The 72,089-nt window shown below is 45.7% G+C and overlaps 2 protein-coding genes and 1 long non-coding RNA gene across 3 annotated transcripts in view; all 3 read right to left on the minus strand.

Moving 5' to 3' along the window:
• Nucleotides 1-19,142: 19,142 nt before the first annotated feature.
• On the minus strand, nt 19,143-20,501 carry LOC136460034 (uncharacterized). The gene is made up of 4 exons (XR_010760309.1): nt 20,302-20,501; nt 20,148-20,225; nt 19,995-20,065; nt 19,143-19,508 (listed from the first exon to the last, which is right to left on the minus strand). It is a non-coding gene; the product is annotated as an uncharacterized lncRNA (long non-coding RNA).
• Nucleotides 20,502-26,863: 6,362 nt separating this feature from the next.
• On the minus strand, nt 26,864-31,489 carry LOC136460035 (protein LATERAL ROOT PRIMORDIUM 1-like). Its single transcript, XM_066459878.1, has 2 exons — nt 30,400-31,489; nt 26,864-30,287 (listed from the first exon to the last, which is right to left on the minus strand). Exons 1-2 carry the CDS (start codon nt 31,100-31,102, stop codon nt 29,911-29,913), a joined length of 1,080 nt encoding a protein of 359 aa, XP_066315975.1. The 5' UTR covers nt 31,103-31,489; the 3' UTR covers nt 26,864-29,910.
• A 33,915-nt stretch (nt 31,490-65,404) lies between these two features.
• Nucleotides 65,405-72,089, minus strand: part of LOC136461413 (uncharacterized) — a 22,956-nt gene continuing 16,271 nt past the window's right edge. The window contains exons 2-6 of the mRNA XM_066460715.1: nt 67,617-67,886; nt 67,359-67,565; nt 66,105-67,034; nt 65,897-66,015; nt 65,405-65,806 (exon numbers count right to left, since the gene is read on the minus strand). Coding sequence (XP_066316812.1) covers nt 65,405-65,806; nt 65,897-66,015; nt 66,105-67,034; nt 67,359-67,565; nt 67,617-67,886 — 1,928 coding nt within the window. The remainder of the gene's footprint in view (nt 65,807-65,896; nt 66,016-66,104; nt 67,035-67,358; nt 67,566-67,616; nt 67,887-72,089) is intronic.

Raw genomic sequence — 72,089 nt, forward strand, 5'->3', positions numbered from 1 at the left:
GCACACCGATGAGACGTAGCAAGATTTGACCACCAAGGGAGTCCTCAGCAATGAAGCACGAGCGATGAATAGTCCGGTCAACTGGTCGGCGGTGAAGTGAGCATTGGGTAGAAGCGACCGGCGAACAATCCGATCAACTGGTCGGCGACGAAGTCCATGTACATAGCGGTTCGACTAGTTGATCGGTGGAGAAGTCCGAGCACTAGGTGGTCCGATCACCTGGATGATGATCCTACAATACAAATATGTAGAACAGGTAGTACATAATGTAAAAATATATGAACTTCGGCGAAGAGTCAGCAATGGTGATAAAATAGCATATGCAGCTCAGCGGTCAGTTGGTGTGAACACTTAGTGTTATTATGAAGATGTATTTATATTTAATATAAACCCCCCGACCAGCTAGTGTGTAGCTGAGTCTCTAGCCCTAGCTAGCCTATTAACCATAACGCGAAGTGCAGAGCCCATGTACATGTAGGAAGAACAAAGCATCGCTAAGGAGCCACTGCCGACTACCCATAACGCAGAGGGCAGACGCTTGTGTATGTGTAGGGAGGAGCCAGACACAGGACCGTCTATAGGGACATTCGAGCATCAACATGACTGTTCGGGGGTTCGGATAATTGTTTGGAGAGCAAACATAGAGAAAACAGCTCGGAGAAACATTATGGCGATATACAAAGATTGGAGAATATTTCAAAGAATATTAAAGCATGACTTAGCTTTAGACAGAATGTTTGGTCGGCGACGTATGGCATTATCTGGTTGGTGACGCGGGCAGCTCGCTTAGTAGCTCGCTTGATGGTTAGAACTAAGTTGATCTCGTGTTGGAGTAGGACAGATGTAGTTGAAGCTTGGCAGTGTCAATCCGCGTATGAAGACGTGCGCTGTGGTTGTCGAAGGATGTTGATGCGATCAACTGAGTTGCTGCGAAGGATGTTGATCTTTAGTTACGCCATCTGGCTCGCCAGGGATCAGCATGCACAAGCCCCACGGTGGGCACCAACTGTCGACAAAAGATGCTCGGTAGTCCTCTGAGAGGTATCCCACGAAGGTAGATTGATCGGTGGAGGTGCGCGTAATTAGGAATCGGATGGTGACATAAGGCGTAGAGACAGCGATTTAGACAGGTTTAGGCCGTCTGATCGATGTAATACCCTACGTCCTATGTCTTAGTGTATTGCATTGAGATGTATGTAGATGTCGACTAGGGGACCCATGTCTCTCCTTATATACTCTGGAGGTGTAGGGTTACAAGGAAAGTATCCTCTTTGGTACTATACAATATCTTGTGGTGCACATCGACTAGTGCTGTGCACGCCTTGATCTTATGGGCTGGGCCACCTCTGATGGTGCGGCTCATGTGGTCCGTCATGTGTATCTGGGGTTGTACCCCCCACAAGCACTCTATATTCAAAGTGGTCCATTAATTTAGAAATATGAAGGACTATGCTATCAATACTAGCTTCATGCAAAAATTATTTTAACGCATTAGGAAATGGTTTGTTCAATGGATTACCCTTGTGGATCTTATGTGCCTTAAGGATGAATCAAGTTGCTTCTCAAGCTGCTCAAGCTCTTTGATACCAAGTGTCGGGGACCAATACTAGGGTACCTGAAGAGGAGCTAATGGCCATCAATGTTGATTCGTCCGCACGATCAAGAGCGTGACTACACCGCTTGCCAGGGCCCTCCTCATCCGGCCAATGAGGTGGTGGTCCCTACCTCATTGGACCCCCAAGGGTTGGCTCTGCCTCAGTGGGGGCTGCGGCCGAGGGCCCTGTCTCATCCGACCCTTGAGGGTTGGCTCTGCCTCGGCTAACTCTTGAGGGATGGCTTCATCTTGCCCAACCCTCAAGGGATGGCTCTGCCTCACCCGACATCTAAGAGCAGGGTCTGTCTCTCTCGATCCTTGAGGGCTGGCTCTACCTCATCTAATGTCTGAGGGCTGGCTCCACCTTACTCGACATCTGAGGGCTGGGTCCACCCCGCCCAACGTCTAAAGACTAGCTCCACCTCATCCAACGTCTGAGGGCTGACTCCAGCTCACCCAATGTCTAAGGGCTAGGTCCGCCTCGCCCAACATTTGCACGCGACTCCATTATAACGACACACATAAATAAGGTAGGACACTCAAGTCGACCGCAATATCGAGGACCGTATGGCCAGGCCAGGCCACAAGGGTGCTTTGTGACCTTCCAAGCATGTCAGAGCCCAAACAGTGTTGTAGGCGCCGACATTTGCCTTACAGTGTTGTTGGTGCCATCATTTTCCCTCGGGCATGGATCCTTACGGAAGCTCACGACAATAACTATGGTCTAGAAGGAAACTCATATCATCCACAGTAACGGACATACGGTCACTGTGCTGCCTGCTCTCTATATGGCCATTGATTAGCACCCTAGTCTACCGCGCTTCCCGCTGGGGCAGGATGGGATGCAACAACTCACTGACAATGTTAGGACATGGCATCATCTGTGTACAGACGCCCAGTGTGGCCCTATCAGGGTCAGCGGACATACGCCCGGCATCATCGAGGGTGAAGAGTGTCGATGTCGGGTCTTGTGGATTCATCCACCAGAGCAGAGGCTCATCCCGCATGGGCAAACGGCTACCCTCTGATGTTAGGGCTAGGGATGATTCCCCGCCGATCCTCTCTACCACTGCCATGATGTTCAGGGACCCCTCGGCCATGTCCCCCTCCGTTCAGCCCATGTCGGGCACCGTCACTTGAACCGTCGATGGCGTGGATCGTGGCGCCTTGGGCGCAACAGTAGATCCGCCTGCCCCTGCTAGCTTTTGGGGCAGGCTAACGGTCAGGCCTGTCTCCGCTAGCCTCACGGACACGCCTTCCCCTCCATGAAACGAGAAGGGTCCTAACCCCTACAAGGATGAGCGAGTACCTATCAGCATATCCTCACTCTCCAGGTCATCACACTCGGTGTCATCGACTACCTCATCGTCATCTTCCTCATCATCGTCGTCACTGTCAGTGTTCTCCCCTTGCTCCCACGCCAGTAGTTTTCACTGCCTCTTTTTCCTCTTGTCCTCCTTTGCCTTACTCTGCCACTCGGCCTCAGCGTGGTTTGCCACCCTCATGGATGGATCCCTTGGCAAAGGAGCCAGGTGATCCCTAAGGATGAGGCCCCTCGGCTGGTCCCCCAATCTCAATGTCAGTATCAAGGGGTTAGGAGTTCAATTGAAGAGAATGCATGAGGAAGGGAAAACTTACTAGGATGATGTATCCTGACTCTAGCCACATCGAGGGATGCCCGACACTGGGTACACAAAATCAACGGAGGCACCCACGCTGTCCCAAGAAGACTCCATCGCCTCCTTGATGCATTGCGCAACTTTAGAGGGGGAGAGCGCCCACTCGGCGAGCATCGTCCCATCGAATGACGCCCCGGGCACCATCGTGTATAGGGGAAGCGCGCACCTCATCAGTGGTGCCACCCTCCTCGTGTGGTAGGCGCCAATGATACCCGACCCCTTTAGGCCCCTCTCCTTTAGGATTCAGATGGCGATGAGGTGGTCCTGGATCTTCATCTTGTCCTTCTCTAGGACACCACACTTCCTCCATGAGTCCAAACCTCTTTGACTAGGCGCTCGATAAACTCTGGTAGGGGGCTATTGCGTCATTCTTGAGATAGAACCAATATGAATGCCACCCCTTATTGGAGGTTGACAAACGTATTGGTGGGTATTCGCTGACCCAATTATTACAGAGTTGGATGCCAGTGCATCCCATCGATGTGTTCAGCTCCTGCTTCTTCTCCCGCTTCTTCTGAAGGGTGACGGCATAGAAGTACCACCATAGATCAAAGTGGGGACTAATCCTGAGGAATCACTCACATAGGGCGACAAACGCTGCCATATGTTGGGTTCCATTGGCATTGAGGTGCTGCAACTCGATTTGGTAGTAGTGCAGCAACCCCCGGAGAAATTTGTGAGCAGGGGTAGCAAACCCCTGCTCATGGAAGTGCATGAACGAGATGATGTAGTCGTCAAGCAGCGATGGCATGTCCTCCTCATTGGGTAGCCAGCACTCCTCGGTGGTGGTCCATGGGCAGAGAAGACTATGGTGGATAGGGTCGTCCATGCATTAGAGGGTGATATTAGAGCAGCACCATGGCTTCATTAGAAGATGGAGGTAGGTGGATGCGAACTCGATGGCAGCTGAGATGTGGATGCGGGGAGCTTAGGCAATTGGCGATGGAGGTTGCAGATGTGAAGGCAAGGAGGCAAAGTATGAAACCCTAGGGGCAAACCCTTTGGTTTTATAGGGGCGACAGATGCGAGGAAACCAACCGTCTGCCTAGATCTCTATGCCCACCATGATCTACCACAACATCATGCCATGGGATACGCGCACGCAATCCCTATCCTTTTCTTTGGGAAACTCGCCAGATGTTTCACCTCCCTAGGTGGATCAGGACTCGTTACAAGTAAGAGGAATACGGATCAAAAAACACATCTATGGCCCATTTGGGCCTAGGAGTTCGACGGTTGGCGCATCAACGGGTCCAACAGCCGCTCCAAGCTCCCCTACAATAAGGGGATGGAAAGAGCTAGGCCCCGCAAGTGGCCAGCAGCCAGGCGCACGAGCACCACAAGCATCTCTATCCATGATTGAGTCTCAGCCAGGCTTGCCCTGATCAGATCCCCATGAATGGGATAACGGGACCCTAATCAAACTATCTAGCTAACTAACCACCAAATCTCATGACCATACCCACAAAGGGTCCGACCTTGGCGAAAAAGAATCACCATCTTCTAGACACATTGTGGGCGACAATAGAGAGTTAGGGCTCTCAGAGTCCCCTCTTTAAAAAAAAAGCCTTCGGAGGAGTATTCTACTCCTCCGTAGGCTCAGGGGCTACACCTAACTGGTGTGCTCGCGCGCACCTGCTGACAAGTCAAAAAATCCCCTAGGTGATTCTACTCAAATCGTCCGGGGGCTACTGTTGGGGACCAATACTAGGGAACCCAAAAAGGAGGAGCTAATAACCATCAACATTGATTCGTCCACGTGATCAAGAGCGTGACTACACCGCTTGCTGGGTCCCACCTCATCCGACCACTGAGGCGGTGGGCCCTGCCTTGTCGGACCCCTGAGGGTTGGCTTTGCCTCGGTGGGCGCTGCGGCCGAGGGCCCCATCTCACCTGACCCTGAGGGTTGGCTCTACCTCGGTTGACTCCTGAGGAAGAGCTCTATCTCTCCCAACCCCCGAGGGCTGGCTACGCCTCGCCCGATGTCTGAGGGCTAGGTCCGCCTCGCCCAACCCTCAAGGGCTAGGTCCGCCTCGCCTGACGTCTGAGGGCTGGCTCCGCCTCACCCGACGTCTGAGGGCTGGGTCCACCTTGCTCGATGTCTGAGGACTGGCTCTGCCTCACCCGATGTCTGAGGGCTGGCTCTACCTCGCTCGATGTCTGAGGGCTGGCTCCGCCTCGCTCGATGTCTGCGCATGACTCCTTTATAACGACGCACGCAGATAAGGCAGGGCACTCAAGTCAACCACAATACTAAGGACCGTACCCTACATGCCTATAGGAAAGTACTATCAGGCCATGCTAGGAGGGTGCTTTGTGACCTTTCAGGCATGTTAGAGCAAAAATAGTGTTGTAGGCGCCGACATTTGCCTTACAGTGTTGTGGGCGCCATCAGTTGTCCTCAGGCACAAATCCTTATGGAAGCTCACGACAATCACTATGGTCTAGAAGGAAACTCGCATCATCTACAGTAATGAACATGCGGTCACTATGCTCCCTACTCTCTATATGGCCGTTGATCAGCACCCTAGTCCATCGCGCCACCCGTCGGGGCGAGATGGCACGTGACAACTCACTGACAATGCCAGGACATTACATCCTCAGTGGACAGGCGCTTAGCATGGCCCTGTCAGGGTCAGTGAACATACACCCATCATGGAGCTATCCCTATCACCACCTGCCATGTCAGTGGGGCCCGCACAGAGGAAAAGGAAGACCTAGCGTCCTTGAAGGACTTCCTTTGCCTCTGGTTTTCCTCTTTTCTCCCATCTGTAATCCTTGCTCTCTCTTGGCCTATAAAAGGAAAAGTAGGGCGCCCCACTAAGGGGATCGATTCAACGCATCATAGAAGAACCACTAGCGTCAATCCTTGAACACACAGCTGAGCGATGACTTAGCTCTTGGCACCCATTCAATCTTTCCATCAGAGACTTGGGACCTGTCCCTCTCTCACCCATTTGTAACCCCTAAAAGCATCTAGGACCCTAGTTGGGTTTCGATGACTAATGACAATACATGATTATTATGACTAACGTGTGCTTTGCTAAGGTAATTAAGTTAGGTCATGGTAATGGAAATCGATTGGGCTATCATGGTGGTCATGCCCCTACAATGGAAATCATTTTGGTTTTCAAAGGATGGACGACAAGGTTAAGGATAGACTAATTCTAAGTGTTGTTTGGTATTAAAGAGGCACTTAGAGTAGTTTAGGACTTTGTTTTTCCTTTGGCCATATTATTAAGGGGGTATGGATGGGTAGCTTGACCTAGGTGAGTCTAGTGGGTTTGGTGTGGTGCACACTTGCTAAACCTAGCACTAGGTAGCTCCTAAAAAGCTCTTAGATCCATTGGAGCAAACTTCATTCACGTACGATAAAAAATTAGAAGTGAATGGAGGGTCAAATACTGACCGGACGCTGGCTTCGGTGTGACCGAACGCTGGCGTAGAGTCTGGTCAGTTTATTTGATCAAGGTGTAGTCGTCTGGGAGTGACCGGATGTTGAGAGGTGAAGTGACCGAACGCTGAAGGCCAGCGTCCGATCGACTCCAATAAGGTTCCAGAGAGGGAAAATCATGACCGGACACGTCTGGTTAGTGCTGACCAGACGCTGTCCAATGTCCAGTCACTATTTGATCACTGGAATTTAGGGTGAACTGACCGGCGCATCCGGTTAACATGATTAGAGCGTCTGGTCACCCCACAGAGGCACATAATGGTTCGTTTTTTAGCCCATGTTATAAATACTTCCTCCATTCATATGTGGGGGTACTTTTGCTCATTTCAACAGCTGAGAAACACCTTTGAGAGTGCCAAGAAGAGCAAGGTCCTAGTGAGGTGATTGAGGTTTGAGAATCCCAAAGAGAGCCCTCATTAGTGAGATCAAGAGTAGCAAAGTGTGCATCCACTCTTCTCATTAGGCTTGTCGTGGTCAAGTGAGAGTTTGTGCTTGTTACTCTTGGTGATCGCCATCACCTAGATGGCTTGGTGGTGATTGGGAGCTTGGTGATCATCCAGCGGAGCTTGTGGATGACCTAACTCAAGTTGTGAGCGATTGTGGGTGATTCACCACGACGGAGTGTCAAAGAATCAACCCATAGAGAACACTTAATCCTTGTGCGGATCAAGGGGGAGCTACACCCTTGCGCGGGTGCTCCAACGAGGACTAGTGGGGAGTGGCGACTCTCTGATAACTCGGCAAAATATCACCGCGTTCCTCCTTCTCTCTTTACTTTGAGCATTTACTTTGAGCAATTCAATGCTTATCTTTACATTCATAGAATTGCCATGCTAGAGTAGGATTAGAACTTAGGTTGCAAGACTTTTTGTGTGATAGAACATTAGAAACACTTTTTAGGCACAAGGAGTTAATTAGGCTAACCGTTGGATTTAATTATTGCAAAGAAATTTAGAATTAGCCTAATTCACCCCCCTCTTAGGTATCTTGATCCTTTCAATTGGTATCGGAGCCTTGTGCTCACGTATTTAGGCTTAACCGCCTAGAGAAAGATGTCTCACGGGGATGGACCTCCTTCTATCTTTAAGGGGGATGATTTTCTATATTAGAAAATTTGTATGGAGGCGTACTTAGAAGCTCTAGATGTTGGAATACTTAGAGCCGCCTCACAAGGCTTCCCAAAACCTCGGGATGCTATAAACCTACAAGGTGATGAGGTGAATTATGAGAAATGAATGCAAAGGCTCAAAACACCATCTTTAGAGGTCTTTGCAAAGATGTGTTCAACTAGGTGAGGAACCACAAAGATGCTCATGCACTATGGTCGGACGTTTGTGCGCTCCATGAGGGAACAAAGAGTGAGCATGAGGAATGCTATCATCTTATCATGAAAAAGCTTAACTCCTTTGAGATGCTTCCTAAAGAATGTTCGAATGAAATGTATTCACACTTGAATGTTCTTGTAGAGGAAGTCAATGGGCTTGGACTCACTCAAATGCAACCATCTGATGTTGTAAGAAAGATCTTGAGTGTCCTCCCCATTGACAAATATGGGCATATTGTGACCATGCTTGATCAAGGTGATCTTTCCACCGCTACACCGACACAAATCTTGGAAAAGATCAATGCTCATGAGATGTACATGCACATCACACCTCAAGATGGCTCATCCTCTACAAAGAAGAAAGAAAAGGACTTAGCATTCAAAGCTAGCCAAGAGAAGGGCAAAGCAAGACTTAAGTATGAGAGCTCAAGTGATGATGAAGTCGATGATGCAAGTCTTGCTCTCATAGTGAGAAAAACCATCAAGATGCTAAAGAAGCTCAACAAGAGTGGCATCAAGTTCGATGGCAAGAAGAAAAAGTTCTTCACTAGCTCTAGAAGGAAGCTAATCTCCGAGATGGATTGCTACAATTGTGGAGAACTTTGTCATCTAGCACACCAATACACCAAGCCCAAGAAAGATAAGTACAAGGGTAAGAAAGATGACTCAAGTAATGAAGAAGAAGATGAGAAGAAGAAAAACAAGCCATACAAGAAGAGAGATGGCAAGAAGAAAGACTTCCATAAGAAGAAGAAGACATGAAAGGCATACATCGTCGGTGATTGGCTCACGGACATTGATTCATCTAGTGGCTCATCTGATGATGATAGTGACAATGAGAAGGTGGCCACCATTGTTATTGACTCTTCATCATCTTCACTACCACCACCGCCATCATCCTCTACACACCTATGCCTTATGGCCAAAGGTGCACACAAGGTATCAAATGATGATGATAGTAGTGGTGATGAACATGCTAGTAATAATGATAGCGATAGTGATGATGATGAATATGAATCACCTTCTTATAATGATCTTGCTAGATTGCTAAAACAATGCACTAAGATCATTATAAAGACTAGAGCTAAGAATGAAAAGCTAGAAGCTAAGAATGATTCACTTTTGGCAAAATGTGATATGGTGGAAAAGGCTAGTATTGAGCTTAGAGAAGCAAATGATGCTATATCATCCAAACTCAAGGAGCTCAAATCTTCTAAGAAAGAGTTTAGAGATAAACATGATAAACTTGAGAGGATACACAATGAGCTCATCACTAGTCATGACAAGCTAAAAGAAGAATATACAACTCTAAAGATCAATCATGATAATCTTGTTATTGCTCAAGAATTCTTATCCAATGAGCCACATGATGCTACTAACGATGTTGTTAAGATTGATATAGCTACATCATGTGATAATTTGATCATTGAGAGCATTGAGCAAAGTTATAGTAGCAAGGGCAAGCAAGTGGTTGAGGCCGATGATTATGATGAGTTTGTCAAGCTCAAGAATGACAATGAAAAGCTCAAGAAAGATCTTGAAGAGATCAAAAGCCACAATACTATTGTGCAAGAAACTCTTGATCATGATGGTGACTTGATCCTTAAGAATGAGAAGCTCAAAGAAGAGAACAAGAAGCTCAAGGAAGAGAAAAACAATGATGCTCTCAAGGAAGAAAATGAGAAGCTCAAATTGGAGAAAGAGCATCACAAGATTGGATTAAGCAAGTTCACAAGAGGCAAGTATCTACAAAGTGAGCTACTTATAAACACCATCATGAAGATGGATAGAAGTGGCATTGGGTATTTGGCAAACCAAGAGAAGAAGACTCAAGCTCAACAACAACACAAGTCAAAGCCAAAGAGATGTTTTGAGTGTGGACAAGAAGGTCACTTTGCCCATGAGTGCCAAACTCCACCACCACAACCCTTGCCCAAGTATGCTAGACCTTTTGCCTTTAATGCTCACTACATGCTTAGAAAGGATTCTAGTGGAAAAATGAAAGTCATGCTCTTAGGACTTCCCAACAAGAATAGGCCTAAGAAAATTTGGGTTGTAAAGTCACTTGTTGAGAAGGTGAAGGGACCTCAACAAGTTTGGGTTCCTAAAGCTTGATCTCTTATGTGTAGGTGAACTATAAGACCAGTGGAAGTCATTGGGTTATTGATAGTGGTTGCACACAACATATGACCGGTGATCCTCGTATGTTCACCTCACTAGATGAAGAAGTAGATGGACAAGAAAGAATCACATTTAGAGATAATTCAAAAGGCGAGGTTAACAGATTGGGCAAAGTGGTAATATCAAATAATCATTCTATCTTAAATGTGCTATATGTTGCTTCATTGAGCTTCAACTTGCTATCCGTTGGACAATTGTGTGATCTTGGCCTCCAATGCTTGTTAACTGAGAATGAAGTTGTTGTATCTAAGAAGGATGATGATCAAGTGATATTCAAAGGATTTAGATACAACAACCTATATCTAGTGGATTTCACCTTCGAAGATGTAAATTTGAAGACTTGCCTATTCACCAAAATAACACTTGGGTGGCTATGGCATAGAAGACTTGCTCATGTTGGGATGAGTTCACTCAAGAAGCTAATGAATAATGATTTGGTGAGAGGGTTAAAGGATGTGAAGTTTGAGAAGGATAAGCTTTGTAGTGCATTTCTAGCCGGCAAGCAAGTTGCAAATACTCATCCAACCAAAGCTTTCATGTCAGCCACAAGAGTGCTAGAACTCCTTCATATGGATTTATTTGGACCAACAACATATTAGAGTTTGGGAGGAAATCTTTATTGTCTTGTGATTATTGATGACTATTCAAGATACACATGTGTATTCTTGCTTCATGACAAATCTGAGGTTGCATCTTGCTTTAAGAAGTTTGCCAAGAGAGTACAAAATAAATTTGAAGTGAAGCTCAAGAAGATTAAAAGTAACAATGGGAAGGAATTTGACAACACAAACATAGAAGCCTATTGTGATGAAGTTGGGATCAAGTATGAGGTCTCCGCAACATATACTCCTCAACAAAATGGTGTAGTTGAGAGAAAGAACCGGACATTGATCACTCTTGCAAGAACAATGCCAGATGAGTACAACACCCCCGAAGCACTATGGGCGGAAGCTATCAACACCGCATGCTATGCATCCAACCGCCTATTTCTTCAAAAGTTCCTTGGCAAGACACCTTATGAGTTGCTCAATGGGAAGAAGCCGGAAGTCTCTTTCTTTATGGTGTTTGATTGCAAATGCTACATCTACAAGAAGCGGCGACACCTAAGGAAGTTTCAAAGACGTTGTGATATTGGTTTTCTTGTTGGTTACTCATCAAAGTCCAAAGCATATAGAGTATTTAATCATACCACCGGCTTGGTTGAAGAAAAATATGATGTGGAATTTGATGAATCTAACGGCTCCCAAGGAGCATATGAGAATCTTAATTATGTAGGTGATGAACCATTGAGGGAGGCTATGAAGAACATTCCGGTTGGAGATATCAAACCTAAAGACGATGAAGATGATATACAAGTGATTGATCCACCTTCTTCATCAAGTGTGCCATAAGATTATGATAAAAATGGGAGAGTAGAAAATGAAGATACTCATATCTCCCATGATCAAATGGTGGTACAAGCACAAGATGTTGATGCTCTACAACCTCCTCCTCAAGTGGTCAATAGAAGAAATACACATCTACTACAAGATCATCCACAAGATCTCATCATAGGGAGTCCATCAAAGGGTGTAATGACTCGCTCATAAAAATTTGCTTCATTTATTGCTCATCACTCTTTTGTCTATTGCTATGAGCCTACCAAGGTAGAAGAAGCTCTTCAAGATCTAGATTGGACAAATACCATGCATGAAGAGTTGAACAACTTCACCTGCAATGAAGTTTGGACTCTTGAAGAGCGGCTAAAAGGTGCAAGAGTCATTGGAACAAAGTGGGTGTTCCGCAACAAGCAAGATGATCAAGGCAAGTTATGAGAAACAAGGCAAGACTAGTTGCAAAGGGGTTCCCTCAAGTTGAAGGATTAGATTTTGGAGAGACCTTTGCACAGGTTGCAAGACTAGAAGCCATTTGTATCCTCCTTGCATATGCATCACATCATGAAATGAAATTATATCAAATAGATGTGAAAAGTGCATTTTTAAATGGCTTTATTAATGAACTAGTCTATGTTGATCAACCTCCGGGTTTAATGACCCTAGATATCCTAATCATGTTTATAGGTTGTCCAAGGCATTATATGGGCTTAAGCAAGCCCCAAGAGCTTGGTATGAACGTCTTCGGGACTTCCTCATTGAGATGGACTTCACCATCGGGAAGGTTGACATCACACTATTCACCAAGAAGCTTGATGGGCATATCTTTATTTGTCAAGTGTATGTTGATGATATTATCTTTGGATCATCAAATGAAGATTCTTGCAAAAAGTTTGGTGAATTGATGTCAAAGGAGTTCGAGATGTCAATGATTGGAGAGCTTACATTCTTTCATAGTTTTCAAGTCAAGCAAATGAGAGAAGGAATTTTTATCTCTCAAGAGAAATATACAAATGATCTTCTCAAGAGATTCAAGATGGATGAATGTAAGCCAATCAAGACACCAATGCCAACTAATAGATATCTTGACCTAGATGAGGGAGGTAACACGGTTGATCAAACTCTCTACCGCTCTATGATTGGTAGCTTGTTATATTTGACCGCATCTAGGCCCGACATCATGTTTAGTGTGTGCATGTGTGCTAGATTTCAAGCTAATTCTAAGGAAACTCACTTAATTGCCGTAAAAAGAATCCTTAGGTATTTTAAGCACACACCAAGCATTGGCCTTTGGTATTCCAAAGGAGCTATATTTGAATTAGTTGGCTATTCCGATTCGGATTATGCCGGTTGCAAAGTTGATAGAAAAAGCACATCCGGAGGGTGCCATTTGCTTGATAGATCACTTGTGTCTTGGTCCTCCAAGAAACAAAATAGTGTGGTCCTATCCACTGTCGAAGCGGAATACATTGCCGTGGGTGCTTGTTGTGCATAAATACTTTACATGAAGCAAACTTTGCTAGACTATGGTGTAGTTCTAGAAAAAGTATCTCTTTTATGCGACAATGAAAGTGCGGTAAAACTTGCAAATAATCCGGTTCAACACTCTTGCACCAAGCACGTAGATATCCGCCATCACTTTCTTAGAGATCATGTTGCTAAAAATGATATATCATTAGAAGATGTAAGGACCGAGGATCAATTGGCGGATATCTTCACAAAACCGCTAGATGAGGCAACTTTTTGTCGATTACGAAACGAGCTCAATGTTCTTGATTTTGTAACTTCACTAAAAAATGAGCTTGTGTTGTCCCTTGTATTGCATTGTAATATACAACATGTTTAATTTTTGGTAATGCATATAGGGCTTGTCTAACATGGTTAAGATAACCGTTGTAAAGCGTGTGAAGAAGCTTAACCTTGGATCAAACTTGACAAGCAACTAGATTTATTTTCAAGTATTGCATTGCATATGCCTGAATGTTGCTTTGTCATTTATCTTCAATTGCCCTCCCATTGCCTATTTTCTTAAAAAGAATTATAGCCTAAGGCAAAATATTTTGAAAAATTTGAGGGTTTGAGAGAGGTTACTCACATCAGTCCTAATTGGTGTTTATTTGGATCTTATTGGAGTTGAAACTTGACTGGGAACAGGCAGCACGAAGGACTTTGAAGATTTGCTGGAAAAAGGGTGGCCGAACGCTGCACCGAACTCTGATGTCTAGCATACGGTCAGTTCACAGGAGGTGAACTGATGCTGAGAAGGAGTGACCGGACGCTGAAACAGTGTTCTCCCAGCGTCCGGTCAGATGGCGATCCAACGTCCGGTCGATCGAAGACGATGAAGGCAGCTTGCACCAGACTCTGGCTGCGTACGGTCGGTGTTCAACGGATACGTCCAGTCGCAATTCCAGGGGATTTGGACCTCTCTGGAATCAACCGGACGCTGGGTGGCTGTGTCCGATCGCTGCCACTAGAGCGTTTGGTCAGTAGAAATCGTGCAGAAATCGAACTCTCTTCTCCGTTTCCTATTCTACTCCATGGGGGCCACTATAAATCTTCGCGTGCGGTTTTTGACCTATCTCTATTCCGCATCCTCACCACCACCACACCCATCCTCTGCGCCATGCGCCACCCCCACCGCTGCCTGCGCTCCACCGCTGCTCGCGTTGCACCGCGCCCGCACCGCCGCTCATGCCTCCATGCCGTGCGCCACCATCGCCGTGCCCCACGCTGCCGTCCCCACGCCTCCTCTACCTATAGCCACGCCACCACTGCCCTACCCATAGCTACACCACCGCTGCCCTCCCCGCAGCCACGCCGCCGTGCCCTACCCATGCCGCCTCACCAGCGCCGCCATCTAATCCAAGCTAGAGTCCTTGCCATCGCAAACAATAGAGCCACTTTCCTACTCGTCCATGCCCTAATCCACTGCCCTACATTGCATTGCTCGACCACCGTACTTCGCTGGAACCCTAATCACCTATTGCCAACCCGATGGTCCCCTGATCTGTTCCTCTTCTCGTCGTTTCGCCGGTTCGTCAGGTAGCAAGCCCTCAGTTCTAATTTTGCATCTAATTGCTTGCTTTCCTAGGGTTTCGTATCTCTAGATGAATAATTAAAATTATTTGTATACCCTCTATTCTATCGTGTAGCGAGTCGGTGTCGTTGTGCTCCTATTTGCATTTGTCAATCAACTTGGGGCCAAGCTCACGAGTATGGATCGAGGCCAAGCCTTGGAAGTGACAGTTGGTAGTTGATCTTCGTCAGCGGTAGTTGTTCTTTTTAGATCCATTAGGTGGTCTGTGTCAAGAATGTTGGAGGAGGTCCCGATGATGAGGATCTGAGACCCCCGCCTCGCTTGCCTGTAGATCCAAAAGGCAAGGCGATGGAGAAGCTTGCAATAAAGAAGCAGAAGTATCTAGATGCAGATACAGCTAGAGTGGCTGCAATTGTAGCAGTAGCAGAGCGTGCAGAGGCAGGAGGTGCTAGGAGTGGGGTCTAGATTGCATATCAGCTCTCTCCATATACGAGGGCCGCACTTGAGCAGGTTGAGCGTCGTCATGGTGGTCTAGTTGGGACTATCATGGTTGCGGGACAACGAGTTGTCTTGGATGAGAGTCAGCCTCAGAGGGGGTCACAGCAGGAGCCACAGCTAGTAGAGCAGACTCAGGAGGGAGAGCAACCCATGGAGACAGAGCAGGACCTCAGCCACAGCTTCGCCGCTCTAGTCATACCCGTGTGCCAGTTACTCCGAGGTTAGAGACACAACGGAGGGGTTCACGTCCACCGCCTAGACCTTAGGGTCCGCCTCTAGTGACCCACTTGGACTTGAGGGCCACCACGGCCAAGCAGGTTCTGCAGCTCAGATTTGTGGAATTTAAGCAGTGGTTTCCACCGAGGTGGGATGAGCGTGCTTTAGAGGGTTTCTACACACCTCTGCATGAAGATTTTTATAATGCATATCTTAACAGTGGAGTTGCATTCAGATCTCAGAGGGCGTGTAACATTGAGACCATTATAGCAGTAGCTGGAGAGCACATTCACCCCTACCTATCTTACCTGCCAGGGCTGATAGATTTACTTGGACAGACATGCTTATATGTTCCATCTTGGGTTCATCAGTTCTATGCTTCTTTCTGGATTGACCCGCGGCATAGATTTATATAATTTGCATTCAGTGGCAGAGATTATAGGCTGACGAGCACTAGGGTTACAGAGATACTCAGGCTTCAGGAGCAGCCCGTCTGGCTACATGAGGTTTGCTATGGATAGACAGCGCCCCCCAGACGCCCTCATGGCGGTATGGTGCCACCTATAGATCTTGTCCGCCACTGCTTCATAGAGCCATTCGGCGAGGGGTCTAGCAGGACACCCAGTAATCTCACTCCCACTGCTAGAGTGCTTGATGCCATTATGAGGAGGACACTGCTTCCAAGGATAGGGTATCGTGAGGGCTTGACTTGCATATAGTTATGGTTACTGAACTCTCTGATGCAACAGACAGTGTTTGACATTTGGAATCTCCTTCTATTAGAGATGGATGATACTATTGTAGAGGGGTTTAGGGGTCACAGGCAGCTATCATATGCTCACTGGATTATATTCCTAATCCATAGGGCAGTTACTATGAGGCCACCAGAGATGTTGGTAGAGTACAATGGTGCTACTACAGAGTTCCCTGTATACAACATGACTCAGATGATCTGACATAGTGTAGTGAGGACACCCAGCCAGCCGAGTCAATGTCCAGTGGTGCCAGAGACTATAGCTCGGCAGGATGAGACTATCAGGGGCATAGCAGCTATAGAGGAGGAGCAGCTTGATGCTCAGCAAGAGGGGATGGTCGAGAGCAACCTAGTGACAGCTCAGATGAGGACTACTGGGACATTCCTCAGATGCCTCCACGTCAACATAACCATGAGGCCAGTAGCTCTAGTTCAGCTCCACCTGCACCGTAGACAAACCCCGCTCTACTTGCCATACTTGAGCGGATGAGGCAGGATCAGGCTCGCTAGGCTGAGGAGACCATTGCCACTTTTACACAGTTTCAGACTCGACAAGATGAGTTTCAGCAGCAGTAGCAGGCCATACAATAGCAGTAGTAGGCCATGCATCAGCAGCAGCTCCTCATGCAGTAGCAGCTCCTTAGATTTATGCAGCATGTAGTGACAGCTATTGGGGTTCCACCGCCACAGCCTTCACCCTAGCTTGGTCAACCTGCCACCACTACTATGACTCCAGCTTTATAGACTAGTGGGCTTCAGAGTTAGGGACAGCCACTAGCATAGTTTGCTTCACCTATAGAGCAGGTGTCCTAGTGGTTTGCCTTGCCAGTGTTAGCCCCATAGTTCACACCTCTTTAGATGGGCTTCACACCAGCTCAGACTTCCTTGCTACTAGTGCCAGATACCTCAGTCTCTAGGAGTCTTGGAGTGACTTTCAGTGAGTTGATAGGGCAACCTACTCCACCATATTTGTATGTCCTAGGTCCTTCTATAGTTGCACCTATTACCGGGACTACAGAGACGCTCCCTTCCTCAGTGGCATCATCAGAGCCGATTGCTCCAGTCATACCTGCACAGTCTATAGCAACTCTAGTTGTTGATCTGACCTAGACTGCTTTAGCGTCGCTTCTAGCTATAGAGGGTTAGACTGCTCAGAGCTCTGGTTTAGATGATGATGGCACTCAGTTCTAGCTTGCTCCTCGTACCTCAGCACCCGACTCGTCCACTGCAACTCCGCCGACCGACCCTTAGGTTTTGGTGTTTTACGCCAAAGGGAGAGAGGGATCGAGTATGTTAGTCTTAGGGGGAGCGACATATCTAGGGGAGCTTAGTTTATCTATTAGAATATCTATAACATTTAGAGTTTTATGTGTGATACACTATTATGCATTCGTGTGTTTACTTTTATGCATTAAACTATATTTATGTGATAGTGATATCTATGTGATCGTGATATATGACATGTGTGCTCTCTACTTTGAATTATTTATATGTCATATCACTTGTGCTATGCTCATTTACTTTGCTTCCATGTTTTACTTCGATGCAAATGAGCTTTATTACTTGTACTAATGCTTATTTTCATATCTTTTGAGTACATCATGTTGGCTTGGGTCATATAAGCTTGCCTAACTCTTTTGTTCTTATTGTTAAAAGCTTATATGAACCAAGCATGTTAAAAACCTTAACTCTTTCACATACTCGAGGTGGTATTGTCATCAATCACCAAAAAGGGGGGGAGATTGAAAGCATCTAGGCCCCTAGTTGGGTTTCGGTGATTAATGACGATACGAGATTACTATGACTAACGTGTGTTTTATAGAGACAATTAAGTTAGGTCATGGTAATTGAGATCGATTGGGCTATCATGGTGGTCATGCCCCTACGATAGAAATCATTTTGGTTTTCAAAGGATGGATGACAAGGTTAAGGATGGACTAGTTCTAAGTGTCGTTTGGTGTTGAAGAGACACTTAGAGTAGTTTAGAACTTTGTTTTTCCTTTGGCCATACTATTAAGGGGGGTATGGATGAGTAGCTTGACCTAGATGAGTCTAGTGGGTTAGGTGTGGTGCACACTTACCAAACCTAGCACTAGGTAGCTCCTAAAAAGCCCTTAGATCCATTAGAGCAAACTTTATTCATGTACGATCGAAAATTGGAAGTGAATGGAGGATTAAATACTGACTGGACGCTGACTTCGGTGTGATCGGACACTGGCGCAGAGTCTGGTCAGTTCATTTGATCAAGGTGTAGTCGTCTGGAAGTAATCGGACGTTGAGAGATGAAGTGACCGGACACTGAGGGCCAGCGTCTGGTCGACTCCAGTAAGGTTCTAGAGAGGGAAAATCATGATCGGACGCGTCCGATCAGTGCTGACCGGACACTGTCCAGCGTCCGGTCACAATTTGATCAATGGAATTCGGGGTGAACTGACCGCCACGTCCGGTCACCCCACAGAGGCACATAACGGTTCGTTTTTTAGCCCATGTTATAAATACTTCCTTTATTCGTGTGTGGGGGTACTTTTGCTCATTTCAACAGCTGAGAAACACCTTTGAGAGTGCCAAGAAGAGCAAGGTCCTAGTGAGGTGATTGAGATTTGAGAATCCCAAAGAGAGCCCTCATTAGTGAGATCAAGAGTAGCAAAGTGTGCATCCACTCTTCTCATTAGGCTTGTCATGGTCAAGTGAGAGTTTGTGCTTGTTACTCTTGGTGATCGCCATTACCTAGACGGCTTGGTGGTGATTGGGAGCTTGGTGATCATCCAGCGTTGCTTATGGATGACCCGACTCAAGTTGTGAGCGGTTGTAGGTGATTTACTGTGACGAAGTGTCAAAGAATTAACCCATAGAGAACACTTGATCCTTGCATGGATCAAGAGGGGGCTACACCCTTGCGCGGGTGCTCCAATGAGGACTAGTGGGGAGTGGCGACTCTCTGATATCTCGGCAAAACATCACCGCGTTCCTCCTTCTCTCTTTACTTTGAGCAATTCAATACTTGTCTTTACATTTATAGAATTGCCATGCAAGAGTAGGATTAGAACTTAGGTTGCAAGACTTTTTCTGCGGTAGACCATTAGAAATACTTTCTAGGCACAAGGGGTTAATTGGGCTAACTTTGGATTTAATTATTGCAAAGAAATTTAGAATTAGCCCAATTCATCCCCTCTCTTGGGCATCTTGATCCTTTCAACCCCTACTACAAACTTTTCAATGCTAATAACATGAGCAGTAGACATGAACTGGACGTAGGGACATTCTGCCCGAACCGGTATAAACCTTGTCTTTTTAGCATATCATCCGAGCCAGACGCGCAATAACACAAATTTACTCATTGGTGTTTACTGGAAACACCAACACCAAGTGACCCCAGATCTTCACCAAGCAAATTCCTGTAATTGCCAATAAAGCCAAAATCAATTGTCTGCATCTTAGCTAAGCATTACACATTCACATTAAGAAACATACTTTAACTTCAATGTGATTACATTATGGTTTCTTCATTTAGCCTCCATAAATTGATATCTAATTTAGAGGGTTATGACTTATGAGAATTCTGAAAACTCCTTTCAGATGTGCATATATGCTAACGAAGGCCCAATGCTTTAGCTATGCAATGAATCTATTTGTACTAATTAATCACCAAAATAGGGCAAACAAACAGTGCACAAATATTTTTCCCCTGAATAGGATGTCGTTTACCTGGTAACTAACTAACAACGCATACACTGAAAATGACAGTACCACAAACTTATTTTTTGATGAAATTATCCAAACATGCATAGCAATTTTATCTAATGGTTAATTAATGTAAATTGGGTAAGAGAAGGAAATTCCTTTTGTCATGAAGATAGAATTCAAGAGTGAACTCAACTTGCCTCTGTGTCCTCTGCAAATTATCCACCCTTGTTTTCAGTTCAAGGTACTCATTGCGACTGCTCTGGACTAACTACAAACAAGAGCTCTACTAAATCATATGAAAACAAAAGAGACTAGGCCATTAAGTATGTGACAGTCTAACTGAAACTAACCTTATAACCTTAACATGATTCAAATGGCACATGCCCTCAGATCAGTAGAAAATCCAATCCCCTCAACGAGATGATCTCCTGCAAAGAGAAGAGATGAAAAAAATGGTGTGTATTCAACTAATGTAGTAATAGAAGTTTAGTTATCTCTTAGGACCTGTTTGGAATGCGGGATTTTTCTTCATTCCTGCATTTTTCCTGTGAAATTGAACTGATTCCTGTGAAATTCATGTGTGATTCCTGTGTTCTAAACAGACCCTTACAGAAAATTAGAACAATATCCAAATGTACAGAAACATTGTTGCTCTAGGGACTTAAGGAAATACAAGGGGATTAAATAGTCCTTTAATGTTGTCTGACCAGGACATGTAAACTGGTTTTTGGGCTGTAATATGTTTGTTGCCATAGCCCACAACAACCGACCTTAGCTATGATGTACTATATAAATAGAATGCAATATACACCTAAGCTGTAGCTTTCAGCTGTTCCTAAACAATCAATCCAGCGTATTTCAGTGACCTCATTTTGAGTTGGTTCAGATGCAACATTAGTGTTTAAATTGAGCACTAAAATAAAAGATTTGGTGCAAGAAAAAACATCAGGCTGATATAAATACTTTGTAATATAAATGCATGGTATACAGTTTTCAAGTTAAACTAAGTTAATATGAGGAATGCAATTTTACATGATAGTAAATCAGCAGCAGTAGCAGGCAAACAACAATCTTTTCTATTTCAATGTAGTTGCAGTTGCACATACAGTAGTGCTAGTGGAGTAAGTACTATTATTGTTCTATCCTATAAATGACACACGGAAAGAATGCCATAAATGCATAAACTTTGATGTAGTATCCCTGCAACAGAAAATAGAAGGTTTCCGCTTTCTAGAAAAAATAACACTAGAAGTCATAGAGAAAATCAATTCTCTAAAAAGCATTATAACTTGAAGCATACCTTAACACATTTGACATTATATATTGGTGATTCTGAAAATAAAAAATCTGACAGAACAGTTAATTTTGCTAGAATTACATAAATCAATTACTGAGATGCCAGTATGATTCTACAACATTAACTGAAACTTTCAGTACATCCCTTTAAGAGGAACCACGTTTTAAAACTGCATCAATGCCTGGATTCGAAGTATAGTTTTAACGCCTTTAAAAAATTTAACATGATGAATAGGTGATTCTGAAAATAAAAAAATCTGACAGAACAGTTAATTTTGCTAGAATTACATAAATCAAATACCGAGATGCCAATACAATTCTATAACATTAACTGAAACTTTCAGTACAACCCTTTAAGAGGAGCCACGTTTTAAAACTGCATCAATGCCTGAATATGAAGTACAATTTTAACGCCGTTAAAAAATTTAACACGATGAAATAAAAATCATAAGGAAGCTAAAGGACATCAGGCTTCAATGGATGCTGGATTTTTGGGACAAACCCCAGATCCATGGAGATTCCAAGTTCTAGAAGGAAGACGAAACATGAGAAGTGTAAGGGTTTTGGGTACTTAGGTACTGATGGATTGGGCCGCCATTAGAGTAGCAGCCATGGATCCTAACGAACTCACATGAGCCACCAAGGATCCCGTCGCCCTTGCACGAGCGGCCATGGAACTAGCCACCCTAGCCCTAGCCGCTGACTGTGTTGCGCCCCTGCCGCCACAGACGTTGAACCCTAGCACCGTCGCCACAGGAGGGGAAACAACACAAGAGAAAAAGTGAGGTCAGGGCAGCGGCTGCTGCGTCGTCACCAGGCTTGCAAATCTTAGAAGAGGAATAGGGGTGGGGATGGTCCGTATCGAGAGGCGAGGAGGAACCGAGGAGGGAGACAGAGAAATGGGAGCCCACGGGCCTTCGGGTGTCTAGCAAATGGCCACGGACGCGAGCCTTCCATCTGTTAACCGGGTTTCATAAAAATTTCTGGTCCAGGACAGTTTTCTATGTGTCACGTACACGGATTAATCGATTCATTTGTGGGGTGGCTCATATTACCAGTCGCTCCTACTGTGCTATTTGTAGGAGTAACTGCTATGCTAAAACCCAAACACGTGATTATAGGAGCGGCTCCCGTAACAATCGCTCCTAGAAAAAGCTCCATCCCTATAAACTGTTTTTCACGTAGCGAAGCGGAGAGCGAGGCCGACATCCAACTGCATCGCGCTGTTGGCCGTTGCACAGCCAAGCGCCGGACGGCAGGTACGAGCACTGCGACGACGGAAGAACATGGGGCGTGACAAAAGGCGACGCGGTGGTGACTTGACCTGTGCCCTGTACCGCGCCCGAGCACACATCTCCATCGTGTAAAAGCCTTGTCCCTACGGCCTACTACCTAGGGTTTCCATGGTAGCGGCCAGCAAGGACAGTTCGAATGGATGGCATTCGAGAACGCTATCACCAGTACCACCATGGAAAAACACCTCATCTCCACCTTTGCTTCCGGAGAAATATAGACAGTTCGAATGGATGGCATTCGAGAACGCTATCACCAGTACCACCATGGAAAAACACCTCATCTCCACCTTTGCTTCCGGAGAAATATCTACTCCTATGTCGACCCAAATTCCAATTCGTCGTCTGTGGATTCACGGGCCAACTTGCCAAAGCAGCTCGTGTTCGTGCTTCATGGAATCATTGTGGTAACGAGGAAAATTATTGACTCTCCTATAGGTCGGGACCTCAGATCTCCGTTTTCACGCAAAAAAAGGCGACTTCTAGTGCTATTTTCAATGAAATATGTGGTTCACTAGCGTCTAGCGGTTGTAGCGCGATACATGGCCGTAGGCTCGTCCTCACCGTTACTGGCACATTTTGAGTAGGCAGGGTCGTGGTCTTTTCTTGACTCTACGGAAGATAATCTTCTATGGTCCTGTTCATTTCACTAAAATTTAGTTTATGCTATTGTTTATGCTGAAATATTATGAGAGGATAACATAGTTCATTCGTTGCAAGTACTGCTAAAGTAGTGTTACAAAACAGAGCGTATCTTTCCGCCAATGCCTCGTGATCTTACCTAGGGGTTGAGGTTTTTTTTATTCGGTGAGACTAAGCATCCGATACTTAATATGCAATATTTTTCTTGCTTTCATCTACTGCTCTTGATTTTATACAACAGGTTGATGCATTAGATGCCTACACATGATCTACAACAGTTATCCATGGCTGACCACACGAGAACTTTCTCCAACATTTTTTATGTGTTTGGTTTATGAAATCACCTCATAAGCCCTGTTCGGCTTACCCCATATTCGGCTTGTTCGACTTCTTTTTTCAACAGAAACAGTGTTTTTCTCTTACAACAATTTAGCCAGAACAATGTTTTTCAGCCAAGTTTCAGACCAGCGAACGGAGCCATACTTCATCTTGAGTTCATCGCCATAAATTTGGTTGGAATCAACCAATTCATCGTGCATAAAAAGGAGTAAGAATGAGGTGGTGACAGACTGGGACGGAGGAGCCAGGATTTGACCATAGGGGAGGTCGGCCGGCCGTTTTGGTATACCAATGATAACCACATATGATAAAAATATACGCGCGTACATACATATATATGTATATTGAGTTAGCAAGAGTATAAATAATAACCAAATCAATATTTGTTTTGCGATACAAAAAAAAGTTAAAAGTCTAAAATAATACTGAAAATTATAGCGAAAGAAAAAAATTAAATAGCTCTAAGTCTCTAATCTCTCCCCAACTAATCTCATTCATAGAACAAAATCATTGTAATAACCGGAATAAAAAAGAGAGGAAAGATAAAACACTAATTAACATCATAACTAGATAATTGGTCGCATATTATGCGGATCAACTAAGTTATTGTGTAGGAAAAACTACAACAATAATAACAAGAACAACATAGAGGGAGAAGATAACATAAATATTAGACATATATCACATAGATATCAATAAAGAGTAACACAAAGAAGAGATGATAAATAAATACAACACTAATTTGTAATTTTTGTTACCTAATTAAGGGGTTATATATTGGGGTACTTGGGAGGATGGGGGGGGGGGGGGGGGGGGGGGGGGGGGGGGGGGGGTGACAGATCAAACCAATTTATTACACAAATCAAACAAAAGAAAAAGAGGAAGAATAAGATGGACCCCCTTATTTCTTAAACCAAACACACCCTTTTTCGTTATGGTATCCACCTCAAACCTCACGAGAACAACCTTCACCATTTTTTTCTTATGTTATCCTTAACAATAGAATTGACTTGCTAACTCATACGAAGTTAAAAAAAAAGAACCTAGCATCTAACATAGAAAAACATGTCACCATCTAGGTCCCTATCAAAGGTACCCTTAGCGCTGCACGCATATTTTTGATATTTACATGCCCATCCAAGGTAGTACCAAACGCATCCTTATGCCTTGGCACTGCACCTCTACACGGCATATTTTTAATTTTTAATATTCACATGCCCATGCCCATCCAATGTAGTATTCATCCAAATACACCACCAACATACAGTAGAGAGCTCGTGTTCTTTGCAGTCACAAATACTTCCCGCAAAGAACCTGGCAGCAGCTGAAGAAGAAACATGCTACTACTCGTAAAGTGAAAAATCCACATCTTCACCTTTTTATCCTGTCATGATCGATTGATCATCGCCACTGCTTTTAAAGTTTTAAGTTCTGCAAATTGTACCGTTCCGTCCACTCGTCTGAGCCAGACAATTCCCGCAGAAACAGTAAAAGCTATTCCCTCTGACGTTAGTCGTCCTGCCGATAACTTTAACACGATTTGTAAAAATATTCTATCTCTAAATAAATTTATTAAAAACCTAGATTTAAATATTTATTCAATAATAATAATAATTATGTATCATAAATATTAATATTTTTAATATATATTTAATTAAAGTTGTTTCACGGGAAACCAAGACGACGTACATGTAGGGACAGAGGAAGTACAGAACACGCGAAAAGGGGAAGCATGCCGCAATAAAGCAAAGGTTAAAAAAAACTACTGCATATTCACAACTTCAAAAGTGCAGTAAACTGCAAGCAAAGGCCTCATTCGTTGGTCCAAAACCTGGTTAAAACCGGCTAAAAAATACTGTTCTGGCTGAATTGTTGTGAGAGAAAAATACTGTTCCGGCGAGGTTAGCAAAAAAAAAACACTGTTCCGGCTAAACAGACGAACACTATTTCAGCTGAAAAAAGTTTATACAACACAATGATGATGCCAACAAAAAAAAAAGTGGCACACAAAGCACACACGTAGAGAGGGACTCCACCAAGCAGAGCACCAGCTGCCCAGGGATTTGTGTATGGCCATGTCATGACAATTCTCTGAAGAAATTGATCAAACTATCCTTAAGCACAGGTACGGCTACAAGTGTTTTCTTTCATCAATACTAGATCACTGGTTTGTAACCCAAGCTATGCAATTGCCACAAATGGTTTAGAACTTATATTTCATGAACAATGTATGCTTAGCAAGTAGCGGTATAATTTTCAAACTTTAACATGGGAACAATAAACAAAACCTTTAACATGTCCATGAAAAGATGCTAATTTTGTTCAGCAGATTCAGGTCACTGTAATAGAGCAACAAAAAACACACATGGAAACACAAAGTACAATGTTTCAATTAATGGCTACCACTGACAAACGCAAGGTAGGATTGGTCGAAAACTAAGTCAAATATGCATCTAATTCACTGTGGTGCCAAAAAAAAAAACAAAGATTCACTCGAAAGAACATTGTATCTAGACAGACTTGTTTTCTCGAGGACGAGATAATTCCTTTGGATGTAGCAGCAGATTCCACCCACTGAACTATGATACCACGAACAGGCTTGGATAAAAACTATTTGGTCTGTACTCAGTAATGCCCTAAGGGCGAAGAGAGCAAAATCCCAGAAATGTATTTACTTTTTAGATGAATTACCATTATGTAAAAGAAATGCTGGGATAATTTTATATAATTATGGACAAAAACATATTACGTTAAGTAAAGTCACAATGGCAAACAAACATGATAGTGGCAAAAACAAAAGAGTTGGTACACTCAAAGATGATACATTGATAAAGTAAAAGTTAACAGTCCACTTGGGTACATCAATGATAACAAAGATATCGCAAAACAAAGCACCCATATTTTCCACTTCTTTTAATAGACTTCATTTCACCCAAAATCGTATCAATGCAACAAACAGGAGAATATTCACAATCACAAACACAACATGGTTGATAGTTAAATGGGCGCTTGCCTCCTGTTCAAAACTAACATATACAAGAACCACGAATAATGCACCATCTATCTATCAACAAACAGGACTACAGGAGAATATTCACAATCACAAACACAACATCGTTGATAGTTAAATGGGCGCTTGCCTCCTGTTCAAAACTAACATATACAAGAACCACGAATAATGCACCATCTATCAACACTGTTAACTAAACTTTTGAAACCCCCCCCCCCCCCAGACATGCATTCGAATCGAATTAATTAAACCATGAAACACCGAAAGTGTACAAAATGCAACTACACAGCCAAAAAGGAAACATGGATTTGACACAAGATTAGTCCTCAGTATGTTGATGTAGCATACAGACCATTTCTGTACTTAACCTGGCCAAATTTTTAGCTGGCCAACAACAACATTAGCATAGTCATTCTCTCAATAAACATATGAAGGAGAGTCACTATGCTTCAAACATAAAGGAAACAAGGAGTTATCTTAACTAGAACACTGCAAATCCAATAGTCCAAACTATTTTCCTCTATTCAGCCAATACAATATGAATCAGATATGTATTAGAAAGATGATTCAGTGCTTAATAGAAATACCTTTTGCTTATGTATGAGTTATGATTTAGAAATTTCTAGCACAAGAAACATAACTTGAGTTCAGTCCAAATGCATGCTTAAATATATTCAGATCCCAACAGAATAGATCATACACATTTAAACACTAAGTGTCTTTCGTAGGCAACTGAAAGACAGCAAGTTGATCCAGTCAATTGGACTGGCATAATAGTGTCCAAATGCACGCTTAAATATATTCAAATCGCAATAGAATAGATCATACACATATAAACACTATAGTAAGTGACTTTCGTAGGCAACTGAAAGACTGAAAGTTGATCAAGTCAATAGGATTGGCATAATAACAAAAGACAGCAAACAGACATTCATGTTTTAGACGCACCAATTTATTGTGCAGGATAGAGACCCATCAGAAAAAGCAACTTGCCAACAAGAAAATTTATGCATGCGATAAATATGCAGATTGCAGTTACGTCCACAATGTATACAAAACAAAACGATTGAACCAATCATGACCCAACAGGGCCATTCATTGCCATCAGACAGTCCAAGTAGCACACGTTACTTCGTGAGTTAACCCAAAGAATGCGTTCAGTACAGCTAAAACAAGGAACAAAATGCCAACAACAGTAATCACAAATTATGAATATTACATTAGTTTTTTTTTTACGTAGAATACTCCGATTGGTAAATTCAGGAAACCCATTCCAGTAAAGAGTGTTCTATGGAGTAACAAAAGTAGGCAGCGACAAAAACAAAGGCGAGCATGACCTGGAATAGTAGGATGTAAACAAGTCCTCAGTTTGCAAGAAAGCTCTACCACAATTCACGGTGTCCATATTGCACGCATAATGTCTAGTGTGTACAGCCCCGAATAAAGAAGCAATGTGAACAGTAGACGTGCTCCCGGAGGGTTGACGGCAGTGGACAAGACGATATAGACCAGTGGCAAGATCACACGTACATGAGATAATAGCAGCTTTGATGATGACAAGATTGGCCAACAACACCAAATCCCAAATTTGAAAAAGTTCACAGCTCATGCCGGCCGGGAGATGCAACCCTGTGCAGTGAACTTGTGTTCTTACAATCTTACAGAGTTACTCCACAGTCGTACTCCAAACTTATTACAGAGACCTTCCCTCTACCCATATGCAGAAATGCTCACTCGATGGAAATGCAGAGCAAAGTTCTCACTGTAAAAACATGCAAGGAGTACTGCTGCTGCTGCAATGGACGACAGCGAACCAAATCAAACAGCCGTACCCAAAAAGCACAGGCTCTCAGTGCATGCATGGAAATGCTTTTACCATGGACACCTTTCTTTCGTTTCACATCTTGTCAACCACGAGGCGATCCGGCACAAGGAATAAACATCGGGGGATTGCACAAAAAATAAGGAGAAGGGGGGAGCAGGAAGCCGCCATGATCCTGCGCCCTCTTCTTCCTCCTCTAGTCGTGTCAAAAGAAGGAAGCCGCGGCGGCATCACCGGCGGTGAACCAGGCTGTAACATACGGATAGGAGTAACATGCACGATCGACATAGTTTATAATATCCTAAGCCTGATGATTATCTCATCACATCCATTACACATTGGCCTCCAGAATACAAGTCCCAATGCACCTAGTAGAAGAAGATGCTCCGTCCAGATGGCACAAGGCCATGGCAAGAATCCGTGCCTTCCACACCTACCCATAGAAAAAGAGAAGACACCAAAGGAGTGCAGCGAAACGAGTGAAGCTCATGGTCACAGCAAGCCAAATTAGGCACGCAAAGAACAGCCAATCAGATGAGGGAGGAGTCAAAGATTGCAGCTCTGGGGCCTTGTTTAGATGCCATCCAAATTCTAAGTTTTTTCACTCTCTCTCCATCATATTAATTTTTAGTCGCTTGCATGGAGTATTAAATGTAGGTAAAAAAATAACTAATTACATAGTTTAGTTGAAAATCACGAGATGAATCTTTTTGAGCCTAGTTGGTCCACGATTGGACAATATTTATCAAATAAGACGAAAGTGGTACTATTCATCGATTTGAAATTTTTTCGCAAAATAAACTAGGCCTGGATGCTGAACGAGTATCAATCACGAGGCACAACAGTGCACGGCTCTCAGGCTGCTGGGCTGGAGGTGACCCCCACGGCGAGAACACATCCCCAAATGTGGAAACGGAACGACAGGCATTGGGAACATGAGAGCATATGAACCAGAGGCTAGAAACCAGCAGGCAATATCTTAGGGCAGTCCCAATGGTGCATTGATGATGGTTTCTATCCTCATTAAATGACTTGCCACGTAGGCAAAACGCTGATGTGGCAACGTAATTAATGAAGAAAGAGAGCAAAAATCATAGAAATGGTTTCTTCATGAAGAAACCAGGTCTACTCTTGACCCAATGCACTAAGAAACCATGAAATCGCCATTGGGGAGAAACCACCAGTTTCTAGGGAGCTCGTGTCGCACTCCCATTGGAGGAAAAGATAGAGTTGGGAGAGAGAAAGAGAAAATAGTTATTACTCATAGAAACCATGGGTTGGAAAGAAGTGCTTTTTTGGTGTGGTATCCTATGTTATAGAAACTACTAGTTTCTTTCATTGGGACTGCTCTTATGCATAATTGTAAAGATTTAATCTTGCGCTATCTTCTTTCCAATACCTAACAATTATTCTCCTCTCTACCCAACTAGTAGTAGAAAAAAAAGAAGAAACTAGCAGCAGTACTTGCTTTGCTAGAGTTATAGTACAACTAAAAAAACAATTCATCGATGTTATTATACACCAACGAATGACTAAATAACACCACGATGGAACGAAGAAGTTGAACAGATAACACCATGCATTGACAGACATTGATGCCCACCAGAAGGCTGAGAAAATTGTACTCTGCTACTAGCATTGAAGAGGAACAAAGAATGGCAATTATCGATGTAACCTTACTCTTCCGGTGTAGAAGGAACATACGTACTCGATCAGTTCATGGTGTTACCATAGCTCGACGAGCCGCCGAGAATGTGCAGATGGTGTCCTCCGCCACCGTACAGCTCCGTGGGTGCCACCGAGGTTCCGCCTACCCTCACGCCAGCGGCGCCGGAGCCAGACGCCGCTCCGAGATGGAGCTCCGAGATGTTGGGGACCCCCGCCGTGGAGTCATCGTTGCTGGTGGCCGCGTGGCGGCCGTCGTCGGGGCCCTGGTCGTACAGGAACCCCTTGAACAGATGGCCGTTGATGGTGACTGTCGCCTGGTACGCGTACTCGTCCTCGCCGTCCTCGATGGACGTCACGCGCACGCACTTGAACACCGCCGGCGCGCGCACCTGCCTCGGGAGGCTGTCCCTGAACGAGGCATCTGAAGCGACGAGACACACACAGGGTTTGGGTCGGTGAGCATCGTCGTCAGAGATCCGACTGTGGATAGACTAGATAAGGTGATCTCGGAAGGAATATTGGCGACTACGTACCTTGCTGACTGGAGGTGGTGTCGAAGCTTCGTGGCGTGGTGGCGTTGGACGTGGACGTGTGCGAGGTGGTGGTTTGCGACGAGAGGAAGCGGGGTTTCTTGGACGCGGACGCGGCGACGGCTGCCGCGGAAGCAGTGGCGGGGGAGGAGAAGGCGGAGCCGGAGGCGGCGAGCTGCTGGCGCTCACGCCGGCGGGCGGCGGGGACCCAGGTGCTCTTGACATGCGTGGAGCAGTCGAAGCCTCGGCTCTTGCAGCAGGTGCGACACCGGTTGTGGCCGCAGTCCTTCTTCGCTTGGTTGCCGCAGTCCTGGCACGTCGTGGCGCCGGAGCCGGAGGAGCCGGCGCCGGCGTCCAGCATCGGGAGGGGCTTCTTCAGGTAGGCAAAGGGGCTGGCGCTAGGGTTAGGGTTAGCGCCCGCAGCAGCAGTAGCCGACGACGGCGACTGCGGCGGCGGCTGCCAGAACTGGATGGCGCTGGCGGGCGCCCCGGCGGAGGCCGACTTGGCGGCGGCGTCCGGATCAAGCACGCAGGGGCCGCCGGAGAGCAGCGGGAAGATGGGATCGCCGGAGGCCGCTGCCGCAGCCGCCGCCGCGGCCTCGTGGTGGTGGTGGTGATGGTGCGTGTGGTGGAAAGAGGCAGCGGGGGCGACGACGACCATCCCCACGTCGGCCATCCCGTAGTTCATGGCGGCCGCCTGGCGCATGGCGGCGGCGGAGGCGGAGGACGCCGGGCCCCAGAGGCCCGCGCCAAGCGAGGCGCCGGAGGCGGACGCGGCCGCCGCGGCGGCGGCCGCGCTGGCATTGAAGCCGAGGGAGAGGTCGTCCCCGCGCGCCGCGGCGGCGGAGGACGCGACCCAGTCCGCGAAGGCGCCGGTGTCGGATGGGAAGCGCCGTCCCGAAGCCACACTTATAGGGCCGGGGATGGATTCCGCGGAGGCAGCAGAGAGAAGAGCTGCTGCTGCTGCGGACTGCGGTCGGAGCAGCCGCAAAGATTTAAAATTTCGCTGCTTGCGCCGCTGTAGATAGAGCCTAGATTTCGTTACTGCCGCCCACCGCAGCAGCAGCGGCCGGCAGCAGATAAAAAGGAGGCTACGCTACACGCGGTGGATCCGATCCGAATAAAAATCTCTTCTTCCACCTCCTCCTCCTCCAGTCCTCGGAGCTGAGGTGAGAGCTCAGCCGCTGCTGCTCCGCCAACGGCAAGAGGTCTGAGTTGAGCAGCTAGTGCAGTAGAGCGCCCTGTCTCTATCTATCTCCCCCTAATCACTCGCCTCCTCTCCCCTGCCCTATATACCTGGTCCTGTTGCTATCATCGCCATCATCACCCTCTAGTATTCTACTCAGCCTTCAGTGGGGAACTCTTAACACCTATTTTTCTGTTCTTTTCTCCCTCCCTCCTAGCCTGCTGGCTTGCGCTAGCGATTTTTATTGCGATTTCTTCAGTCTAGGACAGTGACGTGGGTGGATGGCTACATATGAGAGAGAGAGGGCGAGAGAGGAGGGAAGAAAAGGGAAAAAAAAGGAAGCAGCACAACACACACAGCAGTGGAGTGGTAGAGAGAGACTAGAAGTAGAGCGAGAAAGCTTCTTGCGTCTCTCTATGCTGTGGAAGGAAGGTTGCAAGAGAGAGAAATAAAGGAAAAGAAAAGAAAGTGTGGGGGATTTAAGTGGCGGAGTGGGGACACTGAAATTCCTCTGTGAGATCTTCTCGATCACTCGCTATCTATCTTTGGCGGTGGGACGCCCTTTTCCGAGCCCGTTCGTTTGGCCGTGCCTCGTCTCAGCGTCAGCTAAAATCTTAAAAAGTGCTACAGTATTTGTCACATTATGTATGGAGTGTTAAATGTAGACGTAAAAAAAAATAATTGCACAATTTAGTGGAAAATTGCGAGACAATGTTTTGAGCCTAATTAGTCCATGTTTAAATACTAATTACTAAATAAAAACAAAAGTGCTACAGTCCTCCAAATTCCAAGTGAAACTAAACACGCTCGTAAATGATGATAAATTTTTAGGTGTAGCAGTATTTTTACCTCGGATCCATTGTCTTCCTCTTGCCCGCTTATCTAAAGACTTTTGCTCGCCCCTGCAGCTGCCGCTCGCACCACTACTGGCCTGCACACTACTGACGAGCTTCTTCTGCTGCCGCTGCTGCTTCTGCTCCTGCCGATCCTGCAGCTGCGTTAAAAGCTAAGCGCCCAGCGGAGGGGTCAGGGATCTAGCTAGCCTGCTCCTGCGGCCTACCACTCCTACCAACATTGGAATCGATGTATCCCACGCATCCACACACACACATTTGCCAACAGTCAGACATCCACTGTGGCAGTATATTTCCGTTGCCTAGAACGCCTTCCTTTTTGTTTTTACTCGCCAAGCATGCTTGCTTTTTGCAGTGATGAAGGAGTAATCCATCTTTTTCCCATCGTATTCGGCCTGGTCGGTTGCCTGGTTCGTATCGTTGATCGTTCGTTTATATGATAGAGAAGTACTATTGGCTGGTTTATTGAAAAAACGTTCATGTGAGGAGACTGGCCAGCCCAGCCAGCCCAGCCGAACACGGAGATTATGTCCAAAAAAATCCATCCTTAATAGTATATTTTCTCGTTCATACAAAAACTCGGTTGTACTTGAGTACCAATGTTTTGATCGAGATGGACGTCCAAGATGCCTCCTCTTTACGGTTGTACTTCAGTCTGGCGTGTTCGCTTCAACTTATCCCAGTTATCAGCAAAAATCTACAGTATTTTTTTTCACAATAAAATCAGCCAACTTTAATACCAGTCGAATTGATCCGTACAGCTGCTTTGGGTTCTGGCAGCTCGTTTTCGTCATGCTCTTCACAAACTTTCGGACGGTGACAGGCTCGGAACAGTCTAATTCGTCCAGAAAGGAAATTGTTGTTTCTGCCAATCATGTGTGTGTGTCTCGCATCATTTGTTAGCTCCTCACTCGTCATTCGTCAATACCTTTTTTATGTAAAAGAAGAATAGCAAAGTGGTCCGCGCAAATTACGCGGCTAGCATATTATTATACCCTAGCTCAACTTTACTTCTTATGTCCTGAAATATAAGTCAAACTATATTAAAATTGACAAAGTTTATATAAAAGAAGAAAAATGTGTAGGACTTGAAATTATCTTAATTAAATACATTATGGAATATAAATTTATAGTATACCTCTTTGATGTGGTTAGATGTTAATATTTTTTTCTATAAATTTGATCAAAGTTACTGTAGTTTGACTTACGACAAAACTGTATTTCTTATATTTTATAATGGAGGGAGTATGTAGGTCCTGTAAAAAGTAAAACATAATACACAGTCTAACCGTCTCAAGTTTGATTAAGTTTATAAAAAAATATCAAATAACAATCAATCGATGTGTATAGTTTATACAAAAAATATCGAAGCATAGTTTTATCGTATATATTTATTGCCAAACATATTCATACCTTTTTATAAATTTGATCAATCTTTAAATAAATTTTATTCATAGTATTGATCTATAACTTCATAAATGATGTTATCAAGATTGGTTTTCCACTGTCGGTGATTTGTGTAGTTATGCCTTGATCCTATATTCGATGGACAACATCACTTAATGTATAAAATTGCATCTTAATTTAGAGGGGGGTGCAGGGTGGGCTCTAGCACGCTCCTAGCATCATGAACACAATGGGGTCCCCTTAGGCCACTCCTATAACTCCCCGTTCGGCTTACCTTAAATCCGATTTGTTCGGTTTCTTTTTTCAGCCGAAACAGTATTTTTCTCTCACAACATTTCAGCTAGAACGGTGTTTTTCAGTCACTTTTAGCCAAGTTTCAGCAAGCCGAACAGGGTGCGTTCGCCACTGCTTACGGTGTTACTATTACCTATGTGAAATACTTTTTTTTTGGCTCAACTACCGCAGTGGCCTCAAGCTAACGGCGTAAACCTAGTATAGAGAGAAAAACACATGAATCCTTTCATTCGTTTTTTTATTTTGTCGATGTGAATCATAATTAATTAATATGAATAAATGGTTATGTCTTCCTTCGCTGAATTTGTCCTGCCTTATGTTAGGATACGCAATCCGATATCGTGTACCACTTGGCACTACGATGCAGTGTAGCATCCTAAGTGTCAACATATTTTGTCCTCACATTAAGCCATCACCGTTCTCTCTTATCAGGGGACAACAACCTTGCAAAGTTGACCAACAAATAAACTCGAACGTTTGTACTTTCCACGATACAGATAGATCATTACTATTGTAACACCCTAAAATTTACTCTTTTCAAAAAAGATATAAATTGATTTAATTTTGTATTTTGTTCTCATGAAATATAAAAAAAGAATATTTTTCATTATATTAAAATTTATCATAAGGAGTAGCAATATGGTTGTGCATACATGCCGATGCATTTGATTTATTGCTTGAGTGGTTTGAATCAAGATTCAAAATGGTTTGAATTGCTTTTGAAAATAAATTAAAAATGGCTTTGAAGTAAAAGAAAAGAAAGAAAAAGAGAATTGAAAAAATAAAAGAGTTTTAAAAAAATGTAAAAATTATTTTTGGGAAGCTTATCAAAATTTCTCATTTTTATTTGAATTGAAAAGTATATTTGAAACTATATTCCAATTTGATTTGGATCATATTTGAATTTAGATTGAAAAAGGGAAATTGGAAAATGGAAAACTGGTCGTTTCCCTATCCTCTTGGGTCGTCTCGCCTTCACTCGTGCGGCCCAGCTGCAGGCAGCAGCCCAAGCCACAGCGCCCGTCCCCCCTGGTTCCGCTGACACCTCGGGCCCGTTTTCTGGGCCTTCTCCCACCTCTAGTCGACGTTATCCTGGACTCCGTCTGCGCAAGGAGTTCGCCTCCGCCCCGTGTTCGCTTGGTTGGCGTGCGCCCCACGCCGCACCACCCCTATAAATAGCAGCCCAGCACCCTACCATCTTCCCCGAACCCTAGACGCGAGCCTCCGCCTCACCTTGGGCCGTAGCAGACGCAACTCCATACGCCGCACGCCGCCGGAGATCCACCGCCGTGGGATTCGTCGTTCCGCCGTCTCTCCACCACCGCGTCCGCGTCGCCGAGCATCTACGAGAGGTAGGCAATCTGTTGGTGCCGCGAACGCTCTCTCTCTCACCCTCTATCTCCCTCCACCATGCTGAAGTTTTACCGACGTGCCGATCCGTCATAACGAGCACAGCTTCACCACCGCGCCGGCGTAGCTCCCTCCGAACCCTCCATCGAGTTCGCTTCGAGCTTCTCTTGCTTCCCATGGTCCTCCCGTGCCCGGTGGTGGTCGGGAACGTCAAAACCAGTTCTGCCCGCGAGCTTCCTCGCCGCCGTCCATGGCGCCGCCGTCAAACTCGCCACCGGCCACGCCACCCGCTCTCTCTCTCGCTGATTTATTTCCAACCGTCCGATCTGTGATCAAGGGCCAAGAATAGAAGATACCCCTTCACCGGTCGTTTTGCTAAAGAGCTCTCGTATTTTTGTAGATTACAACCCACCGACCCTAATTTTATTCTAAAGAGCCCCGGTCCTTTCTTCTATTCGTGTCCATAGTCCCTGGCCCAAATTCAAAATCTGATTTTATTTATTTTAAATCAAAATTGAGTTTTGTTTATTTACAAAATTGCCACTGTCTTCATTAGGCCATATCTTCTCTGTTTTAACTCCGATTTGACCCGTTCAAGTTGCGTTAGATTCGTAATTGCATAATCTACATGTTTATACTACTGTTAAATATATAATCAACTTTTAAAATTCGAGGTTAGATTTAATCTATTATTTTATTAAAGAAAATCTTGTTTAATTCATAATTTTTTTGTTATAGCTCCGATTAGAGTGCTTTTCGCGACTGTGTGTTCATAGTAACATGTAGAACATCTTTAAAACCTCATTACCTGTTATTTATTATGTTTGGTGTATTGTTCTAATTTAGATCTACTGTTTGCTTCGTGTATGATTGCATAGATGCTTGTGTGGTGCTTTTATGATCATGTCCAGTCGGTGAGCTTTGCGTTGGTGATATAAAAGAAGTTAGTGATTCAGAAGAAGTCCTTTGGAGGTTATGATTCAATAGAAGAAGGATCGGTGTTTTAAGGTAAGTATAGCATGGAATCTTCCTAGTTGTCCTATACACCTTTAATCTTTTAATTCATATTGCATGTGTCTACCTTGACTGCCGCTAAGGATTTTCTAATGCTTTGTTACCTTGTGCCTTATTACCTATGGAGTATTGCATTGGGTAGTATGGTGCTAGTGCTCTAACTAAAACCATAATCTTGTAACTTGACTAATGGAATATGCAATAAACACTAAAAGATGTTTTTAGCAATATGGAACAAGGAGGCTAGAGTATTGGGCTATTTTTATGGTGCTCTAGATTCCTCTCACTAAGAATTTATCTGTAAATGGTCATCTGAAACTTATAGTATAACTGTGAGTGCTATATGGCTCTGGTTTTAGCTCTGTATGAGGACATTTTCTATCTTATTAGTGGTTACCTTTATTGGTGTAAGAATGGCTTGCCGAATCGGGTATAGTGCGACCGTTGTGCGTCATTATGCCATCGGGAAGGGAGGCTCTATATCTGTTTGCCGAATGAATCTAATGGCCCTAACTTATTAGACGAACCTTTGAAAGGCTTCATAGTAAACCCTATCGATCTTCCTTGGAAGTGGGTCAAGAGAATAGCTACCTGTCGGAGACCTATACTTGGGTACACGAAGAGGAGGAGCTAATAACCATCATTGTTGATTCATCCGAGCGATCAAGAGTGTGACTATAGCTCTCGCCGACCCCTAGGTATGCAAGCTCCGCCTCGCCCAGCCTCTAAGGGCAGCCTCTGCCTCGCTCAACCTATGAGGGCTGACTTTGCCTCGCCCAACCTCTGAGAGCAGGGCTCTGCCTCACCCGACCTCCGAGGGATGGCTTTGCCTCGCTCGACCTCCGAGGGCAGGGCTCTGCCTCGCTCGACCTCTGAGGTCCACGCACTGCCTCGCTCGACCCTTGGGTCCATGCTCCGCCTCGCCTGACCCTCGGGTCGACGCTCCGCCTCGCCTGGCCCTCGAGTCCACGCTGCACCTCGCCCGACCCCTGAGGGCGGGCTTCGCCTCGCTTGACCTCTTGGGGTGGGCTCAGTCTCGCCCGATACCAAGGCTGTGGGCTCTGCATCGCCTGACCTCTAAGGGTTGGCTCCGCCTCGCCCAACCCTTAGGTTTGGGCTTCGCCTTGCCCGAGCCTTGGATATGTGCTTTGCCTTCCCCAGCCTTTGGGGAGGAACTCCGCCTCACCCGACCCTGAGGCCGGAGGCTCTGTTTTCCCAACGGAGACCCATACCACCGTCAACCACTCCAGGTCCGAGCATATGGGCCTAGGTCAAAGATTTGATGTTAGGGAAGTAATGGGGATGGGGATCCCGATCTTCTGTCAGGTGATGGTAACTATCGTTGTGGCGGAGAATGACACACCGATTCGGCTTCAGATCGAAAGATCGAACCCTGCAATCTTAGCACCACAGCTCCTCTGGTTATCAACCAAGTCACGGACTAGGTTGACCTTGCCAAGAAGGCTAATCCTTGCCTGCGCAATGAAGAACACAAGCAAGAATGAGAAAGAAAGCAACCGAATTGCAGATGAATGATTAATCTCATGAGTTGGGGTCTCATAAACCGAAGAACAGCGAAACTATTTCTTGACAGAATAATCTAAGAAAAACCCAAAACCTAATGACGGCGGCGGCGTATGATTATAAAGGTCTTAGGGTCGTCGCCTACCCTGGACGTGCCCCTTAATGGGCCCAAACACGATACACGGTCCAACAGACCAAAAGTAGGTGTCGTAGCACCCTGACAGGTTCTGGATGCTGACTTGTTTCGACTATTCCTGTTGATTCCAAAGAGGGTTTAATGTGAAACCACTTGTATTGGCTTCCTTATCAAATTAGCTTTCCATCCATATGTGGATTATCAAAAACGGAGTTCGAATGCGTCCTGGGCATCCGTTTTATTGCAGACTGGTCCTGACGGCCGAGGCAGACTCGAACTTGGATTGGACTGGGCCTCTGGCTTGGCTTGGACGTCCTTGCTGGCCTCCTAAGGTGGTGGCCAAGGAGGAGGATGTCCAAGGCCATCTCTTAGGTGTTCTCCATCTTCTTGGGGCGTGCTCCAACTTGGGCCTGGGTCCTAAGGATGTCTAACAAGCTCATGACAACAGTGTAGCTCCTGCCAAAAATAGTGACAGAATATATTGGTGATTTGGAGGCCTTGCTGACGTGATATTGAGATGGGACCAGATCTATTTGAAAGATTATCAAACAAGCTTTCCATCAAGTGCTCATTGACCTCGATCGCACTCCGGATGGATGAGTTATGGCCTTCCCAATGAGGCACTGTCGGGCTGCCGACGAACCAAAAGTTCAACTTTGATGAACTTCCATTATGAAACACATTTGAACCTACAATCAAATAGTGACATATACATGTGGAACCAAGTGAATTATAACCAAAGCCACTATGCAAATGTAGGAACGAGCGCACCTTATAATCATTGTTCATATCCGAAGGTACCATGTCCTCATCAGGAAGAGACTGGCATGCCTCGATATAGCCCATGACCCACGACAGGCCATACCTAGGGGTTCACATCAGGAACAACATTGGGTGTATCGGTGCTGTTCTGCCTAACCCCCGTACGAACACTAACGGGCGCATCAGTTCATCACGACGTCCACCAAGATAGAGTGAAGGGCCATGACCAGCAGACGACGCCTGCACATGGCATCAGTGATGGACAGGACCATGATGAGGAGCTATCCCTATTGATGTCTACAGGGTTGATGGGACCCGCAAAAATGAGAAGGACCCAATGATCCTGAAGGACTTCTTTCTCTCGTTCTCTTATCTTCCACCACAGTAACCCGTGCTTTCCCTTGGCTTATAGAAGGGAAAGCAAGGTGTCCCACAAGTTACATCGGAACTCATCATAGCACATCACACTGATTTGGACCCAAACCATGAATCGATTAGAACACAAAGCACACAGTCGAGAATCGACCGAGCCCTCGGTACCCGTTTGCTCCTCTCACTAGAGACTTGGGACCGGTGCCTCTCTCGATCGTTTGTAACCCCTACTATGAACTTTTAGTGTTAGTAACACGAGCAGCAGCAATGAACTAGACATAGAGACATTCTGTCCGAACCAGTATAAACCTCATGTCCTCTTAGCACACCATCTAGGACAGACGCACAATATTAGAAATTTACTAGCCGGTGGCAACTCGAAACACCGACAGTTAATGCGCTAGGTAGGGACCTTTTGTGCGTCAAGACATCCACACTAGGCCTCAGATGGCCAGTCACAACCTTGGATATGTCCTGGGCGTGCACGTGCGCTTTGGGGACCTAGACTTCATCGTCATGGTGGAGGGAGAGTTGGCAATGGCTCCCGCCACTGTCTGACCTCTCCACTCTACCAAGCACGATGCAATCGCTGGGGCACTTGAGGAGCTACAGCTGCACGCACTGGAGGCCCACGCCCTTGAAAGCAACTAGCTCCTCGACTTCGACTACAGGAGGTTAGGGGGCTAGCTTGATGCCTTCCTAGGACCTTGGGCATCTTGGCAGAACTTGCGCCACCTCACCCTCTTGTTCACCAATGTCATGGCATAGCTTGCCAGAGGAGAGCCGCCCTCTCTAGAATACCTCATTCGTAGCACCTCGACAGCGCTCCTGTTTGGTCTTCGCAACGCCGTAGAGACCGATGGCCACCTTGTGGCGCAATGCACGCCTTCATCCCCCGTGAACAATGAGTTCACGGGGATGACCGAACATGTTGTAGAATCTTTCCATCACCCCTCTCATGAGTGTTTCATGATGGGTACCCCTGAGGGACACGTCGAAAGCGTCCATGAGGAAGAGGCTACCCGAACAAACGACCTCAGCGATGAGGCCAAGAGGGATGTAGGGGCCCAACCTCGCCTGCGGGTGGAGCATCTGAAGGCCTGACACCAAGAGCTCAAGGATGCGCGACTCCAGCTCAAGCAAGGGTGCATGGAGCTTGATCGAGAGATCGAGCGCCACGGACGCGGTGGGCGTGCCATGGCCTGTGACGTGAACTAGAGGATCATCGATGATGATAAGGACTCCTGCACTTTGCCCGAGTGAGCCAGAACATCACCACTATGGCGGCCTTGCTCTAGGGGCTTCTAGGGTCCACAATGCCTAAAGACCATCGGGCCCATCATGAGATTCGCACGCTACTCAAGCATGTGGCGGCACAGCAGGACGAGAACTCACTGTCTCGATGACGCGAGCTCAACGCCAGCTAGCGCACACCCTTAGAGCAACACGACAAGGATGCGTCAGTCCTCTAGGTGACCCAAGGCAGCAGGCTATGCACCGTGGTCCTGGTACATCAGTGTCTCGGCCGCAACCGTGATGTGCGTGACACCCTCGGTGATCGTAGGCATGTCCATAGCGATCCAAGGGAGGGAGCTAGCCATGGCTACCACTCTCATCGTGGTGGACTCTATGACAGTGGCGAGGATTGAAGCCTGAGCCCCAGCCTATTAGGACCTCAGGCCTTTGGTCGACATGTCCTCAATGTCGCCTTCCCGCCACGGTACTGACCACCAATCAACATCCTAAAATACTCTAGGGAATCAAACCCTGGTTGCGGCTCGAGGATTATTGGCTTGCTTGTAATGCCGGTGGAGCAGATAATGATGATTTCAGTATCCGCAACCTTCCATTTTTCCTGGCCGATTTGGTGCGAACATGGTTGAAACATCTTTTGCCCAACGGAATCCAAAGCTGGACAGACCTAAAAGAGATCTTCGTGGGAAACTTCCAGGGCATATACAAGCATTCTAGGAACCCATGGGATCTCAAAAACTACTGACAGAAGGACTAAGAAACCCTTTGTGGATACATCCAGCACTTCTTCCGGTAGTGCAATGAGCTACCCAATGTCGCCAATGCCGACGTCATAGGAGCCTTCTTGTCTAGGACCACCTACGAGTCCCTGGTTCACAAGCTAGGACGTAAGGGTCTGCGAACTAGCAAAGAGCTCCTCGACATCGCCACCAGCCATGCCTCGGGTGAGGAGGCGGTCGGAGCAATCTTTGACCGCCTCAAAGGTAAGGCGAAGCAGAACAAAGATGCCGACGAAGGTGCCTCCAACCATCCTGGCAAGAAGAAGAATAGGCAATGAGGCGAGGGCTCGCTCGTGGCCACTGTTGACCACAAAGAGGCTCAGAAGCCCACCGAGGGTACCCCAAACCACTTCGAGAAGCTTCTCCAAGGGCCATGCCCGAACCATTCTTTCCCCGTCGAGCACCTATACAAGGACCACGACCTCTTGATGTGGTTGTTGTCCGAAGGCTCCAACAAGGGGGAGCACAAGAAGGTGCCTAGCTAGATGAAGCGCGCAACGTCACCCTCCTCCGCTTGGCCAAGTATGAGCAAGCAATGGACCGGTACCATAGCCATCGTGTGTGGGGTCAGACCTTCAACGTTGGGGACCTAGTGCTCCGCTTCGTTCAGAGCAACAAGAACCGCCACAAGCTCTCTTCACCATGGGAGGGACCATATGTTGTCGTGGAGGTGCTTCGACTAGGCGCCTACAAGCTCAAGGCCATCGATGGTGGAGTCTTCATTAATGCCTAGAATAACGAGCATCTACATCACTTTTACCCTTAATATATGTACACTTTATTTTATCAGTTTCACTATCTAACTCCCCGACCTTTAGTGACACCTGACCCCAACAACGGTGGGGGTCAGGCCTCACTCGGGGGCTAATAAGAGCATATCTATCTGGTAGACGGTCTCTATGTCTGACCCTTTCTCACGATTAAGACCCAAAAGCAAAGTTTATGGAAACAAACGCTAAGTAAAATTGGTCAGACTGCGAGAAACCTACGCCTCGGCATCTACAATGTCTTTGCTCACCAGCGTAATTAGAGTTTTTCGCACCTCGGGCTTTTTGGCCTTAGCCATAGAAAGAGTCGGTACGCATTTAAAAGTTTATCCGCCTAGCAAACATTCTCTATGCTCGACCCCTATCATGTTAAGACCTAGGAGCTAGGGTTGTGGGAACAAGCTCTGAGTATAACTAGTCGGACTATGAGAAACCTATGCCCTAGAGGCTACGACACCTTTGCTCACCAGCATGATTAGAATTTGCTCACCCACACCCCAAGCTTTATGACTTTAACGACGAAAAGGGTCGGAATACACTAACCTTTTTATACAAAAAGGGGAGAAGGGCTAAAAACCTATTTTGCTATAACAAAATTTAAGATCTTGTCCATCTATTACAAGTTTGCTGCCTGGCTTATCTGCCTAACTAAGTTTTTAGGTAGGATGTTCTCATCCCATATCTCCGCAGGTAAGTCTTGTCCTAGTGGGAAACACAAGTCGATCGGGTGGCTTGGCCGCTGCCGAGAAACAGGTAGGGAGCAGCAGGATACACCACGCGGGTGATGCCGACCCCATCACGAATGATGAACTCAGATTCCACTCGATCATATCCGGTAAGAGCTCCTAGAACACATCACTCGTACCATCGAGGTAAATCCTATGCCCAAGTTGATCGAATGGCTCAAAGATGCTGCCGAGAGATGGGTCACCCTTACATTTTGCACATTAATTTCACTACCAAGCCCCTAACCCCAGCAATGGCAAGGGGTTGGGTCTCGCTAGGGGGCTAGCAGAGTGTCTATTTGGTATATATTCTTGATGCCAGACCCCTTTCTCACGCTAAAACCTAGAGGCAAGGTGTGCAGAACCAAACTCTAAGTAAAACTAGTTGGATCGCTAGAAACCTACGCCCCTGTGGCTACGGCATTTCTACTCGCCAGCATGATTAGAGTTTTTGTCCCTACACCCCGAGCTTTAGCCTCCGCCTTCCCTGGAAGGATTCAGAGGGACCCCCACTAGAAAGTCCATCGAGGAGAGGCCGATAGGTCACCTAGGTCGATCGGACGACTCAAGCCAATGCCAAGAGATGGGTATGGAGAAGTAGGATGCCCCATGCAGGTTACGCTAGCTCCATCACAAACATTGGACCCAAACCCCACATGGACATATTTGGTAAGAGCTCCCCGAACCCATCACTCGAGCCATCGAGGTAACTTTACTGACCCCCACTTTTCTTTTACATTGCATGATCATTCATTCATCTATTCTCATGCATGCATTCATACATTCATTCATTCATCCATATATTCAAACATTGTATATGCAATTGCTGCATAAGAATGCTTTGTGTCACTTCATGAAGCGGTAGTCGTCTCATTCGATATGAGCAGCGATCGACTGAGGTTCGAAGGCTAAACCACGAAGGGCTCGAGGCCACCTCGCGTCAAATAGAGCTAGGGGAGAAAAAACATAGATGAGCCCCAGCGGCCTTGCTTGACCCCGCTTAGAAGTAGACAGGGACATCTAGACCTTTTTTCGTTCGATCCTAACCTCGAGCCAAGCAGACAGAATCTCCATCAAGGAGAGGCCAGCGGGCCACCTGAGTCGCTCTCCCGAGTGACATGTGCATCTGCTGGGAGGTGGGTTAAGGAGCAGTGGAATGCCACATGAGGGCTATGTCGACCCCATTAGCGGATGATGGACCCGGATTCCACTCGAAGATGCCCGTTAGCGAGCTCGCTGAGTGCGACACTCGAGCCATCGAGGCAAGTGTCGTTAGCTTAGCTCCTCTAGTTGCAAAAATTGAGAACGGGGTGATGCATGAAACACGGCCAACCTTGACTGAGCCCCATGGTGCTCGGGGGCTCGAGCCGCCCGACCCGAACTCAGGAATCCACCTGACCGGGGTTTGAAGGCCGGCCCACAAAGGGCCTGAGGCCGCCTTGCGTCGAACAAAGCTAGGGGAGAAAACATAGATGATCCCTAGCGACCTTCGCCCAACCCGCTTAGAAGCGGATAGGGTCATCTCATCCATCTCGTTCGATCCTAACCTCAAGCCGATCCCACAGAATCCCCATCGGGGGGAGGCCAGTGGGCCACCTGAGTCGCTCTCCGGAGCGACATGGGCATCTATCGGGAGGCTAATTCTGGAGTAGTGGAATGCCACATGGGGGCTATGCCGACCCCGTCTTGAACAACGAACCCAGATTCCACTCAAACATGCCCATTAGTGAGCTCCCCGAGTGCGTCACTCGAGCCATCGAGGCAAGTGATGTTAGCTCAACCCCCTTGGTTGCAGAAACCGTGGATGGGGCAATGATTACAAAGATGAGCTGACCCTCGACCGTACCCCTACTATGCATAGGGGCTTGAGGAAAGTTGGACTTGCAAGGAGACAGAATGGGCGGTTGGCTCAGATCCTAGGAAGGGGGTACGTGCGAAAACAAGAGACGTTTTCTTCTACTAGTTTCGCTATCCTCTCCTCAATCTTCAATGACACCTGACCCCAGCAACGGCAAGGGATTGGGTCTCACTTAAGGGCTAATAAGGGCATATATACACCCTTTCTAAAACGGTCGCTGCACCCGACCCCTTCCTTATGCTAAAAAACCTAGTGGCAAGGTCTGCGGAAACAAACGACTGAGTAAGGCAGGTCAGACCATGAGAAACCTATGCCCCAGTGGCTATGACACACTTGCTTACCAGCGTGATTAGAGTTTCCCTCTTACACCTTGAGCCCTATGGTCTTAACAAATGGAAGGGTCAGAACACATGAGCCCCTTTTCACACATAAAAAGAGAGGAAAAACAAATTCGATCAAACAAAACAAAATGATAAGTTTGTTTGGAAAGTACAGAGGGGTCTGAGCTTGTCTGCTTGTTACATGATTGATTGCCCAACCTATCTGGCTAACTAACCCCTTCGGGGGAGAACTATGCTCTCTATTCTATCTGCTAGGTCCTGCGAAAGGGGAGCCACTGCCGTCTCCATCTCCTCCAGCTCATGGGCTTCATAGTGAGGTGTGAAGCAATGGCTCATCATCTCTAGGTCGATGCTCTCCCCGTAATGAGAACGAGCAATCATGAAGGATTGATTAACCCCAGCATGAAGGGCATTGCTCTCAAGCTGGCGCACCCAAGCTGTGATCTTGACGGCATAGGCCACGAGCAAACTGGCCCCCTTCGACCGCACCACCTCAAGGTCATCGTAGACCACTCCGAGGGCAGCGCTTAGGATATTGAGCTCGTCGCTCTCTGCCTAAAAATTCCTCCTCGCCTCGGTGAGGTCCACGACTATCCCGGCAAAAATGCTCTCGGCCTCCAGCTTCTGGGCTGTCGTGTTTTCGAGCTCGGCCTGGAGGAAGTCGACCTTCTGCAGCGCATCGTCGCGCTCTTGCTAGGCTTGGTCATGCTCATAGAGGGACTAGTCGTGCTCCTCACAAGCCATGCCATGCTCCGAGTGGAGCCTCTTCGTGGTTTAGAGGAGCTCATCCCACTCCTTGCGCAGCCAGGCGACTGTCGCGGCATCTAGACTTGCCATCTTCTCTAGGGCCATGAGCTTCTCCTTGGCCCCTAGCTTTAGCTCCCATTCCTTCTCAACCTTGGCCAGAAGGTCAAGGATCTGCTGGTGGGTCTCGGCGTCCTTTTGGAGTAGCTCGACCTACTGCTTCTTGGCCTTGGTGGCCTCCTCATCGTCCCTCTGCAATCTCACTAACAGGGCCTTGAACGCCCTCTCAGCCTCATCAGCATGATGATGGGCCTCGGCCACTGGCGATCAAAGACTATCTACCTCCTCAGCAAGGGGAGTCAGCTTAGCCCCCTCTGCTGGGCAGCAACAAGCAGAGCGGTCACCTTCCCACGTAGGTGTGCCTCCTTGACAAGGCGGTCCTAGGTTTTCTTCTGCTCATGAAGGGACCAAGACTTCCCTTGGCTACGAGCGATAAGGGACAAAAAGGAGATGATGGTCAGAATTCAAAAAATATCTAGAGAAAGAAAAGGGCAAGAAGCAGGATCAAGCGAATACCCAGCCAGAAAGAATGATAACGTCACGCAAGGCACCTCGGGCATGGTCTAGGGCTTCAAGCATGGAGGCGATCCACACATTGAGGCTCTACCGCTCCATGCTCTCTATGGCCTCATCGAGAGTGAAGAGCGTTGACGTCGGATCCTCCGGACTCACCCACCAGAGCAGGGGCTCACCCCGCATAGGCGAGTCACTACCCACTGATGTTAGGGCTAGTGATGGCTCCCTGCCAGCACCGATCACCACCGACCCTCCTCACAGTGACGTCCCCGCTGAGACACTACTTCTAGGGCTAGAAGGGGTTAGTGGTACGGACGCTGACTCCTCTCCTAGCACCATGACCACTAAGGACCCCTCGACCGCATCCCCCTCCGTCTGACCCACGCCAGACATCATCAACTGGGCTACCAATGGTGTGGGTTGCACTGGTTGTGACCCACCTATCACAGCCGCCGCCACCTCCACCTACGCTGGCGGGGTCCTAATCGGGTGTGTTGCGCCCACCACAGTCGGCACCATGAGCACGGTCGGCAGCCCTGTCTGCCCCATCATCGACAATGGTATCACCGCCATCGCTGGCTATTCCACAACCTTCAAAGGCCTCCCTTAAGCCCCCACATCTGCTAGTCTTGCTGAGGGCACAGGCACCACCGTGGGCGGCGCCTGACCAACTAGTGATGCAATCACACTAACGCCACTCCCTCCTGAAATGGGCATGATGCTAGCCGATGGCTGTCGCCTCGCTTGAAGGGCGATGCTCTTCTTTGGCGCCAGCACTAAAGGATAATGCTACCTCCTGACGCTGCAAGAGACGAAAAGCATAAGTCATGATGAAATCTGACCAAAATCGGGAAAAATAGAGGAGCTGATGACTCTCCTCAGTGCCGTCGGGCGACAGATACGTTTGGGGGGCAAACCCCTTGACCTCTGCTCTGCCTTGTGGGGGGCGAGGCCATTTTTAGCCCGCCCCCTACTCCTAGGCAGAGGGGCATGCTCCCCTTGGATCTTGGGGCACGACGGCGGAGCCACCCACCTTCGGTGGCACCTTGGGAGCGGCGGTAGAGCCGCCTGCCCCTGTTGGCTCCTGGTGCAGGCCGATGGTATGGCCCATCTCTGCTGACTCCTCGGACGTGCCCTCCCCTCCATGGAACAGGAAGGGTCCCGACTACTACAAGGATGAACCGATACCTGTCAGCACATCCTCGTTCTCTAGGTCATCCCACTCGATGTCATCGACTATCTCGTCGTCATCTCCATCATCATCATCATTGCTGTCGATGTCTTCCCCACACTCCTGCGCCTATAACTTCTGCTTCTTATTCTTCCTCTTGTCCTCCTTCGCCTTCCTTAGCCACTCGCCCTTGGTGCAATTCGTCACCCTCACGGATGAATCCCTTGGCAACGACGACGGGTGATCCATGAAGATGAGGTCCCTCGGCTAGTCTCATCCCACTCAAAGTTAGTATCTAGAGGTTGAGAAATCAATTGAAGAGGAGGTATGAGGAGGGGAAACTTACGAAGATGACATGGCCAGGTTCCGGATGCATCGGAGGATGTCCTAGCATTAGGTAGATGAAATCAAGGTGGGCGCCCATGTCATCCCATGAAGGCTCCATCGCCTCCTTAATGCGTTACGCGACCTCGGAGTGGGGGAGCGTTCCCTCGGCAAGCGTCATCCCATTGAATGACACCTCGAGCGCCATTGCATACAGTGGGAGCTCACGCATCATCAATGACACCACCCTCGTTGCATGGTAGGCCCCAATGACTCCCAACCCCTTCAGGTCACTCTCCTTTAGGATGTGGATGGCGGCGATGTGGTCCTGGATCTTCATCTTGTCCTTCTTTGGGACACCCCACTTCCTCCACAACTCCAGGCATCTTCGATCAGGCACCCGGTGAACTCTGGTAGAGGGGCGGCGACATCATTCTTGAGGTAGAACCACTATGAATGCCACCCCTTATTGCATGTTGATAGCCGCATAGATGGGCACTCGCCAACCCGATTGTTCCAGAGTTGGATGTCGGTGCACCCCATCGATGTGTGTAGCTCCAGCCTATCCCTCTTCTCCCTCTTCTTCTAGAGGGTAACGACGAAGAAGTACCTCCACAGATCAAAGTGGGGTTTGATCCCTAGGAATCCCTCGCACAGGGTGATGAATGCCACCATATGCTAGATCCCATTGGGATTGAGGTGCTGCAGCTCGATCTTGTAGTAGTGTAGCAGCCCCTGAAGAAATCTATGGGCAGGGGTCGTGAACCCATGCTCATGGAAGTTGGCAAACGACACCACATAGCTGTTGGGCGGCGATGGTAGATCCTCCTCATCGGGCAGCATCCACTCCTCGACCAAGGTCCACGCATGGAGAAGATCGTGATGGACGAGACCTTCCATGCGCTGGAAGGTGATGTCGGAGCGGCACCATGGATCCATTATAGGTGGGGGTGGACGGATGCGGGCTCGACGATGGTTGGTGGCGGCGGTCGTGGCTGTGGAGGCAAGGATGCAAGGTATGGAACCTGAGGGGAGAACCCTTTGGTTTTATAGGGGTGATGGGTGCGAGGAAACCAACCAACCGCTTAGATCTTCACGCCTGCCATGATCAGCCACAACGTCTCACCATGGGAAGTGTGCACACAATCTCTACCCGTCCCTTCAGAAAACTCACCGGACATTTTGCCTCACTGGACGTGCCATGACTCATCGCAAGTATGAGGAATATGGATCAAAGAACACATCCACAGCCCGCCTGGCCCTAGGAGTTTGAAGGTTGGCCCATCGACGGATTTGGCAACTGCTCCGGGCACCCTTAGAATAAGGGATGGAAAGAGATGGGCAAGCAAGTGGCCAGTACTAAGGCACACGAGAGCCTCGGGCTTCCTAGCCCATGACCGAGTCTCAGCCGGGTACGATCGATGGTTCTTTCCTAAAGAAAGGTAGAGAGCCCTCGGGACTGATCGAATGGACTCAAGAACTATATGGATTGACCGCTGAGAATCTAAAGTCAGTCACCAAGCAGGCCCTAGCTAGAGTCCCATGAACGGGATGCCGGGACTGCACTCGAACTAGCCAGCTAGCAACTCACTGAGCACCATGGCTATGAAAACCATAGGTAGGGTGACAATCACAAAGGTGAGCCAACCTTCGACCGGACCTCTCTACGTGCGGGGGCTCGATGAAAGTTGGACTCGCAAGGTGACCAAAAGCATGGTCATAGAATGACGAACCCCCGTGAGGGTCAAAAATTAGGAAAGACATTTTCCAACCCACCAAATCTCATGGACATACCCACGAAGGGTCCGACCTTGATGAGAGGGAATCATGAGTGTGGCAAAAGAAGGAGTATTCTACTCCTCCACGGGCTTGGGGGCTACTGTCAGGGACCAATACTAGGATACCCAAAGAGGAGGAGCTAATAATCATCAACATTGATTCATCCGAGTGGTCAAGAGCACGACTACAACTCTTGCTGACCCCCAGGTATGCAAGCTTCGCCTCACCCAGCCTTTGAGGGCTAGCTCCATCTCGCCCAACCTCTAAGAGTAGGGCTCCACCTTGCCCGACCTCCAAGGGAGAGCTCCGCCTCGCCCGACCTCTGAGGTTCCCGCTTCGCCTCACTCGACCCTTGGGTCCGCGCTCTGCCTCGCTCGGCCCTTGGGTCTATGCTCTACCTCGCTCGACCCTCAGATCCGTGCTCCGCCTCGCCCGACCCTTGGGTCCATGCTCTGCCTCGCCCAACCCTCGAGTCTATGCTCTGCCTCGTCTGACCCTCGAGTCTATGCTTTGCCTCGCCTGACCCCTAAGGGCGGACTCTGCCTCACCCATCCTCTAGAGGCGGGCTCCACCTCACCCGACACTAAGGCCATGGGCTCTACCTCGCCCGATGTGGCAGAACCTCCTAAGAAATTGGGCCCACGTGCACCTATCTTTGTCTTAACAGACCTCTAATAGCGTACACGAGTTCCCAACAACTTAACAAGTCTGTCAGGTGTCCTCAGGAAACCCGAATCATCCACAAAACTTTTTTGAACAGGATCCCAATCACTGACATTGCAGATTACAATAATTTATTCAAATATATGCATCAGAGTGAAATATAGTGGAAGTCTTAAGATAACATAGTTTATAAAGTACAAACCAGTTGTTTTGAACTTACAAATCATAAGTGTCATACAACCATAGTAGCGGGATAATATTACATTAACTTTATTTATCATACAAACTAGTGCCTTGTCTAAAGGCCATTCATCATTCCTCATCATCATTGACTTCAAACACAGACATGCAGTAGGGACCAAAACAAGCCTGTGCATATGACTCACCTGCAACAAGGGTTAACAAACCCTGAGTACAAGAGTACTCAACAAGACTGAGCCAACGTAATAGGGGGTGAACGACTTTAAAGATGCAGGTGTTGGAGCAAGGTAAGGATGTAGCAAGATTCAAAAGTTCTTTACCAAAAGCTTACTATTCTTCATCCTATTTTTAAGATTTACCCCTAAGTCCTTTTAGTTCATTATCTAAAACTAAATGTTCCCATATTCCAATCCTTCTCATTCTATTCTCTTTCTCAAATTTTAGTAATTCACCAGTCCTACATTGCTTCTATAATGAATCGAGTCTCCATATCCGTAGAGCACTGGCAATTCGAATTGATTCAAGTCCCAGCTAGGGATTCCTTATCACACGACATATGTAGAACTTAATCTTGCATATATCAACCTCGCTACCGGATCCTCTTGTACTAAGCCATCTCCAGACCACCCGAGAGCACAGCATACCTCAAATCCAGCCACATTCCAGCCATGAGGGTACACGCTACTCCCGCCATCTCTCCACTCCCAGTGCGTGGGCATTCGTCTTAGTATTGGATTAGCTGAAGTAGGCTTACCGGAGTATGTGACCAGTACTACAAAGTGTCTCGTTCAGAAGATCCACAATGAGTGGCCTTTAAGCGACATAGTCGGCAACATTACCCAATATTCAAGATAAGTCACCCGACTAGTCTTTAGTTCATTCTATCTTCTTTCTTTCTTTGGCCAGTATGCCATCTTTGATTGTATCAAAACTTTTACTTTGAAAGCCTACCATAAAGCATACTAAGCATTCTACGCCTTTGTAAATGAAATCATCTTCAAGGATGGTAAATAATTAACAAGGTAGGCAATGCATCAAGTAGGTAACATTTGAATTAATCAACTTAATGCAATAGGTAACATAGGTGATAAACTTTTCAAAGTAAACAAGGTAATGGTTTAATGCATAAATCGGGGCTTGCCTTCGTTGACGATCTTAGGTTCCGGATCAGTACCACAAATATCGAATCCTAAGGCAACCGGGGATCCTTCAACAACTTGCTCAACTAGGATCAGTTCACTCTCGAATTCTACATGAAATGATAACATATGCTTCAACATGATGATAATGTAAACATGATGCTTTCATGGTACATGAAATATAACAACACCTCGAATACAACTGTCTTTCACGGTACAGTTGTAAGCCAACAAAACCAACCTACAATTCTACCATCAAGGACCACACATTTGACTTGACCAAACTGATATTGAAACCCTACTGGTCACAAAACATGACCAAAACAAGATCAAAAACTAATCTAACACTTAGGGTTTGCTTTTATTCATTTTTGAATAAATTTGGAAATAAGCCCAAAAATAAACTTGTTCCAAATGACCTCAAATTTTTATGTAAGCTTCCTCATGACAAATTAGTGTACCAAAACAAATTTCATAATTTTTGAAGTTATACAGTGGCCCACAAAAATCATGGAAATCACATTTATCAATTAATTAACTGAATTTTTGAACATTAAAATTTTATTCAAATTTCAAGTTTCATATTTTTAAACCATACTAGAACATGTACAAAAGCTACACACAAATTTTCAGAATTTTTGGAGCTATGATTATTTTCCTATAAATTCCCAAAGTTTTAGCACTATTCAAAATTCAGAAATAACCAAATCTCACTGTTCTCTCTCTCTCACTGATAGCCGGCCCTGCATGTCATCCCTAACCTCTAGCTTTGACCGCGGCAACGACGGCGCTGACCGGCGCTAACTCGCTGACGGTGACAGTGATCATGATGGAGCGGACCTCGTCGATGACGGCGTTCCGGCGACTGCAGTGGGCAAAACGACCAAGCAAGAGTAGATTAAGCACTACAACATCGAGATGAAGCTGTGGAGACAACAAGCAAGGGCAATAGCTGACCGGATGATGCTGGCCATGGTGAATCAGAGTTTCGGTCGAGGTCGCCGGCCGCGAGGAAGAAGAACGTGGACAGCGAGTTCTTGGCGAAATCAAGCGGTAGCAACAGATCGGTCGGATGCACAAGGAGTAGGTAGAACTGGAACACTATTTTTCTAGGGCTATCTTGCTCTGAGGAGGCGAGGGGAGCTCGCCAGAGTTGAGGCGGCGACGTTGGGAAAACAGAGGGAAGGAAGAAAAACAAACGACGACGTCTAGGCTTTATAGCGCGGCCAGGAGCGCGCAGGAACGACACGCAGTGTGCACCCCGTGCCAGCGCGAAGCCGAGGGCAGCCATGGGCGCGCCTAGAAGACCAAAGAAAGGACGCCGGCGGTGGGGCGGTGACGCCCTGTTGTCAACTTGATTTTTGAAATATTTACATAAATGCCTCTGAGTTCATTTTACAAATTACTCCCAAATTTTCTAAAGAAGTTGAAAATCTCCAAAAATGAAAGTTGCTCAACTTTTCAAACTCTACAACTTTGTTTTATAAACATTTTCAAATTCTGCCTCCATTTTGAAATTTGAATTTGGGGTGCATTTGAGCATTTGAATCATTTCAAAATTACTCCAAATTTTATATGTAAACTTGAAAAACTTTGAATACCAAAGTTGATCCTTATAAAATAAGCTTCAACTTTGCTTTTTATCACAATCCCAAATTCTAAATGGATTTTGAATTAGACAAAAGGGGCAAAAAGGACTTTTATGATTTGAATTTGAATTCAAATTTGATTTGTTTACCTTTTTACTTTAACTTTGATTTTTGACCAGTAACATGGCCCATTAGGGTTATTTGAGTCAAATGACACATGGCCTCACATGATCACATGAAATTTGACCCTTGTGGTCATGATCTTTATTTAGAGTTTGAATCACATCACACATAAAATAACAACTTATGAAATAAAGCTTATTTAGTGAATGCATTCAAAATTTTCTACTTTATGAATGCTTTGCAATGCATATGATGACATGTCTAGTTTTAGTGCTAGGTCAAAACACTAGAGGTGCTACAACCCTTCCCCCTTAAAGAAATCTCGTCCTGAGATTTAAAACCTAAAGCTAAGTAAAGAAAAAAGAAATGTGTCAAGCTAACACATCATAACTTTATTCAAAAGGCTAGTGAGGGGGTTTTCCATTCTGTTGACAAATGAGACAAGTTACAATATAGACAAGGTATTGCAACTAGATAGAAGCGAAGAAGTCAGGAAAGTTTTCTTCTAAGTAATCCTCGGACTCCCAAGTAGCTTCATCTTCAGTGTGTTGATTCTATTGTACTTTGTAGAACTTGATTGTATGTCTTCGAGTGACTCGATCTTTCTGATCTAAGACTCTAATGGGGTACTCAGCATAAGTCAAATCAGGTTCTAGTTCTACATCACCAAAGTCGATCACTTGAATAGGTACTTGAAGACACTTCTTTAACTGAGATACATGGAAGATATCATGCACAACTGATATGTGATCTGGTAGCTTGACGCGATAGGCGACCGGTCCACATCGTTGTTGGATTTGAAAAGGACCGACATAACGGGGCGCCAACTTTCCTCAAATCCCAAAACGATGAACTCCTTTCATCGGCGATACCTTGAGGTAGACATGATCTCCCACTTTGAATTCTAGCGGTCGTGTCCTCTTATCAGTATAGCTTTTCTGTCGGGATTGAGCTACCTTCATATTAGCTTGTATGAGCTTAACTTTCACTTCATCTTCCTTGACCACATTCGGTCCAAAGAACCAATGTTCTCTAGCTTCTGACCAATTTAAAGGTGTCAGGCATCTACGGTCATACAATGCTTCAAATGGTGCCATTTTAATGCTCTCTTGATGGCTATTGTTATATGAGAATTCAGCTAAGGGAAGGCACTCATCCCATTTAGTACCATAGGAAAGAACACATGCTCTTAACATATCTTCAAGAATTTGATTTACCCTCTCAGTCTGTCCATCTGTTTGCGGAAGATAAGCAAAACTATGGATAAGTTTAGTTCCCAAAGACTCATGTAGACTTTTCCAAAACTTAGATATGAACAATGACCCTCTGTTAGAGACAATGGTCTTGGGTGCCCCATGCAGACTGAAGATTCTATCAAGATAAAGCTTTGCATATTGTTCCGCTCAATATTTATCTCTAACTAGTAAGAAATGAGCTATCTTGGTTAGGCGATCAACAATAACCCATATTGAATTGTAGCCTGCAGATGTCCTAGGCAATCCCACGATGAAGTCCATACAGATATCTTCCCACTTCCAAGATGAAACTGGCAAGGAATGTAATGGACCTGCAGTCTTCATGTGAACTGCTTCAAGTCTCTGACAAGTATCACATTTGGCCACATATTGAGCTATTTCTATTTTCATTTTGGTCCACCAATATCTCTTTCTCAGATCATGATATATTTTATTGCTACCTGGATGAATGGAGTATCTTATAGAATGAGCTTCATCAAGAATCTGCTTTCGTAGCTCTGGATTTTTGGGTACTACCAATCTATCCTTGAACCATACAACATCTGATTCATCAATCTTGAAACATGTTGGTTTTCCAGATCTGACTTTATCTTTGATATGGGCTATGCCCTTACTTTTCTGTTGAGCAGCAATGATCTGATCTTTGATAGTAGACTCAATTGCAATATTGGACAGGGAACCTTGTTCTATGATTTGTAAATTCAGATGCTCCATCTCTTGACACAATGTTCGTTGCATACGTTCTATAGTCAGGCAATGACAATGACTCTTGCGACTCAGGGCATCGGCAACCACATTAGCCTTGCTCGGATGATAATGCACTTCTAAGTCATAATCTTTGATAAGTTCTAACCATCTTCTTTGCCTCATATTCAACTCTGACTGAGTGAAGATGTATTTCAAACTTTTGTGATCCATATAGATATGACAGATATTGCCCAATAAATAATGTCGCCAAACCTTGAGTGCATGAACAACAGCGGCTAATTCAAGATCATGGGTGGGATAATGTTCTTCATGCTTCTTGAGTTGTCTAGAAGCATACGCTATGACTCTGCCTTCTTGCATAAGAACATAGCCAATACCAATTCTAGATGCATCACAATAGATATCAAACGACCTCTCGATATCAGGTTGTGCTAATACTGGTGCAGTTGTCAGCAACTTCTTTAATGTTTGAAAGGCCTTCTCACGTTCTATTGACCATGCAAACTTAGTTTGATTTTTTAGCAGTCCAGTAATTGGCTTCGCAATTCTGGAGAAGTCAGGGATGAACCGACGATAATACCCTACCAACCCCAAAAAACTCCGAACTTGATGAACAGTGGTAGGTGCTTTCCAGTTAAGGACTTCTTCTACCTTGCTCGGATCAACAGCTATACCTTTAGCAGATAACACATGACCCAGAAATTGTACTTCCTCTAACTAGAATGCACATTTACTGAATTTAGCATATAGTTGGTGATCTCTTAATCTTTGTAGAACAATACGGAGATGTTCCGCATGTTCCTCTTTGCTCTTAGAATAGATAAGAATGTCATCAATGAACACCACTACAAACTTATCTAATTCAGGCATGAAAACTGAGTTCATAAGGTACATGAAATGAGCCGGGGCATTGGCCAGCCCAAAAGACATGACTAGATACTCATATAGACCATATCGGGTAGTAAACACTGTCTTCGGCACATCTTCTCATCTGATCTTAATCTAGTGATAGTCTGATCTCAAGTCTATCTTCGAGAGCACCTTAGCTCCCGCAAGTTGATCAAAAAGCAAATCAATTCAGGGTAAGGGGTATTTGTTCTTTATGGTGACTTCATTTAACGGTCGATAGTCAACACATAACCTTAAGGTTTGGTCCTTCTTCTTCACGAAGATAGCAGGGCATTCCCAAGGTGATGAACTAGGTTGAATGAAACCCTTGTCTAACAACTCTTGTAGTTACATTTTTAATTCTGCTAGTTCTTTGGGTGGCATCGTATATGCTCTTCTGGACACTGGTGTTGTTCCTGGTTTTAGATCAATTCTAAACTCTATATCTCGGTCTGGTGGCAGACCAGGTAGATCATCGGGAAAGACATCCATAAATTCACATACCACTGGAATTTTCTCGGCTTCTTCAATAGTAGTTGCACAGACTGTTTTAACTGTACTCTTAGAAAAGGGAAGTTGGATGAGAAGTTGGGTTTTGCTGTCAGGTGCATTTACCCTTATGGTTCTACGGAGGACATCTATGATAGCCCCGTGTTGGGTTAACTAATTCATAACAAGGATCACATCTATATCTTGATCCTTTAATATCAGCATATTGGTAGGGAACTCATAACCTCCTAAATCAATAGGTACATGCTGAACTACCTCCCTGGTACAGATTTGTCCCCTGAGCGACTGTATATGATATGGTTCTTTTGTTTCCCCAATAGCTATCCCATGCTTCACAACAAATGTATGATTGATGAATGTATGGGATGCACCAGAATCAAATAAGGTAATTGCAGGATGCTTAGCAATGGGAAACATACCCATCATTACTGGTTCTCCTTCTGGAATAGATTCCACCTGAGTATAGAAGACCCTTCTAGTTTTCTTCTTAGCCTGACCCTTCTGACTATTCTGAGCATTGCCCTTGTACTGATTCTGAGCTTGAGGAACAGGGGCTTTTGGTGCATCAGGATTATTCTTCCTGGGATACAGACATTCTCAGGAAAAATGTCTGGGTTTACCACAATTATAGCATGGATAATTGTGATTCTGGGGAGTAGCAGTGCGGTTTGCATTATTTGTATTATTTTGCTGCTGTTGTGCTTGATGAGGATAAGGCGTATTAGTTGCAGGGCAAATAAAAATTTCCTACCTGCTTTGGCTTTGTTGTGGGCGGAATGGCGCATGGTCATGATTCTAAGGATGGTAGACTATCTTTTGATGCTTTCCACTCGACGATCCAGAAGTAGATATTCTCTTTTTCTTTGCCTCCTTATGTCGGCGGTAATTCTCCTCCAAAGCGATAGCAATGTTGACTGTCTCATGATAAGTTGCGTTACCACAAGTTGCCATCATGGTCTGAAGTTTAGTGTTTAGGCCTCTAAGGAAATGATTCTTCTTCTTCCTGTCAGTATTCACATATTCTATAGCATACTATGATAGGTGATTGAAATGCCCAACATAGTGCATCACCGGGTGCTCCCCTTGCTTAAGAGCCAAAAACTCTTCTAACTTCATGGTCATCACACCATCTGGAATATAGTGTGCCCTGAAGGTATCCTTAAACTCCCTCTAGGTGATTTAGTGACCAGCGGGCTGTACAGCTACCAAATTTGCCCACCAGGCACCAACAACTCCTTGGAGTTGTTGTGCCGTAAACCTTGGTTTCTGAACCTCGGTACAGTGAATTAGCTCAAACTTTTGCTCTATTATCCTAAGCCAATCGTCAGCTTCTAAAGGCTCTTCTGCCTTAGAGAACACAGGTGGACGTGTGTTAGTAAAATCAATATAGGTTGACTTGTCATTTCCATTATTACGGCGGCCACGATTAGGGTATGGTGCCTGTTGGTTCTGCGCCAATTCCCTTAACAACCTAGCATTCTCTACCGTTGCATGGACGAGTGTGGCTATGGCATCTGCCATAGTCGAAGGCATTGGTGGAGGATTTGGGTAATCATCATCATCATGCGAACCACTAGCACCAGCTCGGGTGATAGGACGAGGCATCTGTTAGAGAAACACGTTTACTTACATTATTATTTATTGAAAGCAATTAAAAGGTTTCATGCTACAAAGGGTTACTTATTTAAATTACATGTCTTGTATCCCACAAGACAACCCTGGTTTACTAGGAAAGCAGTAAAGGAACTATTACTACTCCGAGCTCTCAGTCATCGGTGTCTGTGCCCATACCGGACGAAACCTCATCTTCATCTAAGAAGTACACTAACTCCTTAGGATCCTCCTCCTCTTCTTCATTCTCGACTTCTCCTAGATCTACAATCATTTCTTCATCTGTAACTTCACCATCCCCATAAGGAGGATGAAGTTGAGCGTACACATGTGGACATTCTCATGAAGAATGGCATTGTCCATCTCTAGGTCTTCTATGTAAAGCTCCAACTCATGGATGCGTTCATTGGCCGCATCCTCTCGTGTACAGGCTTCATTCCGTAGCTCCATGGTCATGGTGATGCCCCTTTGCATTTCTGCCAGCTCCTCTTGATCTTTGGCATGAGCTCGACGAAGAGTGTTGATCTCCTTGGTAAGGTTCTCGATGTTGGTGGGATTGTTTGAAGATCCTTCATCTCCTAGGGTCTTGGAACTTTCTTCACCAAGCTTGTGGATATGCGGTGCCAACTGGTGATGAGGGACTCCATGAGGTCCCGTGGACTTGCGTGCGGTTACCTTGGTCTTTGCCATAGCCTGTAGAATTTAGGGTAGGACTATAAGAATAGCTTGAGGATAATGGAGGTTAGCAAGAATGGGATTGACATTACTTACCCAACCACTTCTTAAGGGGAATTATTATACAAGGTGTTCAAGCATGATGCATGAATCGATCTTACGAATCTAGGTACAAAAGATTTATATAATCATAAGTACTAGATTTTTAATACATAGGACAAACCTAATCATCTTATCTGCTATGAACTTTCAATTAAGATGGGATTGAGTCTAGATCAAAGGTAAGAAGAAATAAATTTGAACTTTAAAATATTAAGTTTAATTTCTTTGATCCAAATCAGTTTGAAGGTTTTCCAAAGTAACCTACAATGATCTTAGATAGGAACTGCTCTGATACCAGCTGTGGTAGAACATCTTGAGAAATCAGGCCCACGTGCACCTATCTTTGTCATAACAGACCTCTAATAGCGTACACGAGTTCCCAACAACTTAACAGGTCTATCGGGTGTCCTCGGGAAACCCGAATCATCCATGAAACTTTTTCGAACAGGATCCCAATCACAGACATTATAGATTATAACAGTTTATTCAAATATATACATCAGAGTGAAATATAGCAGAAGTCTTAAGATAACATAGTTTACAAACCAGTTATTTCAAACTTACAAAACCATAAGTGTCATACAACCATAGTAGCGGGATAATATTACATTAACTTTATTTATCATACAAACTAGTGCCTTGTCCAAAGGTCATTCATCATTCCTCATCGTCATTGACTTCAAACACAGACATGCAACAGGGACCAAAACAAGCCTGCGCATGCGACTCACCTGCAACAAGGGTTAACAAACCCTGAGTACAAGAGTACTCAACAAGACTGACCCGACGTAACAGGGGGTGAACGACTTTAAAGATGCAGGTGTTGGGGCAAGGTAAGGATGTAGCAAGATTCAAAAGTTCTTTGCCAAAAGCTTACTATTCTTCATCCTATTGTCAAGATTTACCCCTAAGTCCTTTTAGTTCATTATCTAAAACTAAATGTTCCCATATTCCAATCCTTCTCATTCCATTCTCTTTCTCAAATTTTAGTAATTCACCAGTCCTACATTACTTCTGTAATGAATCGAGTCTCCATGTCCACGGAGCACCGACAATTTGAATTGATTTAAGTCCCAGCTAGGGATTCCTTATCACACGACATATGTAGAACTTAATCTTGCATATATCAACCTTGCTACCGGATCCTCCTATACTAAGCTGTCTCCACACCACCCGAGAGCACAACACACCTCAAATCTAGCCACATTCCAGCCACGAGGGTACACGCTACTCCCGCCATCTCTCCACTCCTAGTGCATGGGCATTCGTCTTAGTATCGGATTAGCCAAAGTAGGCTTACCAGAGTATGTGACCAGTACTACAAAGTGTCTCGTTCAAAAGATCCACACTGAGTGGCCTTTAAGCGACATAGTCGGCAACATTACCTAACATTCAAGATAAGTCACCCAACTAGTCTCTAGTTCATTCTATCTTCTTTCTTTCTTTGGCCAGTATGCCATCTTTGATTGTATCAAAACTTTTACTTTGAAAGCCTACCATAAAGCATACTAAGCATTCTACGCCTTTGTAAATGAAATCATCTTCAAGGATGGTAAACAATTAACAAGGTAGGCAATGCATCAAGTAGGTAACATTTGAATTAATCAACTTAATGCAATAGGTAACATAGGTGATTAACTTTTCAAAGTAAACAAGGTAATGGTTTAATGCATAAACCGGGGCTTGCCTTCGTTGACGATCTCGGGTTCCGGATCAATACCACAAATATCGAATCCCGAGGCAACCGGGGATCCTTCAACAACTTGCTCAACTAGGATCGGTTCACTCTTGGATTCTACATGAAATGATAACATATGCTTTAACATGATGATAATGTAAACATGATGCTTTCATGGTACATGAAATATAACAACAGCTCGAATACAATTGTCTTTCATGGTAAAGTTGCAAGCCAACAAAATCAACCTGTAATTCTACCATCAAGGACCACACATGTGACTTGACCAAACTGATCTTGAAACCCTACTAGTCACAAAACATGACCAAAACAAGATCAAAAACTAATCTAACACTTAGGGTTTGCTTTTATTCATTTTTGAATAAATTTGGAAATAAGCCCAAAAATGAACTTGTTCCAAATGACCTCAAATTTTTATGTAAGCTTCCTCATGACAAATTAGTGTACCAAAACAAATTTCATAATTTTTAAAGTTATACAGTGGCCTACAAAAATCATGGAAATCACATTTATCAATTAATTAACTGAATTTTTGAACATTAAAATTTTAGTCAAATTTCAAGTTTCATATTTTTAAACCATACTAGAACATGTACAGAAGCTGCACACAAATTTTTAGAATTTTTGGAGCTATGATTATTTTCCTATAAATTCCCAAAGTTTTAGCACTATTCAAAATTCAGAAATAACCAAATCTCACTTTTCTCTCTCTCTCTCTCACTGACAGCCGGCCCCGCATGTCATCCCTAACCTCTAGCTTTGACCACAGCAACGACGGCGCTGACCGGTGCTAACTCGCCGATGGTGACAGTGATCACGGCGGAGCGAACCTCGTCGACGACGACGTTCCGGCGACAGCATTGGGCAAAACGACCAAGCAAGAGTAGATTAAGCACTACAGCATCGAGATGAAGCTGTAGAGACAACAAGCAAGGGCAACAGCTCACCGGATGATGCTGGCCATGGTGAATTGGAGTTTCAGTCGAGGTCGCCGGCCGCGAGGAAGAAGAACGTGGACAGTGAGTTCTTGGCAAAATCAAGCGGTAGCAACAGATCGGTCGGATGCGCAAGGAGCAGGTGGAACTAGAACACTGCTTTTTCTGGGGCTATCTTGCTCTGAGGAGGCAAGGGGAGCTTGCCGGAGTTGAGGCGGTGGCGTCGGGAAAACAGAGGGAAGGAAGAAAAACAAACGACGACGTTTAGGCTCTATAGTGCGGCCAGGAGCGCATAGGAACGACACGCAGTGTGCACCCCGTGCCAGCGCGAAGCCGAGGGCGGCCACGGGCGCGCCTGGAAGACCGAAGAAAGGACGCCGGTGGTGGGGCGGTGGCGCCCTGTTGTCAACTTGATTTTTGAAATATTTACATAAATGCCACTGAGTTCATTTTACAAATTACTCCCAAATTTTCTAAAGAAGTTAAAAATCTCCAAAAATGAAAGTTGCTCAACTTTTCAAACTCTACAACTTTGTTTTAATGAACATTTTCAAATTCTACCTCCATTTTGAAATTTGAATTTGGGGTGTATTTGAGCATTTGAATCATTTCAAAATTACTCTAAATTTTATATGTAAACTTGAAAAACTTTGAATACCAAAGTTGATCCTTATAAAATAAGCTTCAACTTTGCTTTTTGTCACAATCCCAAATTCCAAATGGATTTTGAATTAGACAAAAGGGGCAAAAAGGACTTTTATGATTTGAATTTGAATTAAAATTTGATTTGTTTACCTTTTTACTTTAACTTTGATTTTTGACCAGTAACATGGCCCATTAGGGTTATTTGAGTCAAATGACACATGGCCTCACATGATCACATGAAATTTGACCCTTGTGGTCATGATCTTTATTTAGAGTTTGAATCACATCACACATAAAATAACAACTTATGAAATAACGCTTATTTAGTGAATGCATTCAAAATTTTCTACTTTATGAATGCTTTGCAATGCATATGATGACATGTCAAGTTTTAGTGTTAGGTCAAAACAACAGAGGTGTTACACCCGACCTCTAAGGGCTAGCTCCACCTCACCCAAGCCTAGGGTTTGGGCTCTAACACGCCTGAGCCTTGGGTTTGCGCTCCACCTCTCCTAGCCTCTAGGGAGGAACTCCGCCTTGCCCGACCCTAAGGCCGCAGGCTCCGTCTCACCCCCCGAAGACCTATACCACTGCGAACCACTTTAGGTCTAATTGTATGGGCCTAGGTCAAAGCTCTGGCGCTAGGGAAGAGACTGGCATGCCTCGATGTGGCCCGTGACCCATGACAGGCCATACCTAGGGGTTCACGTCAGGAACAGCGGTGTTGCTCTGCCTAACCCCCATATGAACACCGACAGATGCGTTAGTTCATCACGATGTCTGCTAAGATGGAGTGGAGGGCCAGATCGGTAGACGACGCCTGCACATGGTGCCGGTGACGGACAGTACTATGACGAGAAGCTATCCTTATTGACGTCTACAAGGTCGGTGGGACCTTTATAGAGGAGAAGAATGACCTGGTGATCCTAAAGTATTTCTTCATCTTGTTCTCTTCTCTTCCTCCATGGTAACACATGCTTTTTCTTGGCCTATAAAAGGGAAAGTAGGGCGTCCCACAAGAGACATCGGAAATCATTGCAACACACCACAAGAGACTTGGGACCTATCCCTCTCTCGACTATTTGTAACCTGTCGGGTTCATAAACTCAGTGTCCCTCGCGGAACGGCTTCTCAACAAAGGCTCGACCCAAGTAGATAGCGCACAACTCATGGGCCAGCCCAAGTATCTAAATAAATAGGCCAGAAGGGTGATCCAATCACCGATCAAAAGGTCTAGCCGAGAAGGAGCAACGCCCATTTTCTGACTCTGGCCTGCCTCTCCGATTGGAGGGCTCACTTCGGTCACCAGCCCACCTCCGAATGGCCTCTTTGACCTAAAGGCCTGGCCAAAACACTACTTCTCACTCCAACCCCATGTCTTCGACTAGGGTGCGCAAATACCCTGCTCACTGCTCATCTTCAACTGGCGCGATTAGAACCAACTAGGATCAACCGACCAGGGACGCCAGTTTGGAAGGATCTAGGGAACAAATGGGGAAAGCAAGGTAGGGCGCACAAGTCAAACCATGGTACCAGGGACCGTACCCTATACACCTGTAGAAATAGTATTCTACAACCTCCATGATACAAACAGTGTTGTAGGCACTGACATTTTCCTCTATAATATTGTGGGCGACTACAACTCCCATACAGTAAGGCCCCCGACATGCCTCTAGGCATCGACACTGTTGTGGGCGCTGGCTTTTACCATACCAGACGAACATGGTAAAAACCCCTTGCACGTCTGAGGTATCAATAGTATGGCAGGCACCAACATCTGCCATGCCCGAAGAAGACAACACCACCTCCCACGTGCATCTGACATTCCACAGTATTGTGAGCGCCTACCATCGTACTGTACCCACTAGCGTGGGTAGCAAGGCTTAGAAGTATACATACTCTCTTCCCCTCACTTATAAGGCCATCCCCTTCATCTATAAAAGGGGATGCGATCTCTCCCAACATTCAAGTCATTCTAGATTCATTAGATCGATTAAGTTCACTAGTTCACAACTATAGAACCACCAGGTTCGAACGTCAAGCACACGCTTGAACACTTAGCTCAAAGCAGAGCTTCTATCGCTCTCGACCCTTCTGACCAGGGTCTGAGCGGACCTCGTGTACCCCCCCATCTTTCTCCTTCTCGTTTGTAACCCCACTATAAACTTCGAGCACCTGGGTCAGCAATAAAGTCACCAACCGACTCAAACTAGACGTAGGGCACATTGTCTGAACCAGTATAAACCATGTGTCATTGAGTGCTAGGCCACCTCTGATTACAACGTACGGAAAAACTACAAATATTTATTTGTTGGTCACTTTCTACACCGACAGTTGGCGTCGTTCGTGGGGAAGATGTTGTACGTTCAACAATTTTTGGTCATCTGATGGCCCACTTTTCTGCCACCTTCGCCATGGCAGACTCAGGCAAAATGATTCGCTTTGGCTCACTGGAATTTCCCACACTCCTACCTATTGGGATGTGGGTTTCACCCGTCTTTGAGCCATCCTAGGCCTTCCTCTTTGGAAGCCTAGACTTCGTCGTCGACCGGTTTGGCATACTACACCTCCACCAGGAGGCACTCATTCTGGCGCCCGTCGAAGGGGCGCCCTCCATCGGCTCCGAGACGCACAACATCGATGACGCACCACGTTTTAAATGGCAGGCTATAGAAATTAGCAGCAGCCTGTCCTGGCCGCTATGCGCCGCTATTGCGCCGCTATAGCGCCGCTATACCCACGCTATAGCGGTAGCTATATGACATAGCGCCAGATAGCTTAGCACGCTATAGCGCGCTATTTAAATACATTCAGACAATAGCCAAACAGGCAAACAACTAAACACTAAACATATTTCCATGATAATCATAAGTTCATAATCATAATAATAATAACTCACAAAGTGATAAAGTCATAACATCCATGATAAATTGATAACATATTCCCATGATAAGTCATAAGATAAGAGCAAACAGCACACTTAAGTACTTAACATCCGCACGGTTTTTAAAAGACAAAAGCCACAACTCACAAAACACATCGGCTCATTAAGTCTCAGAATCAGAACTAGAATCAATGCCATCATTGGCATTCTCTCCATCAGAAGATGAAGCAGATAAGTCATCATCCTCAATAGTGGTAGTGGTAGGGATCAACCTCTTTCTCTTCCTGGTCTGGGTACCTACCTTCCTTCTTTCTTGTCCTTGAGGTGCAGCTGCAACTCCATGTGATGATGTTGTAGTTTCTCCTTCCTGCTCTAGATCTACTTCTATTGGCTCAATGCCAGTGATCCACTCATTGTCTTCATCTTCTAAAGCATCAAGAATAGGTTTCTCAAGGGGATCTCTGTCCGTTTTGTCCTTCTTTTGCTTCAGTTTTGAGTTGAACTTGACAAACACAAGATCCCTCATTCTATCATGAAGCAGCCGGTTGCGTCTCTTTATGTGGACCTACATAGGTTTGATTTTATATTTTTATTATTTCAATAAGAGGACTGAAGAAGGGATTGCAGAAACAATGTAATGAAATCAGATTCATACTTGTTCAAAGGAACTCCAGCATCTCTCATAAGCTGATGAACTGCAAGTCAAACTTAGAATTCTAGCAGCTAACTTCCTAAGGTTTGGTGCACTACTTCCATGATTGAGCCACCACTTAGCTAAAAAAGTGAAAAACAGAGGACATGATTGAGACACCACTTAGCTAAAAAGTGAAAAGCTGATTGTGCTAGATGACAATTTTTCATACCTGGATCAAAATTAATATTTTTGCACTGCCTTTTAGCAATGTCTTTCCCAAAGGATCCTTCAGCATCTTGAAACTTTTGAAGCTCTTCAATAATCTTGTCCTGGGTGTCTTCATTTGGAACAAGCTTTGTAATGCAAGTTATTGCACCATCTCTAAATGATTCATTATCCTCTATAGCCACCTTGTTTTGATAATAGTAGAAAGGGTTCAGGTAGTAACCAACCCTATGTAAAGGTGTCTTTAGCTTACTGTCCCACCTTTTGTCAATGAAGTGAAAAACTTCCTCAAACTTTTTCCTATCATTGTTGAACCTCTTAGAGATTTCATTCTTAGCCTCTAGTAGATACCCATATAAGAACCCCATTGCTGGCACATCACTGTCCATTCTCCTCAAGACAGTAGCTAATGGCTCAAAGTAATTAATAGCAGTCTCAACATCTTTCCAGAAAGTTTTAGACTTGACAACCTTGTTTGCTTTCTTCCCTTTGACACTCTTTAGGTAGCCTAGTTCATTGAGCTCATCTTCCCTAAAAAGCATCTGCAATTGCTTCTTGTTTTCTAGCAAGCTCTTCAAGTTGAGATAAGCTGTAGCAAACCTCGTAACACCACACCTCACCAAATCTCTAGAAAGATACTTCCTCATTAGGTCCAAAACTCTAGTATGGGCATATAGAAAAACAGTCAAGCACTTTGCTTTGCTAATTGTTGCTGCAACTTTTAGCATCTTTCCTATATCTTCTAGCATTAGATCAATGGTATGGGCTGCACAACCATTCCAGAAAATAGAGGGGTACTTTGCTTTCAACAAACTAGCTGCTGCCTCATTTGGTCTTGCATTGTCAGTCACAACTTGAACTACATTTTGCACCCCTATTTCCTCAATACATTTATCAACCAGCTCAAAAATGTATCTGCCATCTTTCTTCACAGCTGATCAATCCACTGAATCAAGAAAACAAACACCATATGCACTGTGAACTACCAAGTTCATCACACCTCTACCTCTCTTATCTGTCCAAGCATCTATCATAACTGAGCATCCATTTAGCTCCCAAGACTCTTGGTGAGACTTCAGTAACTCTTGCACTTTCCTCTTCCTTTTTTACAAGAATTTCCCACTCATCTCATATGGAGTTGGCCCTCTCAAGTTCCTACCAAAGTCTCCAATAGCCTCAAGCATGAGATCAAAGCTAGGAAGTGCAATAGTGTTGTGTGGGATGCCAGCTTCATAAAAAAACTGACAGATGTACTCACATGCTCTGTCCCTCTTCTCTTCCCTTTTTTCAGTTGACAACTTAGATTGAACCTTCTCAGCAAGAATAGAGTTGCCCTTCCTTGCAGCCACTATTTCTTCTGGTGTTAGTTTACAGAACTTATCAATAGGACCTAAAGAAGCACCTTTGCTAGTCACCTTCTTCAACACAATAACTGAATTGCCTTCTGCATCACTGTGTTCCTCTCCTTCAGAATGGCTCAAATCAACTATAGCTCTATCCTCTTATTTCTCCTTACCCTTCCTTTGCTTGTTATCCGTCTTCTTTGTCAACAAGTTAACCATTTCTTTTATCACATCAGATGAAACTTTTGTACACTTTGCAACACCACATTTAGGAACTTTAGCAAGGTGGTACTTGATTCTAGTTATTCCACCATGATAAATGTTGTCACAGTAGTTGCACTTGAGAGAACCTTTCTTGTTCACATCTGGCATTGTGCAGTGCTTCCAAGCAGGGTTAGATGCTTCATTAGATAGGTTTCCTGTGGATGCAGTGCTAGATAAGCCTACAAAAGTGGACAACCATATGAGAATGGCAAACATATAGTAGCAAAATGTATGGTGCAAAAATTTAGTAGCTAACAAGTGTTTGTTACAGTGTTTGTTAACAAGTACAGTAGCTAACAAAAATTCAGTTTTAGTAGCTAACAAAAATTCAGTAGATAACAAAAATTCAGTAGCTAACAAGTGTTATAGACTTATAGTAACAAATTTTAGTTTTTAACATCATATTCATAATTTCATATATAAAAAAACCTAAGATCTAATTAGACCTAGCATTGGCAAACCGTGCAAGCAAGCAAGCAAGCAACCAAATGCTATCATTTAGAATCAGAATAAATGAATAATTGGAATTAAGAATTTAAGATGCAAGCAAGCAGGACCTAAGTACCTAACTTATGATTGCAGAATAATTGGAAGCAAGCAGGACCTAAGGACCTAAGTACCAAAAGCAAGCAAGCAAGCAACCAGCTTTGTTATGATTTTTACTCTGATGGTTTTCATGCCGCAAGCAACCGTGCAAGCAAGCAAGTGTAGGCATGCCTCGCGTCGACGTGCCAAAAGCAAGTTTTCAGGACCTAAGTACCAAAAGCAAGCAACCGTGCAAGCAAGCAAGCCGCAAGTTTTGAAGAACAGGAGAGAACCTGATTCGGGTGATTGGATTCCTATAATCCTATCTAAACTAGATCTAGCATATGCATCTCAATAACCAAAGAATAGGGAACAAGAACAGGGGAGAAGAAATTACCCAGTGTTGGCGCACTGCCATCATCGAGACTTTGAAAGGTTTCGCTTGGCTCAGTCATCACGATGTGTAGCCACCGCCGTCGCCCAGGCTCCCGCTGTCGCCCTAGCCCCCGACGTCGCCTAGGCTACGCCCGTCACCCAGCGGCCGCCGTCACCAGGAGGTCAGGTCGAGTGGTTTGGTGAGGAACGACTAGGGTTCCAGGCTTCCAGCACTTGGCTCATGTTTGTCTCACTGAATCGGGCCCTTAGTGGGCTATATTTGACCAGGCCGATTTTTTTGGGTCAGCCAGTGAAACACGAATAGCGGCTATTTAGCGGGCTACGGTGCTATAGCGGAAATAGCGGCACGATAGCGCGCAACAGCGGCAATAGCGCAACAAAGAGCAATATCATCGCGGCAAGCTATCTGGGGCGCTATAGCGGCAAAATAGCACGCTATTTTTTCGTGGATGACGCAGCATCTACACTTCATTCTGAGCAAACTCTCTGCTCAATCCCCGCTATGAGTAATATGCATACTGTAATTTAGCCTCTATTTACTATCTCCCACCGATTATTTGGAGGGACCGTATTGACTGCATCGCAAACACCGTACGATCGGTTCCCCTACGGCCTTGCGTCCCCGTGGACACATGAGCTTAGGGACTCTGAGGGATGCTGCCACCTTCCACCCTCACATCTGAATTCGTGGGAATGGCGAGCTATGCTCCTACCACTTTCCATGAACTTTTGGATGACGAGGGTGAGATCAACGGTTCTAGCCACCGTCCATCCCGGGAGTGTGCTATGGCGGACGTTCTAGGATAGCCATTTTTCATTGTGGAGTTTCCACAAACTCACACCCCTCCAGACCTGTGTGTGGGGGCCCTCGTGTTTGCGTAAGGGCACGCTGAGGAACTACGACAACGACGGCAGAACTAGCCGTCGCCTGTGCCAGCAAGCTCGATGCAACACATTGCGCCCCATGCGCATAACCCTACGGGCGACGCTCGGGGTAGCGCTCGTTAGGTGCAACATGACATCATAAACAAGGAGAATGATCTCCCGTAGTTCGCTCAGGCTAGCCAGAACATTGCTTCTGCAGCAATGCTTCTACGCGGCGTTCCCGAGCCCGTCGACCCCCAGGAGCGGGCGGTCTACCAGAATCTCTAGGTTCTAGTAGAATCCACCATCGTTCAACAGGTGGAAAGCTCTGCATCGCAACACCGACACGCACCCTGTCTCCCCACCGGGGGAGCGAGGACACACCAGACGGATCATTCCATCCGCTCACCGCTATAGCCGACAGGTGCAACTATGCCTCGGTCCAACCTGGCACCTGCCCCGCATCGACCGTCGATACACAAGCGACCTGGTCTGCACCAGGATGCTCACAGCATCATCAGCAACTAGCATCGGGCCCGGCATGATGATAAAGTCCACTGGGCAGCGGTGAGAGCAGGCGACACAGATCCTAGCCAAACCATCGAGGGGAACGGTGAAACACACCCCAAGCATGGTCGCCGGCTGAACGGCTGAAGTCCCAACCCTGAGGGCCCGAGACCATGGGCCTTGGACCGGCATATCCAGAGAGTGCCATTCCCACAGCGCTTCTAACCGCCCACCAACATCACCAAGTACACCGATGAAAGCTCTAGTTTGGTTTTGGTGAATTGATGAAACTCTAAGTGCTAACCTAGTTTATCAAGTGATCATGAGATAGGTGGCACATTCCAAAGTGGTGAGGCAAATGAAGATCATGACATGATGATGGTGATGCTATGGTGATGACCAAGTGCTTAGACTTGAAAAGAAGAAAGAAAAAAACAAAAGTCTTAAGGCAAAGGTATAAATGGTAGGAGCCATTTTATTTTGGTGATCTAGACACATAGCGAGTGTGATCACATTTAGGTTCAATAGCCGTACTATTAAGAGGGGTGAAACTCGTATCGAAATGCGGTTATCAAAGTGCCACTAGATGCTCTAACTCATTGCATATGCATTTAGGATATAGTGGAGTGCTAACACCCTTGAAAATGTTTGTGAAAATATGTTAACACGTGTGCACAAGGTGACACACTTGGTGGTTGGCACATTGAAGCAAGGGTTAGGAACTTCACCAGTGGAGTGTCCGCTCATAGAGTGCAGATAGTCCGATGGTGCCATCGGCGCCCTAGACAGAAAAGACAGAGGTCACTGTAAGTGACCGGACGCTGGTCTCGGTTGGACCAGCGTGTCTGGTCAGTAGTAGCTGAAGAACCGTAGCGTTGGTCTTTGATCGGATGCTGGCTAGCTGCATCCAGTCACACTGACATGGTCATGCACAGAGGAGTCACCGAGTGACCAGATGCTGGCTGAGTCCGGTCAAGCTTGATCGGACGCATTCGGTCGAAGAAATTCGTTTCTAGAACCTTACTGGAAACGATCGGACGCTGGAGGCTCAGCGTCCGATCACTTATGCCACAGCGTCCGGTCAACTATTGATCGTTGAGATCAGGCAAATAGTATTCAAACAGAGGGGACACATGGCGTATATCACATGACCGGACGCTGAGGGCCAGCGTCTGGTCGATATGTCCGGAGCATCCGATCACCCCGTGTTGTGCCTAGTGAAGGGGTACAACGGCTCTATTTTATGGGGGCTTCTATTTAAGCCCCATGGCTGGCTCAAGCTCACTCTCTTGGCCATTTGCATTGACATAGCAACCTTGTGAGCTTAGCCAAAGCCCTTCCACTCATCTCCATCATTGATTCATCATCTTTGTGAGATTGGGAGAGAATCCAAGTGCATTGCTTGAGTGTTTGCATCTAGAGGCACTTAGTGTTTGTGTTTTTGCTACGGGATTCGCTTGTTACTCTTGGTGGTTGCCACCATCTAGATGACTTGGAGCAGCGAGGATCATCGAGCGGAGGGTGGTGATTGTCTCTGGGTCTAATCGTGGTGATTGTGAGGGGTTCTTGACCTTTCCCCGGCGGAGAGCCAAAAGATACTCTAGTGGATTGCTTATGGCTTGTGTGATCCTCATCTTGTGTTGGTTGTGCAGCACTCTATTGAGGGTTTGGCGTGTGATGCCAATTAGCGCATGAACCTCCAAGTGAGTGAATCGCCACAACAAGGAGTAGCTTGCCAGCAAGCAAGTGAACCTCGATAAAAAATCATTGTCCTCATCATTTGATTCCGAGGTGATTGGTCTTCATTGTTATTCATTCTTATGATTGATTGGTTCACTCCTCGACACGGCAGTATAACTATCTTGCTCACTCTCTATATTACCGCAAACTAATTGTCAAACTCTTTAGTGTAACTAGTTGTGAGAGCTTGTTAGTTTGGTTAGTGTAGCTCTTTAGTTAGCCTTTGAGAGCACGCTAACTTAGTATAGTGACATAGCTATTGTGTGGATAGAAACTATATAAACTAGAATTCTGGTAGGTGGCTTGCATTTTTAGTAGGCTAGTGCAACACTTGTTTCACCTCATAATTG

The sequence above is a fragment of the Miscanthus floridulus genome, chromosome 6 (genome assembly GCF_019320115.1).
Source record: "Miscanthus floridulus cultivar M001 chromosome 6, ASM1932011v1, whole genome shotgun sequence".
Taxonomy (NCBI): Eukaryota; Viridiplantae; Streptophyta; class Magnoliopsida; order Poales; family Poaceae; genus Miscanthus; species Miscanthus floridulus.

Excerpts from the sequence above, each read along its gene's own strand:
- LOC136460035 (XM_066459878.1), bottom strand. The coding sequence starts at position 31,102 with ATGCGCCAGGCGGCCGCCATGAACTACGGGATGGCCGACGTGGGGATG. Across the intron at positions 30,288-30,399 it reads CACCACCTCCAGTCAGCAAG|ATGCCTCGTTCAGGGACAGC; the intron begins GTACGTAGTCGC and ends TCGTCGCTTCAG.